We start from the raw sequence: 72,089 nt of genomic DNA, 5'->3' as shown, positions 1-72,089 counted from the left end.
AAGAGGTGCTCCCTTCCAGCTTTAGACATTTATGGTTTTAGAACTATGTTTCTCAACCTTTTTAAAAATTCTATTGCTAAGCCATTTTAGACATTTTTTTCCCTATTTCCCCATGAAATTTTAACAACATAGATACACTGTGTATCTGTTTATGCACTATATGTTTATCTGTGCTATATACATAAAAAGCATAAGATTGTTTTGACTTCCCCCTGAAGAGCCAATTTTCACCCCATTGGAGAGGATATAGTCTCCTTTGAGAAAGCGTGTTGTAGAGTAAAGGCCCCAGTCGTTTCCTTTGGCTTCTGGATCTCAGTGGAATGAAAAACTAGTCTGTTGTGAAAAGACAACACTCATTGGGAAAAAAAAAAAAAAAGACTAAAACCACTAACTTCTTTTTGGAATGAGGTCATTGTAATCCTTTCTCTGGTACCACTTTCAGAACTCAGCATCTTGCCTGGCCAGCGTCACCTCCCTTATTGTTGGGCCAGCTTGAGCTCACGTTCATGCACCATGTACTGGGCCTGTGGTGCATGCGCGGAGACCAGGGGCATGTGATGGTTGATTTTACATGTTGACTTGACTGAGCCCAGGGATGCCCAGATGTTTGGCTACACGTTATTCTGGGTGTGTCTGTGATGGTGTTTCTGGATGAGATTAGCATTTGGATTGGTAGACTGAGTGGGTTGCCTTCCTCAGTGTGGGTGAGCCTCTTCCAGTCTCTTGGAAATCTGAATAGAACAAAAAGGGGGAGTAAGGGAGAGTTTGCACTCTCTGCTCGGATGTTGGACTTCTCTTGCACTCAGGCTAGAACGGCACTACCAGCTCTCCAGGCCTCCACTTACAGATGGAAGACTGTGGGACTTCTCAGCTGCCATAATCCCATGAGCCGGTTTCTTATGATAAATCTCTTTATATTGGATCTGATTTTCTGGAGAATCCCGACTAATCCAGAGAGCTTGGGGGAAGATAAGGATGCAGAGAGCTAGGTTGTGCTGGCTTTGTAGATCCCTATTTTAGCAGACTTATATTTTGTCTTTCGTACAGTCTCGCCCATCCCTTGTACTCTTTTTCCACGCACACTCCCCCCCCTTCCCCCCCACAGCCTCTCTGTGCTTTGCTGCTAGTGGCTACCATTTGTGGCTTTCTTCAGAAGATTGCCCTTGGCCTACTGGAACCACCTCAGTACTGGGAACAGCTTGCATCCCATGGGTGGCCTCTGGTCAGTGACTGAGTGGTGAGGAGCACAGGCCCCTAATCTCTTTGTCTTGATACACAGCAAACTGAGGTGCGTTTATGCCCACAGCTCCGTGCACGGTTGGGCTGGGGATGGGACATAACCTGAAGTATCACTCTTCCTTATCTCCTCGTCCTTCTTCAGCCTTGTCTCCAGTCTCTTGGAAGCACTTCCTTAATGAGTCACATACTCTAGAATCCTGGGCTCAAGATCTGATTCTAGAAGGAGCTGACCAACAGAGGTCATAGTGAGGATTGGGACTTTCTCGTAAGAAAAGTGGGAAAATGCTCTGGTTTTAATGCAGGAGTGAAGTGATCATATTTTAAAAGTCTGTCTCCTAGTCCTAGTCATGGCCTAATTGCATCAGTGTTCCTGGCTGAACTGGGCCTCTGTCTACGCTTCTCTGGAGTGACTGGACAGACCGCTTGAATTTTCCATTCCCTAGAAATCAGTTGAGTTTTTGCATACTTGGATTGGTGTGTGTATTTCTGAACCTGACTGGTCTACTCCTAGGCCTGCATTTAGTGCTCTTTATCCATTTAACAAGTACTTATTTACTGTACATATAGTTCCATATATATATGGCCTGCTCCCTATGCATCTAATCTTTTGACTTCTTGAACCTCAAACTACTTATCTTCAAGCAACCCTCCTAATATCCTAATATCTGGGTCACACATAGTTTTTTGTATCTCTTGTGTGACCATGGTTTTAAGAAAGTTCTAAGCACACTGATAACATGTAAAACAGAGTTTTGACAATTATGAACCTCCGGGGTACATCAGGTAGACCTCACATCGCTTCCACACCTTGTGACTGCATGTCCTACAGGACCGTGCCAATGTCAGTCAAGTAATATCAGTAGGTACTTATCAGAAGGAACTTTTCTCTGGATATCACTGAAGGGCAGTTTGAGAACAGGCTATGCAAATATACTATCAGGATGCTCAATTTATGTTTTATTTATTTATTTATTTTTTATTAATTTTTTTTTCAACGTTTATTTATTTTTGGGACAGAGAGAGACAGAGCATGAACGAGGGAGGGTCAAAGAGAGGGAGACACAGAATCGGAAGCAGGCTCCAGGCTCTGAGCCATCAGCCCAGAGCCTGACGCGGGGCTCGAACTCACGGACCGCGAGATCGTGACCTAGCTGAAGTCGGACGCTTAACCGACTGCGCCACCCAGGCGCCCCTGTTTGTTTGTTTTAACTATCAAATAAGCACACCTCTCTAAAAGTCATTACATGAACTTGACCGTGGGCTTTTGTTGCCCTTGTTGGTCTCTGAAGGCTTTATATGAAATAAGAGGGTTTATATCTGTACCAAGGCTTAAAGCTCTTTGGCTAGAGTGCCTGCATGAATTATGAGTATATTTTTTAAGTTTTCATTTTCCGTAAGGTAAATTCACTTACCACTTGTCTCTATCCCCACCTCAGTATTCCGAAATGATTCCACAGTGACCCACAATACGTATTTCCTCATCAAATAGTACACCTTTCCTGTTCAACCCTGTTTTGTCCTGTCGTGGTCCCCTCTTGCGTCATGATTTAGGAATGTGCAGATTCTATCTAATTATTGCTTTCGAGCTGTAGTGCTGCTAGTGTCTTGTTTTTCAGGTAAGAGCACAGCATTAGAACGACAAGCCACTCTGATACGAGTTGACAAATATCTATCAAGACCACGGGGAGAGTGAAATCTTTTTGACAACTCTATTATTTTTCTTTATCTCCGAGTCTTTGGGGGGTAATCTTTCCTTCAGGGAGATCAAACTCTCCCTCCTTCCTTTGCTCCATTTGAGAGAATGGGAACCTGGATGGTTTGTAAAGCTCTTTGCAGATATAACTTTTGACGAGTCTGTGAGATGCACCTTGTACGAGAGAAAGAAAGATCCTTAGCTGCAGCTTTTTCAGTGACGAAAAATTGCATATACCTATATGCAAGAAGGCCCCCAAATACATGGCAATCGCATTTTCTCCACGAGAAGATTCTCACCTTTCCAGAATTGTTAGCCAAATTAGAAAGTTTACAGCTGTGGGGTATAGATTATATCATCTCACATCCACCTCTTTTAAGAATAATAACTTTGGGGCGCCTGGGTGGCGCAGTCGGTTAAGCGTCCGACTTCAGCCAGGTCATGATCTCGCGGTCCGGGAGTTCGAGCCCCGCGTCGGGCTCTGGGCTGATGGCTCAGAGCCTGGAGCCTGTTTCCGATTCTGTGTCTCCCTCTCTCTCTGCCCCTCCCCCGTTCATGCTCTGTCTCTCTCTGTCCCAAAAATAAATAAACGTTGAAAAAAAAAAATTTTAAGAATAATAACTTTATTGTTTTGTCACATACATACTTTAAATTACACGCAGGATTATAATTTGGAAACGAGGCTTCTTGTTCACTCAACATCTCTGGAAAGACTTTCACTCAAACGTTCACGTGCATTGCTTACGTGACTTCCTGTGGTATGACCAGAGCCGGTTCTCAGTGATTTCGGTTTTTCCCAGCATGCCAGCTTTGCCTCCTTCCAAAGTATTAGCAGCTTTATAAATACTATTTTTTTTAAGTTTATTTATTTATTTTGAGAGAGAGAGCCAGGGAGGGGTAGAGAATGAAGGGGAGAGAAGATCCCAAGCAGGCTCCACACTGTTAACGCAGAGCCCGACATGGGGCTCAATCTCAGGAACTGTAGGATCATGACCTGAGCCAAAATCAAGAGTTGGATACTTAATTGACTGAGCCACCCAGGCGCCCCGGAGAGACAGCAGCTTTTTGAGTTCGCAGTGATACTGTAACTAAAAATTGTATTCCAAGCCCCCAGTCCTACTTTACGCAAATTTAGGTTACCTCTTCCTTTATCATGAAAACACAACACAATACAGAGATATGCGTAAAGCGTGCAAATGGTTCAGTGGATAATTATACATTGAACGCTTTTGTCGTAGCCACCCAGACAGAAACATGGGATCAGTACTTCCAGGCACTCAGAAGATCAAAACTCATTTCTCCTCACTGAAGGTAGCACTATCTTGACTTCTGTGATAAGAAAAGCCTGAGCAGTTTTGGTGTTTGAAAAATATTTGTCTCTGAGCTCTTAGTCTGTTTTGTGTTAAGTGGCTTTACGGGTTTAATTTGTAACGGTAACCCACGCTTGCAACTAGGAAGGAAGGCCATACTCGCAGGAGTAATTACTAAATGTGTGTTAAATTTACCTGCTTCCTTGTTTACTGATGCTATCATGGGACCTCAGGAAATACCTAAAGCTAGCGTTGAGTGAAGCCTTTTCAAGATAATGTGTTTTCTCACTGAAGTACCTTGTTCTTCGAAGTAAAGTAACTGGCAAATGTGTCCCATGATTTGAGAAACTGTAAGGAGAGACACATACATAAGTTGACTCACACGTTTCTGAGGTCTACTTCTGAGCCAGTATCTTCCATTTCATGAAGGCCTGTGGGGCATGTCTTTTTTTTCTTAATTCATGTTTTCTTTAATAATAAAAGATTTCACGTGTGAAAAATAAAAAGGGTTTTTTAAATCTTTTTTTAAAGTTTATTTATTTATTTGGAGAGAGAGAGAGAGAGAGAGAGAGAGAGAGCGAGCGAGCAGGGGAGGGGCAGGGAGAGAGAGAATCCATGAAGGCTCTATGCTGTCAGTGTGGAGCCCAGTGCAGGACTTGAACTCAAACTGCAAGACCATGACCAAAATCAAGAGTCGGATGTTTAACCAACTGAGCCACCCAGGTGCCTCCAAAATAAAAAGAATTTGGCACATGCCCATATCCTTACCAATACCCAGATGTCACACATGATGTCATTATGTAATCAATTATGAAAACAAGTAGGGAAAACAGCTTCAAAATGGTGATTATATTTGGATGTTGTGTGTGTTATTACATCACAGAGGCTATTCTGCAGTTCAACCCAAATGCTATTTTTGAGATTTATCCATATTGTTACATATGGATTTAGTTCCTTCATTTTATTATTTTTAATTAAAATTTTTTTTAACGTTTATTTATTTTTTGAGAGAGAGAGACAGAGCATAAGCAGGGGACAGGCAGAGAGAGAGGGAGACACAGAATCCGAAGCAGGCTCCAGGCTCTGAGCTGTCAGCACAGAACCCAACGTGGGGCTCAAACCCACAAACTGCGAGATCATGGCCTGAGCCGAAATCAGACGCTTTCCAGATTCCCCTGTTTCCTTCATTTTAAACGCTGTCAACTAATCCATTGTAGAAATATAATATACTAATATACTGCCCTATTGGTGGACATTTAGGTTAATTTTGTTACAATATTGTATTTATGAAAAATTTCAAACACAGATCAAAGAATTGTGCAGTGAAGAACCATGTACCCAGATTCTGTAACTAATGTTTTATTACATTTGCTTTTTTGTTCCTTCCACCCATCCATCCATCCTTCCTTCCTCTCTCCCTCCCTTCCTCTCTCCCTCCCTTCCATTCTTCCTCCCTTCCCTTCATCCTTCCTTCATTCCTCCCTTCGTTCCATCCATCCATCCATCCATCCATCCACCCATCCATCCATCCATATTATTTTTGTGATGCTTAAAAAAGGAAGCAAAGGATAGTGTTCTACTGTCTAAAATAATGTTTGGGTACCTGATCCCAGGGTTTACGAGTTCAAGCCCTGCATGGGGCTCTGTGCCGACAGCTCAGAGCTTGGAGCCTCCTTTGGATTCTGTGTCTCCCTCTCTCTGCCCCTTCCCCTGCTTGTGCTCTGTATCTCTCTCCCTCAAAAATCAATAAACATTGAAAAATTTTTTTTACATAATGGTAGGAAGAGAACAAAATAGTTGTTCCCAGCGGTTAGGGATGGGTGGAGGGAGCACAGGAAGGTGACTATGAAGGATGTCATGAGGGAAGTCTTTGTGGTGATGGAATAGTTCTGGACTCTCTGGTGGTGGTTTTGTATATGTACACATGTGATAAAATGACATCAAGCTTTGCATGGGCATACTGCACCAATGCCAACTTCCTGGTTTTGATATTGCCTTAAAGGTATGTAAGATGTCACATTGGGAGGGATTGGGTGGTGTGTACATAACACTTCCTTGTACTGTCTTTGTAACTTCATGTGTGCCTGTAATTATTTGAAAATAAAAATGTTGGAACAAATGTAAGAGCAGGAATAAAGAGCTAATTTGAAGCCCTAGGCATTATTGTTAAGTCAGGAATGTTGCGATCAAGAGGTGAACAAGTATAGTAAGTTGCTGCGGCCAAGGTCAAAGAGGTTGTTGCCTGTTTTCTCCTCTAGGATTTTGATGGTTTCCTGTCTCACATTTAGGTCTTTCATCCATCTTGAATTTATTTTTGTGTATGGTGTAAGAAAGTGGTCCAGGTTCATTCTTCTGCATGTCGCTGTCGAGTTTTCCCAGCACCACTTGCTGAAGAGACAGTCTTTTATCCTGTGGATAGTCTTCCCTGCTTTGTCGAAGATTAGTTGGCCGTACATTTGTGGGTCCAATTCTGGGTTCTCTATTCTGTTCCATTGATCTCTGTGTCTTTTTTTTTTTTTGTGCCATGCCATATTGTCTTCATGATTACAGCTTTGTATAACTTGAAGTCCAGAATTCTATGCCTCCAACTTTAGAAGTATAAGAAAAGGGGTCAGCAAGCCAACCATGGCAAAACAGCAAAATGGAAAGAATCTGGGTTCCTGAGGTCCTCACTGAGTCACAAAATCAAGCAACTCTCCTAGACTTCTAATGGAAGATAATACATTTTTCTCTGTTTAAGGCCACTTCACTCATAATAGAGTAATTCTTACTGGTAGAAGAGTTAGAGAAACCAACTTTGCTACCTTCCTGGGATAACATTTTTTAAAGTACAGATGTTGCATTAGGCAGCATTATCTTTGTGTATAGTTGTTTCTCTAGAGATGTGTGTAGGAATCAAATTGTTGCATCATAGAGTGTGAGTATCTTCAACTTTACTACATATTTTATCAATACTAAGAGGCCACCTAATGTAAGTTGCAACAAAATTGCTATCATTTAGAATCTTAAGATGCCGACAGTTATAAAAATGAATCTGGATTTCAGAAATGTTACAATGCAGGAGGTAGGGTCGGTGCGGGGTGGGGGGGGGCGTGGTGGAGGTTGAGAAGCATCTTAGAATTAATGCAGTGCAGATACCTCTAAATTCCTTTGCAAAGTGCTTGTAAAAACTTTCACTCCCACTGGCAATATAAAAACCTTGATCCCTCCAAACACCTTGATCATTTGATGATATGTTTTTTTTTAATTGCAGTTCCCTAAGCACCTTTTCAAAATGTTTATAGTAGATTTATGTTCCCTTTAGTGTAAATTGCTGTTACCTTTAAAAAATTTTTTTTAATGTTTATTTATTTTTGAGAGAGACAGAGACAGAGACAGAGACTGCGTGAGTGGAGGAGGGGCAGAGAGAGAGGGAGACATAGAATCTGAAGCAGGTTCCGGGCTCTGAGCTGTCAGCACAGAGCCCAATGCAGGGCTCATACTCGTGAACTACAAGATCATGACCTGAGCCGAAGTTGGACACTTAACTGACTGAGCCACCCAGGTGCCCTTCTTTTGCCTTTTTTTTAAACTCAATTTTGTGTTACTGACTTTAGGAGCTCTTTATATATTCTAGTTTTTGTCATATTCGGATTGTTTTTGTAGCGCTTTTTTTGTTGTTGTTTTCTTTTACATTATTCTAATTCTCTCTCTCTGCACTAAATCCACATTCTTTTATCTGGGTTGATAACTGGTCACATCTTACAGATATTTCATCTCTGTCCTTATTGAAAACTGTCTTGCCTATTCTTGACTCCAGTGTTTCTTTGTGAATTTTTAGGGTCTGCTTGTTAAGTTATATGAGAGAAAATCTTTGAAATTGCATTGATTGTATAGATTAATCGAGAACATTTTCATCTCTATTACAGTGTATTTTCCCACCCATGAACCTGGCATATTTCTCAAAATGCTCTTATTTCATATCCTTCAATAAAGGGTTGTGTTTTTCCCCAGAAAGGACTTGGAGATCTTGCATTAGATTTATTTCACGGAATTGTATATTTTGTTTGCGATTATGAGTAAGACATTAAAAATTACATTTCCTAACTTATTATTGGTGGTGTTCAAATACACTAATTCTATTTGTGTCTATACCCATATATTTTTTAAAATCTGATAGTTTGCATACACATATTTTCTTACATAGATAATCCTATCAAGTGCAAATGTTTCTTCAAATGTTAAGGATTTTTCCTACTATTCCTAGTTTGCTAACACTTCTTTTTTATTTTTATTAAAAATTTTTTAAATATTTATTTATTTTTGAGAGAGAGAGTGCGAGCAAGGGAGGGGCAGAGAGAGAGAGAGGGAGACACCGAATCTGAAGCAGGCTCCAGGCTCTGAGCTGTCAGCACAGAGCCCCACACGGTGCTCCAACTCAGGAACCACAAGATGGTGACCTGAGCCAAAATTGATGCTTAATTGACTGAGCCCCCCAGCCGCCCTACATTCCTTTTTTAAATAAATGAATGAATGTGAAGTTTTGCCAAATGTTTCTTCTGTCTCTGTGGGGATAGTCATCATTTTTCTCTTTTAGTAGTAATTTATATTAATACATTTTGTAATGTTACACCATCCTTACATTCCTGAAACTAGCTCTGCTTGGTTATGGCTGTCTGTCCATTTCTTATTCTGCTCATGGGTGTTCTTTACCAATGTTTTGTTTAAGATGTTTACATCTAAATCCATGCATGAGATTGATTTATAATTTTCCTTACCTGGCTTTAATATCAAGGGTTGTGGGGTTTTTAAAATTTTATTTATTTATTATCTAATTTACATCCAAGTTAGTTAGCATATAGTGCAATAATGATTTCAGGAGTAGAGTCCAGTGATTTATCCCCTACATGTAACACCCAGTGCTCATCCCAGCAAGTGTGCTCCTTAATGTCCCTTACCCATTCAGCCCACAACCTTACCCCCACCCACAACCCCTACAGCAACCCTCAGTTTATTCTCTGTATTTAAGAGTCTCTTCTTATGGTTTGTCCCCCTCCTTGTTTTTATATTATTTTTGCTTCCCTTCCCTTATGTTCATCTATTTTGGGTCTTAAATTACACATATGAGTGAAGTCATATGATATTTGTCTTTCTTTAATTTCACTTAGCATAATACCCTCTAGTTCCATCCATGTATTTGTAATGGCAAGATTTCATTCTTTTTGATCACCAAGTAATACTCCATTTTGTGTGTGTGTGTGTGTGTGTGTGTGTGTGTGTGTGTGTGTGTGTGTGTATCACTCTTCTTTATTCATTCATCCGTTGATGGACATTTGGGCTGTTTCCATACTTTAGCTATTGTTGATAGTGCTGCTATAAACATTGGGGTGCATGTGCCCCTTCGAAACAGCACACCTATATCCCTAATATCAAGGGTATGTTAGCCTTATAAAATTAACTGCCATCTCTGCTCTTTTTCTGTTCTTTTAATGCTCTGCAAGAAAAGGATTATATGTGGGTCAGATAATTGTTTTGTTTCCTTCTCATTCTTTTTTGTTTTGTTTCATCAAGTTCTGTGCATTTTAGGTACTGTTTCTACTTTCTTTGAATTTACTCTTTATTTTCTGGTATCCCAAGCTAGGTCTTTAGCTCATATTCTGTTTTCGCTTCTTTTGTAATATATGCGTTTAAGGGTATTCATTTCCCTTAAAGTACTGCATAAACAGAATCCTGTAAGCGCTCATATTCATTCATTCACTCATTGAACATGCCCCTGCTGTGACTCAGACAATCTTCAGTTCTCTGTGTGCACTGGGAGTAGTGTAGTGAATGTAGCTCTTTGACCTCTCAAAGGTTGCATTCACAGAAGAAAAAAAGAAAATATACACCTAAATAAGTCACGTCAGGTAGTCTTTGAATGATTTAGAAGCACGATTTTATTTTATTTTATTTTATTTTATTTTTTATTTTTTTATTTTATTTATTTATTTATTTTTTTTTTTTTCTGAAATTTATTGACAAATTGGTTTCCATACAACACCCAGTGCTCATCCCAAAAGGTGCCCTCCTCAATACCCATCACCCACCCTCTCCTCCCTCCCACCCCCCATCAACCCTCAGTTTGTTCTCAGTTTTTAACAGTCTCTTATGCTTTGGCTCTCTCCCATTCTAACCTCTTTTTTTTTTTTCTTCCCCTCCCCCATGGGTTCCTGTTAAGTTTCTCAGGATCCACATAAGAGTGAGACCATATGGTATCTGTCTTTCTCTGTATGGCTTATTTCACTTAGCATCACACTCTCCAGTTCCATCCACGTTGCTACAAAAGGCCATATTTCATTTTTTCTCATTGCCATGTAATATTCCATTGTGTATATAAACCACAATTTCTTTATCCATTCATCAGTTGATGGACATTTAGGCTCTTTCCATAATTTGGCTATTGTTGAGAGTGCTGCTATGAACATTGGGGTACAAGTGGCCCTATGCATCAGTGCTCCTGTATCCCTTGGATAAATTCCTAGCAGTGCTATTGCTGGGTCATAGGGTAGGTCTATTTTTAATTTTCTGAGGAACCTCCACACTGCTTTCCAGAGCGGCTGCACCAATTTGCATTCCCACCAACAGTGCAAGAGGGTTCCCGTTTCTCCACATCCTCTCCAGCATCTATAGTCTCCTGATTTGTTCATTTTGGCCACTCTGACTGGCGTGAGGTGATACCTGAGTGTGGTTTTGATTTGTATTTCCCTGATAAGGAGCGACGCTGAACATCTTTTCATGTGCCTGTTGGCCATCCGGATGTCTTCTTGAGAGAAGTGTCTATTCATGTTTTCTGCCCATTTCTTCACTGGGTTATTTGTTTTTCGGGTGTGGAGTTTGGTGAGCTCTTTATAGATTTTGGATACTAGCCCTTTGTCCGATATGTCATTTGCGAATATCTTTTCCCATTCCGTTGGTTGCCTTTTAGTTTTGTTGGTTGTTTCCTTTGCTGTAGAAGCACGATTTTAAATTTGCAAATATATGGTGCGTTTTTCATGTGCCTATCCAGTTGTTTGGAAGTCTTACTTTTATTTTCTTACGTGTTTTTGGAACATGGTCTAAATTCTATTGATACCTGGTTTCTGACCAATATGGGGTCAATTTTTGTAAATATTTCATGTGGGGCTGGAAGGAACTATATTCTGTAAATCTCAGGTGTAGGATTGTTAATGTTTTGCCCTATTCGACTCATTTCTGCTTCTTGTGTAACCGATCTGGGCTTAACGTATGCCCTGACTCTGTAGGATACTTTCAAAGCCTTTACTGCTGTATTACGTTCCCAAGACAGAGTCAGTGGCATATTGCACTAAGCCAGGAGTCCTGAATGCAGGATACAGCATTCACACTATAGCACCATATCTAGTCCTTCATTCGTGGACATTATTAATCAATCATGGAGCTTAACTCCCCAGTCCTGGCAATCATTAATTAATCAGATTTGGCTCATATAATTAAACTTTTTAAAGTTTTGTATTTATCTTGAGAGGGAGAGAGATAAAGCGTGAGTGGAGGAGAGGCAGAGAAAGAGGGAGACAGAGGATCCAAGCATGCCCCCCCACTGGCAGTGCAGAGCCGATGCTGGGCTCGAACCCACAAACCGTGAGATCATGACCCGAAACGAAGTCACCCAGGCACCCCTATAATTACACTTTTTTTTTTTTTTAATAAAAGTGACTGCTTTAGGGGAAGAACACTTGATATTTTGCCCTGGAAAATTTGGCTTTTTCTTGAGACGGCTTTGTCAGTGCATCTGGTAGACAGATCAGAACACTGTGGATTATCTTGTGTTGGAATTAGCATTGAAAAAAGCAAATGGATGCCCTACCACATCTCCCCATCTAGCCCATGGGAGATGTTACCTATCCATGCTGCCATATTTCTCATCCAGTCTTAACCCAGCCTTGGAATCTTCCTCACCACAGTGTGCCGGACAAGACTGGCGATTGACTAGAGTTGACATGTAATGTGAAACCTTAGATCAGATTTGAATAATTGCTCCCCTTTCATCCGTGCAACTTTCATTGTTAAAATCAATAGTGGCCCTTTTCCTCCAAAGGAAAAATGGGGACATATTCTTCATATTCATATGAAAAATGTACTCCTTTTCTCCTTAAGTAATATTCTGGAAAGGGATATTAAGTAACTGTGCTGGAAAGAGAATCTTAGTCATGTACTAGAAACAACCAAAGATAGCAAAATCTAATTTCCAAGGATGAAGTTCAAAAAAAGAACAAAATGCAATTCAGCACGGAGAAATATGCATGCTGTCACTTCCCAGTGGTGAGGGTGATAATCTGAAACGGATATTAAAAGGGCATAAGACATCTGGACATCAGAATTGCTGAAACCGAGGGGGGAGCATGCCGACTCACTGGGGCTGAGTATAAATCCTTCTCCAGAGAAGATGAGGGACAAAGATAGGTGTGAAGAAGCATCACATCGGAGTGGGAGAACAGGGATCCCTCGATGAGGCCAGCTGAGCACCAGCTGGGTCGACCTTTCCGTCTTAGGCAGTTTCTATATCAGCACATCCTGGATTGGCTTCCAGAACTTCACTAGGTAGTAAAGGATAGGAAGAAGGATGAAGGGAACATGGGACAAATTTGAGAAGAGAAAACGGAAGCATGCAACATCCGTTATGTCCTTGACTGAGTCCTTAAGGAAGACCAAAAGACACGAGGCAGTTGTAGTTCATCAAGTGAGAGTGAAGATTAGATATTTCTGGGGATAATCATGCAGTGAAAGGGGTCTTCCTTGAAAAACAGGAACTGAATTAGAGGAGAAATATTCATGTCCCTGCCCATCTAGGGTAGCAAGGGAAGCAGGAAGCAATAAATACAACATCTTTTCTTGGGGCCTTCAAAGTACATCCAGAACAGCCGTTACTCAATAGCCCAGTCTCAGAATTAGATTGAGGCGTGGGCCCCCTTCTTCTGTCTCTAGTTTCTCCATATTTCATGATGTATTTTTGGAAAAAAAATACTTTTAATGATGCCAACTTGCCTCCTTTCAGCACATTAAAAAAGGGAACGATTGGCTGAGGCTGTCATGATGATGGGAATAATTTTGTCGCTGTGCAATTTGGCTCTTGCTCCAAAGTGAAGTGCACATTTTCCTCCAGTATATTTTAAGCTGGAGACTTCTAAGTAAATGGGAGGTGGCTGATTTTATTTCTGTATGCAGCCAGCCTTCACTGGCACGAGCTCTGATTTGGCCCAATCAATTTTGTATTCATGCTGAGAAGCAAGTTGATCAAGTTCAAGGAACATCTGTATGCATTTATCTGGATTGGGTGCAAACATGGGAGCTGCTCCCCTGAAAGGTTCCCAGCCCTCTAGTGACGGCTGCAAGACTCCTGGACAATGACCTTTACGACTCTGGCAATTTCACTCCATCTTTAAATAACCACGGTGGCTCTTTAACGCACCATCTTCTTTGTAATTTATAAGGTTGTTTTTAGGAGTCTAGCTCTGGCAAGTTTGAGAGTTTATTAAGTAAATCTTCATTAGCTGGTTAAACGATCTCCAAAAAGTTATCCAACTGAGTGTGCCAGTGTCGGGTCATCAACCCATATATTAACACGACATTTCCATAGGCACATCTGTCTTGGTCTTCCCTTTCTTTTTATTTCCCCTCTCCTACTGCCATAAATTTTGTGTGCCAGCAGCTCTATGGCTCGAAGAGGGTTGTAAACATCTTCTTGTTCAATTACATCAGGATTTTTCCCTTTATGTCAGCAATTAAATTTATGAGCAAAAAAAAAAAAAAAAGAGTTTACTCTCTAAAACCTAAAGAGGCACAGTCAAGTTCAAAGTAAATAAAAACAGAATGCAATCAGCATATAGTTGTAGAGTATAAACAAGGCAGTGGAATCCAAAAGACCTGGCTTCAAATCGCAGTGCCACCAACTGGCTGATCAATTTGGAGGGGAGGGGACTTATCCTTACTCCCTAAATTATAGTTTCCTCCTTTGCAGCGTGGCATGCATGATTGCAATTTCATAGAACTTTTGGGAGAATTAAATGAGATGAAGTACATGAAGTGGGCTGTGCAGAAATGGTCAGTCCCTTTGTCCTTTCCTTCTCCATTTGCATAGCGGGCAAGCTGATTGGGTACATGACCCATGATGTATATAATTTTGTTTATCCAAGGCCTGGGATACAGTAGGTGCTTAGCAAATATTTAACGGAAGGATGAGTGAGTAAGCCAGTTAGCGAAAGGTATTGGGTTTGATTCTTACTCTTGGTTTGGGCAGTGTAGGTTCAGGCAATCTCAATGGATTGAGGCCTTGCTACCCCACGGGTGGTCCTTGTCACAGGTGCACAGGCATCACGCATGGCCCTCCATAGTGCAACTGAGTCAGAATCTGCCTTAAAGTTTTTTTTTAAAACTGCCACTTTACATTTGTTTTTAATTTTTCATTTCATTTTATTTTATTATTTTATTTTATTTTATTTTTTGCTTTTTAAAGAACTCAGATATAACTGACATATTATATTACTTTCAGGTATACAACATAATGACTGAATATATACATTGCCAAATGATCACCACAATAAGTCTAGTTAACATCTGTTGCCACCCATAGTTATAATTCCTTTTATTTTGTGATGCCTTTTAACAAGATCTCAGGTGACTTGTGTGTACATTAAAGTTTGAGGAGTGCTGGGTTAGAGCCCTTAATTATGAAGCCAAGATTATGAGTTGGTTTCCCAAATCTGCTCTGCTGACGACAGACCATCTTGACCTTGCATTTGGTCTTGAAGGGATCCTGGTGTGGGAACACAGATGAATCTGTGCCAACAAATCCTTCCTACAACAGAGTGGGAGAAACAGCCGTGGTCATGACAGGTCACCAGGATCAGATTTCCCCTTCATCTGTTGTATTGTAATATCCTCTTAAGTGCTATACTTACATCCAAATCCAATCCAAAGCATGCCAGTGACAGCTAACATCCACTCCTTACGTGGGTCTCGCAGCCACCCATTTGGCGGCTGAGGCTTGGCAGGTCCAGTCACTAATTGGCGAAGGTCACGGAGGTAGAAACGGATATGAGACTCGAGCTCAGAGCTGTCTGATTCCAGGGGCCTTTCTCTCAACAGATCTGCTTCCCTCCCTCCCAGCCAGCCCTCCACACTGATGCCAGGCACCTTCTTAAGGTGCAGCCAGGGAGAGGTCTGCCAAACAGCCTGATGCTGGTTTTTTTCTTTGTGTGTCTGCAACGCAAGAAGGCAGACACCCATACCCAGCAATGGCTCAGTTGGAACACAGGACCCTCCTCTGTGTACCCTCTCCTTGCTCTGCCTTCCTTGCTTCATCTGCTTCTGCCCTCCCTTGCAGCTCTATGCCTCAGCACTTTTCTGATCAGCCCAGCTTCTGTGTACTTGCTCAAGCGGTCCCTCCACCTCGGGGGTCCCTTCCCCCACTCACCCACCTGGCTGACACATGCAGCCAGGCATTTAAAGGTCTCTCTCCCCAGTATTGCTCTCCCTGATGTCCCTAGGTAGACCTGAATTCTTTCTCTTTGGATCATTCTCAAAATAGCATTTGCGCAATTAAAGAAAAACAAAGTGATTTGCTTCTAAGTTCCTCTTTCCTGCTGATCTGTGAACTTGAGGAGCAAGACCCCACAAAAGGCCGTGCAGTTCAGAGCACGGTGCTGTTGCCAGACCTGGCGGGATGCGAATGCCCCAAGCTGCATGACTTTGGGCAGGATACTTAAACTTCTCTGTGCCTCTGTTTCCCCTTCTGCAAAGTGGAGATCCTCAGAGTCTCTACCTCTTGGGCTTTTGTGAGTACTAACCTAGTTAATACAGGCTTAGAATGGTGCCTGGCACGTAGTAGGTTTCGTCTTCCCACCCCAGCCACCTACGCTGTGCGCGTTCAGAAAGTGATGTTCCAATGGATGAATGAATGTCTCGGGGGCTGCCTTCATTGTCTCTCTCTCTGGCCAGGAAACTCCTACATACGTTTTAAAGCTTTAAGAATGGAAAAACATTTGCCCAAAAAAGTCTCTGTCTCCTTAGTATTTCTAATCTCTTCCCACACGTCTTTTCCTGATACAGGAACCTACCTTTGCATCCCTTCATCTTCACTCCCCAGTTGTTTGATTAATGATGGTATCAGTACATTCCTACCCTCATCCCTCACGTTTTCCTAAGTCTGTATGAAAACATGCAATTTGCGGAGCTTCTACCCTGTTCGGATAACGAGCAGCCTGGGCTGCGCCCCCAGAGCAGGTCGAGGCGTGACCACAGGTGTCAGCTCCATGGCTTCCTGAAATGATAGGCGGGCTCTGCTGGCTGCATGCAGGTGTATCTGCTGCACCGAACAGCTGGCCTTTATTTCTGTCCACGCTTCCTCTCTCTTCATTTTGAAGGGAAGACAGCCTGTCAAAGCAAACCCGAAGGCGTACTGGCTGCAAGGATTTGAAAGGGCAGGGTTTTTATTTTTCTTTGCTTTCCTGGGGTTCTCTGAAGAAGCACAGAGCTATCTTAGTGTTTGGAAAGAGGCGATGTAGCATGGTGGTAACCACAGAGGCTGACTAACCTTGGTTTGAAACCCAAACCTGCTACTTACTGGCTGGGCAGTGTTGGGTAAGTGCTAGAACCTCTGTGAGCTTCACTTTGTTTTTGCCTTTTTTTCTAAACTATAAAACGGTTCTAATTTTTAAGCAAATAGACTTCAGAAGTTAATTCATCATACAAAATACCTAGCACTGTGTCTTACCCATAGTCAGAGCTCAGTCTGATTATTTTCAAGCGTATATATGTGTCTACACGCACACACACACATGCACATATAATCACATGTTCTCTTGACACTTAATTCCATTTCTCTTTAATTTAAATATCTTTTGCATAATAAGTGCATAATATATGTTTGAACAAATGGATGGATAGAATGAATAGACTCGTGAGAGAAACCGTTTTATGTTGTACGTACAACCCATGTGTCAGTCAGGATGAGCTAAGTTACACTGTAGTAACAAACAGCCCCACCTCTCCATAGCTTGAGCAGAAATCTATCCTGGGTCAGCCAGGAGTTTTCCTCCTGTCTCTGGGACCCATATAGATGAAACAGCCACTCTGGAGTATTGCCAGCACCATGGTCGGGGGGAAAATGTGCATGGAAGATCACATCCTGGGTCTTAACGTTTCCACTTAGAAGTGACACGTTATATTTCTGCTCACGTTTTGTTTGAGAAAACGAATCACATGCCCATACGTAACCTCAAGAGGGTGAGGAGGTGCCCTTCTCTAGGTGCCCCTGGTGAGAGCCGGCAGCGTCTGGTGGAAAGCACTACCCGACGAACCTGTCACACTCTTGTACCCAGCAGACATCAGCCCATTTTTCGGGTTGTCATCACTAGATGGTATGCAGATGACTAGCTGTATATTAAGACCCCATTTATAAGTACAAGCCATGTAACATTGCAAAGAGAGTGATTAAACCATAATGCCACTAAGTGCTCTTTCTAGGGCTAGCAAAATATGTAAAGGCATTATACAGAGAGTATCACGGCTACATTTCCCTATGCAACAGAGAGCCTATTTACAGCTCAGATCTGACAGAAGAATAACTACTTCTTCTCACCCAAACACAGTAACCAGCCCTCACTGAGTTCCACAAAAGAATATTAATTCTGCAGGAAAGAATCTAATGCTAAAGAGGACAGAAGTATAGCAATAGGGCGCTTGGGTGAGGGAGCTGATGGGCGGGGGGTGGTGGGGAGAGAAAGGGAGAGAGGGAGGGAGAGGGAGGGAGGGAGGGAGAGGGAATGAGCTATAATACTGCAGCACAATGGGAGGAAATAGCATCTGCCACAGAAATAAACTACTACGAGTAAATTCAGAACAAAGCTTAGGGCTGTAGAATAAAAGCAAGACGTGATTATTCCAACATAGAATAAAATGATGTGGGGCTCCGATCACTCAAACCAGACCAGGATAATTCTCCTAGGCTCTCTAATAAAGGGTTCTCGTCACTTCCTTAGCAAAGGAGAACTGGAGGCTGAGATCAAGTTGGAGTGTCTGCTTAATCCATATCTCCTTTGGAATGTCCACTTGTCATAGTCCTTACCTGATAGACAGCACTATTTGCACTGTATCATCTACCCTTGTGGTTACAGCTAATCGGACCAGGGTGAGTCCATTTAATCCAAGATGAAGCGATTCAGAGTCTTGTCTCAGCCAATCGGATTTGTTTCTCAAGATTCTAAAGTAAGACAAAGAGAAGATACCTAGGCCACTTAGGCTTTGACTTCTGTAGTGTTTATTCATTCATTCAACTAATTTTTATCAAATGCCCACTTGGGGACACAGGGCCCCCAAATCCAGACTTCACAGAGTCCATTCCCGTTCCACATGACTGTCCTTAATTCGATGTCCCTGGTTATTTATTGAGATTGATAGAAGCATATGTCAACCAATTTGATGGTTCTCCTCCCACAGTCATGCTGTATTATTCCTAATTATTCTGCCATTTTAATAAAGTTAAAATTTTAACATTAAAAAATTTTTCCAGGTAGGTACCATTCCATACAGACATCTGACTTGAGAAGCTGTCTTCTGATCTATTTCAGTGGGAGAATGCAGAGGAGGGAAGAACTCAAGACACCCCACTAGATCCTCTAACTTCCTTACAGAACTCTGCCTTCATTGTTTACCCCTGAATGTTCTGTGTTCCCTGCGCGTGAGGGAGCTTCCGGTTTCCCATCCCCCACTCCCTGTCTATCACAGAGCACGTGCACGCGCAACTGCTGGCAGGTGCTGTGGACGTGTGAGAAATGCACAGAGACAAAAGCTAAAATTGGTTGTGCAGAATATGCATTAGAGCGAACCCCTGCAGTGGCTGTCAGAAGCTTACACCCCAGATTTTCTGGGGGAGTTCCAACTTAAAATAGCCTGTCTTGCTATCCCCACAGACACTTATTTTTGGCAGATTGTGCATCCCAATTTTTGGTTTAGGAAACACTGTCACTTTACATATACTACACACCCAGACGTACTCTGGAAAGGGTCCTAATCCAGCTGGATTAAGTCACTTTCTCAGTGAGAGAGGCACTGCTCTCGTCTTAATGATTTCCAGATTCCTAGAAATAGTCCCTGTATAATGACTGCCCTATACAATGGTTTTCTAAAGGTCCCGAAATTGCCCCCAGATTAAAACCTTGTTTCCCAACAGTGCCATCAGTAACAGGCCTGTAGTTAATAGTGTTCACAGTAGCTGGAATCACTAAGTAATGCTGCCTAATGTGTCTTTTCTATCTCTTCAGGGCACATAATAGATGCTCATTAAAAGACTGATGAGTCAGGGCACCAGGGTGGTGCAGTAGGTTGAGCGTCCAACATCAGCTCAGGTCATGGTCCTCATGGTTCATTAGTTCAAGCCCCACATCAGGCTTTGTACTGAGAGCGTGGAGCCTGCTTGGGATTCTCTGTCTCCTTCTCTCTGCCCCTGCCCTTCCCCCCTCTCTTTCAAAAATAAACAAACATTTAGGGGCACCTGGGTGGCTCAGTCGGTTGAGCTTTCTACTTCGGCTCAGGTCATGATCTCGTGGTCCGTGAGTTCAAGCCCTGTGTCAGTCTCTGTGCTGACAGCTCGGAGCCTGGAGCCTGCTTCAGATTCTGTGTCTTCCTCTCTCTCTGCCTCTCCCCCACTCATGTTCTTTCTTTCTCAAAAATAAATAAACATTAAAAAAAAATTAAAAAAGAAGATTGATGAGTCAGGTGTCCATGCATTAAATGGAATCTTTGAATTGATGAGGCAAACCCCACATACAGACTCTGCTCTTTCTTTCACCTTCCTCTATTGTGGTCATCCTTGGTTCTGTGAATGTGGCTGACCTCAATTCCTGCTTCCTTTTATCTTGCAGTCTTGACCACGTTCATTTTTAGATCTCTGTAAGCTTCCTGGTCAACGAGTCCCATTTTGGTAGTCATGGCTCTTTGGGGTCCTAAGAACAACACCGAGAAGTCAAAAATTGTTGCACCTGGACAGGCAGGTTTTTTTCCCTATGCACAGAGAATGCATCACGCAGACATTTGGGGACCTTTGTTGCTGTGTGTATGAGAAGCATTTCTGACCAAGGCATTTATAGATCATAAGGAGCCCCAGGATAGCACATACAGTCTTTTTCCGGGAGCATCCTTCCTCAAAATTTCAGCCCTCCCTGTACCCATATATCATCATAGGAAAGAGAATGGGGAGAATGCTATTGAGGTTGCTAAGGAGAGTCAAGAATGCTCACCTTCTAAGCTCCGTTTGCTGTGACATGGAGACATACGTTCTGGTTGGTGCATCAGCCCTCAGAGACCCAAATGGTAGAGGATATCATAGCACATGCACCCAGACAATATTAAAATTATTTCAGTTTTTAAAATTTTTATTCATTTTATTTATTTTTTTAATTTTAATTTTTTAACTTACATGCAACTCACTTAGCATATAGTGCAACAGTGATTTCAGGAGTAGATTCCCTAATGGCCCCTACCCATTTAGCCCATCCCCCCTCCCACAACCCCTCCAGTAACCCTGTTTGTTCTCTATATTGAAGAGTCTCTTATGTTTTTGTCCCCCTCCCTGTTTTTATATTATTTTTGCTTCCCTTCCCTTGTGTTCATCTGTTCTGTGTCTTAAGGTCCTCATATGAGTGAAGTCATATGATATTTGTCTTTCTTTAATTTCGCTTAACATAATATCTCTAGTTCCCTCCACGTTGTTGCAAATGGCAAGATTTCATTCTTTCTGGTTGCTGAGTAATACTTTGTTGTGTGTGTGTGTGTATATATATATATATATATATATATATATATATATACCACATCTTTTTTATCCATTCATCCATCGATGGACAGTTGGGTTCTATCCATACTTTGGCTATTGTTGATAGTGCTGCTGTAAACATTGGGGTGCATGTGTCCCTTTGAAACAGTGTACCTGTATCCCTTGGATAAATACCTAGTAGTGCAATTACTGAGTCGTAGGGTAGTGCTTTTTTTAATTATTCATTTTTGAGAGAGAGAGGGAGACAGAACGCAAGCAGGGGAGGAACAGAGAGAGAGGGAGACATAGAATCCAAAGCAGGCTCCAGGCTCCAAGCTGTCAGCACAGAGCCCGACACGGGGCTTGAACTCATGAACAGTGAGATCGTGACCTGAGCCGAGGTCTAATGCCCAACCGACTGAGCCACCAGGTGCCCCAATATTAAAATTATTTCAGTTTTACATTTAAAATCATTCCAAACAATGAGAGTCCCCAGGCAACTTTATTACGGTATCGCCCAAACTTTGGTTGCTTTTGTGCCATTATCATTCATTTTTGATTTATCTGCATTACATAGTAACTAGGATTTAGTCATTTTTAAAAATATTGGCTCAGTTATTTTTTTTAAACACATTTATTTTAAAAGGAGATGTTGAATTGCATTCATGTTTTATTTCAGTAGAAGTTAGGTTACTTTATTGGGTGCCTGAGTGGCTTAGTCAGTTAAGCGCCTGGCTCTTGACCTCAGCTCAGCTCGTGATCTCACAGTTCGTGGGTTCAAGCCCCATGTCTGGCTCTGTGCCGGCAGTGCAGAGCCTGCTTGGGATTTTCTGCCCCCCCCCACACTCCCCCACTCACATGCTCTGTCTCTCTGTCTCTCTCCCAAAATAAATAAATTAACTTAAATTTTTTTAATTTGCTTACTTTTTTAAAAAAGGAAACTTCATTTCGAGATTCCAAATGTCAAATCAGTATCCCCTGTCATTAATAGATGGAGAGGAAGGAGTAACTTAAATACAATGATATTTTTACTTTTATGCTAATTGAATGGAATAATTCTTTAAAAAAATAAAATTTTCTCTTCTCCTTCTGGATGCCCCAGGGTCCTTCCCACCCTGGCCCTCCGTCTACATAAACTCTGAGGCATTAAGTGGGAGAGCTAGGGTTTAAACCCGGGCCATCTGCTGGCAGAACCCATGCTTCTCACACCTGAAGCCCAGATCTGGATTCCAAAATATCAGTCCCCACCGAGAAGACCCCTTTTCTTGGAGAAATGGCCCCTTCCTGATCTGGGACAGGGGGATACAAGGTGAGCCATGGCCATCTACTTGTTGCAGGAAGCAAAGATGTGTCAAAAATGATGGAGATGTGTCAAGAGGGCTCCTGACCCAGTTTTAAGGGACTTGTAATGTCCAAATCTGGGACACTTTTAGCATGAGAAATAACAGAAGTTGTCATTATACTTTGTTGATTGTTATACATTGAATGGCTAAGATTTCCTGAGTCCATTGTTGGACTCTTGAGACAGAGAGAGGGAGGGAAAGGAGAAAGGGAGTGGAGAGAGAGAAACAAAAAGAACACCAGCTAATACAGAAGGGGTAACAGAATGACTTAGAAAAAAATACCATTTTTAAACTTGCCGTTTGGTAGTCATTTCCGGCAAGAATTAACAATGGATGCTCCCTCCTCCGGGAGAGAGTTTACTGGGAACAGAAATTTTGTCCAGTGCCAATAAGTCACCTGTGGCTGCCTTTCTAAAGTAAAGGGGGTAAAATGTGTCTTCGCAATGGGTGATTTGGTACCCCCACCTTAATGTTCTGTATCTCCTGACATGGTGCACTCTGAAGTATAGAGCCTCATCTACAGAGGATCCTTGCCGAAAAGGTAAAACTTGAATCTAATTAGAATTAACTAGAATCTAATTTAACCTGAATCTAATTCAAATTAACTAGAATCTAATTTAACCCGAATCTAATTTAGACCCAAATTCCACTTTACAGAAAGAATAGGGGACAGGGGCACAAATCAAATGGCAACATGGGAAAATAATCAGACAAATTCAGAATGTGGGCCATTCTACAAGACAACTCGTCCAGATCCTACAACAAAAACCACAACAACGGTGTCCTAAATTATGCATGTGTTGGGCGGGGGGGACGTGCAGGAAGAGGTATTAGTGTCACTCAAAAGACATAACAGACCACAAACAAATATAGTGTGTGGATCTTGATCAGATAATGGTTTAAATAAGCTTTAAAATGCATTCTTGGGACAAATGAGGAAATTTGAGTTTGGAGATTAGGTGTTCTGGAGTCATATAATAATGATATGACTTTGTACAGGAATGCCTTGCTCTTAAGAGGCTGGACTTTTAGTAAAGAGTCATGATGTGTGCAGTTTATTTATTTATTTATTTATTTGTCTGTTTGTTTATTTGCCACGGGTTCAAGATTTTAAAATCTTGACAGATTTGTGTAGATTTAAAAAAAAATTAAATTTTTATTTAAATCCAAGTTAGTTAACACATAGTGTAATAATGATTTCAGGTAATAATCAATTAGTGATTCATCACTTATATATAGTACCCAGTGCACATCCCAACAAGTGCCCTCCTTAATGCCCATCACCCATTTAGCCCACCCCCCACCTCCCTTCCTCCATCAACCCTCAGTGTGTTCTCTGTATTTAAGAGTCTCTTATGATTTGCCCCCCTCTGTTTTTATCTTATTTTACTTCCCGTCCCCTACATTCATCTGTTGTGTTTCTCAAATTCCACATATGAGTGAAGTCATATGATATTTGTCTCTGACTGACTTATTTCTCTTAGCATATCTTCTTGTACCCAGTTGTTGCGGATGGCAGGATTTCATTGTTTTTGATTGCCGAGTAATATTCCATTGCACACCATGATGTGTGCAATTTAAATGGTTCAGGAAAAACTGCACACACGTGCATGTGAATAGACGACAGACTGATAGGTAGGTCGACCGAGAGCTGATAGACCAATCATCACAAAATATTAGCTATTGAATCCAGGTGAACTTTACTGCGTTACTCTTACAACTTTTCTGAATATTTGAAAATTTTCATTAACATCAAGTTTGGAAAAATACAGCAGAATTTGTGCTCTAACGGCCCTTCCCTGCTGCCTGAGGTCAGACAGCAAGGCAGCAGCCCACTGTGCATCTGTCCCCTACAGTCACCTCGTGTCTCACCTCGTGGTCTTCAGGCTGCACATCAGAAACCCGCTGACCACAGCGTTCCCACAGACGAGGAAATGTGCGCAGGCTGTGGAGTGTGATATGATCCCTTCCAGGAGTGATAACTACAGCTCTCAGCTCTCTCTGTTTCTGTGGGGAGCCCACAACGCTCCCCTGTCTTATGGAAAAGCTCTAGCTTGCTGTGTGGCCCTTAGCACCCCTTTTTGGTGGCTGCAGAATCACCCTTGTCGCCGCCCCGCTCTGTATCTATCTCCCGTCTACACTGCAGGTTAGAGAGGGGTTCAGAATCGCCTGGATCCTGTAGCTTCCCTTTCTGAATTGCCCTCCTTCCCTCTGAAGCACAAAGACCTGCCGTGACATTCATTTGCAGAGAATCTGCTGTAAATCTGCCCGATCCCACACCCGACGCATTGTTACTTGGCGGGTGAGAGGCACATGCCGCGGGGCTCCCGGAATTGGAAGTTAAGACCTTGTGTCTGCAGCCTGGATGGCTATCATGAATCTTTCCATAAGAACACTTTCTCTGAGATTAGGTCGCACGAGCCACCAAGCATATGCCCTCCCCTCACCTACGCGGTCAGAACCCGGTTGAGCGTCCTCGACAAGCCTCTGAGGTCTGGAATTTGGAAGTGTGCTCCTGGCTCTGTGGAAGCTGATGGTCACAGGCCAGTGGAGACGGAGTTCAGTCTGTCACGGGGAGCAAACAGCGGTTGACACAGCCATTTCTTCCAAAGAGAGGTGCTTTCCTGTTTGCCCTGGCTCCCTCCTGGGCTCTGAGCTTCCTTCTGGGCTGCTCTGGGCCCGCCCAACCTTGCCTTTCGTTCAGCAGCCAGGAAGTCCTGCATGAGATCTGACCTCAGCCTACTGTGCTGTAGCTTGAATCCAGTTCTCTTTTTTCTTTTTTCCTTTTTTTTTTTTTGACTCATGTTAATTTTTGGAAGAATTAAATATCATTCCTTTAAACCCTCTTTTAGGGTGACTAACTCATCCTGATTTGCCTAGAGCTTTCCTGGATTGACCACTGAAAGTCCCATATACAAGCAAACTCTTCAGTCCCGGGAAACCAGGATGTTCGGTCATTCTTCCCTCCCTCCCTTCCCCTCTCTCCCTTCCTCCTCCCTCTCTCCTTCCCTTCCCCTTCCCAAGAGGAATCCTTTCCACCTGTTCTGTTTCCTCCATACCAGCACCACCTAGGAGGTGACCGTCAGGGCCAATCACATCGGCACGTATGCATTTTCCTGTGACAGGCAGACTGCCCTACCTCAGCCAGTCCTCTCTAACCCTGGGGGATGGTGCTCTGCCTTCTCCACTTGCAGAGGAGAAAACCGAGACTCGCTCAGGTCGCGGAACTTAGGTGAGGTCACGCAGCTGGAGAGTGGGGGAGTTGGGCTTCTGATGCAGATGAGAGGCCTTGACCCCAAATCCCTGTCGCCCACCCAACTTCAGACACAAGGCCACTGTTGCCTGTGGTTTCCAAATGGGAGCAGAGTCAGCAGGACCCAAGGGCCGGACGTCAGGGACCTGCGCTCTAGCCCATCCATGTCTGTGTGGACAGAGACTAAAGTCCTGAGTGAAACCCTCAGTCTTCTACACTCTGTCCAGAGCCCTTGGGTCCTGGCCCTGCTTACCTTTCCCTCTTCACCTCCCCACTTCTCCACGTGACGCCTACACCACCCTGAATCACGCTCCTTCCTGCCATGTGCGAGGGCTCCACCCTCTCCTTCACTCACGTCTGTACAGCTGGTGTTCACCCCTCCTGCCCAGCACCTTCCCAGCGTGCTGCATAGACTACCTGTCTTCACTGGCTCCGGAGTACTAGGTTGAACCCTCCCACTTACACCTAGACCCTCAGATAAGTCTCCTACTCTCTCTGTACCTCAGTTTCCTCCTCTGTCAAATGGGGATGATGGCGAGGGTAAGAGTGGCCTAGGTCTGTAAAGGCGTTTATACTCCAGGGGGCAGTAAACACAAATGAGGTAATATTAGTAGCAAACATGGACCCAGTGCTCACTCTGTGCCAGGCCCTCACTCTTCTCTGCACACTGTATTTATGAACTCATTTAGTCCTTGCCAGAACTCTTGGGGGTGTTACCTTTCCCACTTTCCCAAAGAGGAAATGGAGGCACAGTGAATAAATGACTAGCCCAAGGTCTCCTAGCTACTGATCAAGTAGCTAGGGGTGGTGTCCTTGATCTTAGACTCGAATCATGGCAATCTGGCAGGCAGGGGAGGAATTGTCTAGCTGGGCAGATCTCAGGTCCTGGTGACTCAAGAGAATTGCCTGTGGATAGTTTTACGAAACGCATTGCCCGAGCCCTACTCCAGAGCAGTTCAGGGAGGATCTTTGTGGGTAAGCCCAGGCCTCCATATCTGTGAAAGTCTCGGAGAGAGTCCACGCAGTCAAGATTGAGAACTGTCGGTCTTGATGGGGAAGGCATCGCCGGGAGCAGGAGCACGCGTCCACTTCCTGTGGGCACTTGTGTCTCCGCGGTCTCCACCCCCACTGCAGCCCTGCCCTGAGTCATAAATGAAGGGCCAGGGCGAGGAATTAAAGCCCCAGTTGGGGGAGGGGGGCTGGAAAGGTTGAAAGCAGCTTTTGCCTCCTGAGTTAACGGCAGCCCCGGAGGGGGCTGAATCAATGCGGCTGCCCGTCAGGCACCCGATGACAAATGACATTCTGAACTGGTATCTCCCCAGATACTTCTAAGCTGACCCTTGGAGATAGCTAATAAAAGACCAACCTGTCTTCCAAGATTAACGACTTGGGAGAAAGACACAGGGAGGGGGAGTGGGCGAGCGGGGGCTCTGGAAACCTTTGCTGCCCCCAGAGCCCTCCTTGTTGACAGTGAGGAGCCAGAACAAGAGCGGCTGGGGGGCAGAAAACAGGACTGGCTCCATTGTTTATTTACAACCTGCCCTTCTGCTGGGAAGCCCACCTTGGCCTCTTTCCCTGCCCTGGGCCCCTGCCCCGTGCCGACCAGACTCCCCCCCTGTGCACCAGCACTCTCCATGCTCTGCCAGAGTCTTGGGTTGCTCTCTGGAACTGCTTTTCCCCCTGTGTCCACTCTCCCCTGAGCTGCCGTCTCCAAGCCTCCTCTGTGCCTCTCTGCCCATGCCCTTCCTAGCTCTGCTGTCTGCCTTCCTCTGTCCGCACTGTCCTCATTTCCCCATTGTGCTTTTCCCAGCTCTTCTTCGGTGTGTGTGTGTGTGTGTGTGTGTGTGTGTGTGTGTGTTACTTGTGTTTTTCTCTGACTCTCAATCTAGCTCTGTCTCTATCTCTTCCTTTCATCTCTGTGTCTTCTGTCTCTGTGTCTTCGCTGTTCTCGGCTCTCAGGTATCTGTCTTTATGATTTCTGTCTATTTCCGTCTTTTCCTTGTCTCTCTGTACCCCTCCTGTCTCTGCGCATGTTTGTGTTGGTTTCATGTCCCCTCCCCTCCCGGTCCCTCTCTGTCTCTCCGGCTCCTTATCCTTGCCCTTCCTGGGGCACTTGGTCCCTAGAAGAGGGGCTCCTTTTCATCGGGTATGATCAGTAGTGGGCAGAGCTGGTAATGGAAAGAGGCAGCACCCGCCACCCCCACTCTCCCGCCAGTGCCCAGGACCCTCTTGCTGCCCAGTGTACATGAGTGTGTGTGTGTGGCGGGGGGGGGTAGTTCTGAATGTGAACGTGTCCTGCCGTTGGCCCCCTGCAGGCTCCTCATCACTTTCCATAGGACAGCACAGATCAGACCCCTCAGTTCTCACCTTCACTTTGCCCTCCCAGTGTCAGCGAGAAATCCCAAGCCCATCGTGGATTGCACTTAATACCTAACAGCTCTAGCTACGACGTACTAAATGCATATGGCCTGCCGTGTAATCTATATGTGTAACTCATTTCCACAATAATCCTGCCACGTAGACACCATCATCCCCATTTTTCAGGTGAGGAGACTGGGGGTCAGAGAGGTTAAGACACCTGTCCAAGGTCCCACAGCTAGTGAAAGGTAGAGGCGAAATTCAGACCCATTCTGGGTCGGCCCTTTTCTTTCCACTGAATCTTTCAGCACTGTGCTTTCTCATGAGATAGCCCCTAGCCACATACACCTATTTAAATGAAGTAAGATTTAAAATGGAGTTTCTCCATGGCACTTGCCATGTTTCAAGTGCTCCGTGGCCCAAGGTAGCTAGTGGCTGCCATATTGGACAACACAGATACAGCACATTTTCATCCATGCAGGAAGTTGTGCTGGACCGTGCCGTCTTAGATAAACACAGAGGAGTTTTCTGTATTGTTTATTATGGGAGAACAAAAGAAAACCGGATACTGAAATAACCCTGGGCCACTCCCAGGTCCCAGTGCCAGCTACGGGAGGGGCTGCATGGAAGAATGTGGACTGAAACAGTAATCCTGTCTCCAAACACCTACGGGCAACATCACCTGTGCCATGCAAACCTGCCTTTACAGCCCTGTTTATGTCGGGATCACCACTGAGGAACACTCTGCTTTCATGAGGGGGCGGAGGGCTGGATGTGTATATTCTCCTAGAAGGCAGAAAAAGCACAGTCTTATGCCAGAAATTGAATTTTCTTATTTCAGCTGGTGTCCAGGGCTTTGAACCCTTCCAAAACATGAGCAGCTTATCTTGTTCTACTCGATCAAAAACATTTCATAATGCTGGCTCCTTCCTCAAGGTCACCTTGAAATCTCTTCCCTGCTCAAAGCATCCTGAATCTTCCTTTCTCTAATAGAAACATTCTTGAAATCTGAGTAAAATGGACTTGCCCAGCCCTGTTCCCTCTCCAAGAAAATTATATCTGGCCTCTCTGTAACAAGTCACTAAGAAGAGGGAAATATTTATAGTTTCTTGACAGGTCACCCATCAGGACAGTTGGAATACCCAGCATCTTCTGGCCCTACCTATACTGGAGATCTTGGCCTCATGCAGATTGCTTTCCAGGGGGCTCTGAACCCTCATGCTTTCTCGGATTGCTCAAGAATGCATTCCCTCCTAAAAAAAAAAAAGAACACATTCCTTCCTAGAGTTTTCATGTAGCCCTGTGCCACTCTGCTGGGCACCATCATTCCTGCCCATAGAGTTCTTCTCCTCTCCTTGCTCTGCCTCCAGGTTGCTTTTAGATGCCAAAGCTAGCCTATGGTCCAGGATGAAACCAAAGCTAGCATACGGTCTGGGAGAGAACTTTCTCTCCTGTCAGCCCTATTCTGATAACCAGTTAGAAGTGACCCAAGGCAGTGTTGTTTGGCCCCAACATGTTGCAGTGTTTCCTGGAGTCCTTCCTACCGATTTGATTTCTAATAGTGAAGCCTCATGTACAGTGGTTAAGAGCATGTGCTATGGAGCCAGGTGGCCTCAGTTTGAAACCCAGTGCTGCCACTTCCTAGTTGGGTGACCTTTCATAAGTGACTTAACCTCTCTGTGCCTCAGTTTCCTCATCTGTAAAATGGGGATGATAATACTGAACTCCTAAGTGTGAAGACTAGATCTGAGTTGTTGTTACCTCGGTCTGCTCTTGGGGCTTGGAAATGCCTCCTGGGATGGTTTCAGCCATGACCACCAATCACCCTGTGCTTAGATCTCCCCTTCCCCTGACCTCAGAGAAGTTTGGCCCCCAGTTGTTCGCTGCAGCTGACCTTTTTCACCCTGTCTTCCAGGAGGCTTTTCCACACCATTCCTACCCTTGAGGAATCTTCTATCCACTCCCACCCCCCACCATCAGTTGGCTGGATATGCCCACAGATATGCCCCCACATGTTTGAGGTTCAAGGGGGTGGTGGGAAGCTCAGCTCAAGCAGACATGCTGTCTGCTCTCTCAGCCACAGACCCCTCCTGCATTTTAGACATGAGGAAAATGAGGCCTAGGGCAGCGAGGCCACCTGCTTATGCTGACCTTTCTGGTATTCAGAAAGCGTACAACCCACAGCTGCTTTGTTTGGCCCAGGAGTCCTCTCCCTGCAGACCTCAGGTGGTCTCAACATGGTGACTGAAAGCATCGTGAGTCTTGGGAGCGAAGCGTGGACACAGCTGCCTCGGGAGACTTGCCTCTGGCTGTCGTCCATCCCTTTTGGTCGAGTCCTTCCAGTCTCAGCCTTTTTGATGCATCCAGTTCACCCCAACCATCCACAATTCACACCCACTTCACCTTCCTTCCCAGATTCTCCAGCCATCATGAGACTCCTTACTGAGATCTTGACTCCCGTCTCCTCCCCAGCCCTCCCCACCTCTTGCTTGACTGTGTCCGGGTGCTCTCTCCTGTCATTCAAACTCGGCATCTTGCTGATCCAAACGCTGGGATCAGCATTTGCCTACAGCTCAGAAAGGACACTCCTGTTCCTGGCCTGGCCCCAACAGGATAGAAAGACCAGAGTCACCTGCTCCCTCTTCTTTGCATGGGGGAGGACAGCACAGGGAAGGACACAGGGACCCCCTGATTCCCAAGTTTACTCTGACAGTACAACCTCAAGAAGTTTTTCTTTCTTTCCTTCTTTTCTTTCTTTCTTTCTTTCTTTCTTTCTTTCTTTCCCCTTCCTTCCTTCCTTCGTTCCTTCCTTCCATTCTTTTGTTGTTTCATTCATTCTTTCTTTCTCTTTCTTTTCTTTTTATAACAACCTCTAAATCCCTTTCCAGGCTGGAGGGACTCATGACTTTTTATTTAGTATCTACTCTCCCTCTTTCTCGGTTCATTGGCTCCAGACTTATTATCTTGCATTTGTCTGCATTACACTGCCTTTTTCTCTGACTGTCTGAGTCACCTGCTGTAACCCAGGCCAGTCCCATCCCAATCTATTTCTGAGTGTGTGTGCATGCACGTGCATGTGCCCGCCCGTGCACTTGATTCCATTGTTCCCAGCAGAGCAGATCCTCTGACGGAGGTGAAGAATATGGCCCTGAGTATGGGCCACGTTGGACACGTAGTCGGGGGAGGCCTAGTGTCACAGCAACTATACTTCTGCCTCAGTTTCCCGATGTGTAAATGGGGATAGTTGCTACTTCACAGTTATCGTAAGGACCAAATCAGTTGAATTGTCCAACAGTGTTGGCGTGTAATCACAACTATATGAAAACGTGCTCTCATTGTTGTGTCATGACCACTGTTCAAGAAGTTATGGTAGATGAAGCCCCAGGATTCACAGAAGGATAAAATAATGGCCACCGCCAAGTACCCTCTAGATTCCAAGGACTATGTGCTAAGTAGTTCATTTTTCAACAAAGATAAAGCTCCTTATTTCTCTGCCCTGATTACAAGAATAATGCGAATTGTAAGGAGAGATCTATAGAGCTGATTACTTGATAAAACTGAAAAGGACGAGTGCCTAGCAGAGTGTCTCTGATTTACAGTGAGACTTTCATGAATATCCATAAAGTAATGGCAGAACTGAAGGAATAATTAAGGGCAAGGCTATATACACCATCCGGAACAACCACTGTCAGTATTTTAATGTGTGCGTTTCCAGAAGCTTTTCTTTACATAGAGTTATAAACTTCTTTATTCTTGTAGAAAAGTGTAATTATATTGTTCATAATGATTTGTGAATCACTTTTATTCCCACTCACCAATTTATTGTAGCTACATTTCCGTGCCGGTAACTCTAGCAGGAAGAACGTATTGTGGCTCCTCCACCATCAGCCACGTCAGAGTAGATGGCTGGGAAAGGGAGTTCCTCAACCATACAGTGTTACCAACTGTCTAGTTAGGAGGAGAATGTGGGATTTAAGTTTTGAAAACCTATAATAGGCACATACTGGTAATTGTCATGTGTTATTTGAATTATGTGAGTGATAGCAGAAGCACATGCACACAAAGGGGGTATAAAGACCTTTGAATAGCTGCGTGCTGTTCCATTGTGGAGGTGCTATATTGTGTTTAATTCCTGTTTGATGGATACTTAGGTTATTTCAAAAGTATGACCCATTTGACTAACAGCCATTGATGCATGGAAGAATTTTCTTTTTCTAACTAACTCCGCTTTGTCAAATCTCCCCCTTTTCTGTCACCTAACAGGCTTCCTCAGGATCTCTGACCTAGACCAGGCAGACACGTTCTGGTAGGAAAAGTCTCGCCTCCGTCATTAAGACTCTGTCTTGGTCAGCAGCACAGTTTCAATCCCATGCACTGTTGAAAGTCCCCTCCCCCCACCCCTTCCACCTTGAGAAACTGGAACTAGAGAGAGCAGGGTGGTTCCTGTCCACTCTGCCTGCTGGTCAGTCTGCACTATCACTGCATCCCATTTCATTCCCTTCCTTTCCTTGCCCAGAGTCCTGGACAGCAAGTAGGGAGGGAGAGGGTCACCCCTTTTATAAATATCTCCCATGACCTCCCTTGTGGCTCCCTCCGTTGGCTGCAGTGGGGAGGGGAGAGGAAGAAGACACTCACTTCCCCAGCACTGCACCCCTCCGAAAGGTGACCTCCTGTCCCTCCCTGTCCTTTTATACTTTCACTGGGGGCGTGGCTAGAAAGGATCTTTGCCCTTGCAATGAAGCCACCCCTCTAACCTAGGGTCTGCTGAAGTTCGCTCCTCTCGGCTTCCAAGCTCCGTGTCGGTGGTGGCACATTGGTAGCTGGGCATCAGCCCCGGTGGCAATGTTTACACCATGGAAGCTGGCGTCATCAGACAGACCACCCTCACCCCGACCCCGGAGCCCGGTGTTAGACACTTACAAGCACGCCACTGCCTCTTACCTGTCCAGCAGGTGGTTGTCACCGTATTGACAGCGTGGGATGCTTACTGCCTTTTTGTTCTCAGCCTTTAGAGGCCAATTATAGGAACTTGGGAAACATCACACCTTCATAACAGGCATTTCGTATTATAAATGATGCTTCAATGAGCCTTTTTTTTTTTTTCTGTTTAACCTGCCCATTTGAGTGATTATTTCCTTTGGCTAAGTTCCTGGAAATGGAAGTGCTGAATCCAAAGGTATGCCTAGTTTAAAGTTTCAGATCCATATGGTTGAGTCGTCCTTCAGAAAATACGTGCCAATTTACACTCCTGTCACCAGCAGGCCTGCCATAACTAAATAGGATTTAAAAATATATGTTTTACTTTGGGGGCAAAGGTGCATTTGGTTTTCATCTGTATTTCTCTGACTACCAATCTGCCTGAGTAGTTTTATGGGACATTCATTTATTGATTAATAGCATTTCCCACATATCCTCTTCTTTCATGAATTTCCAAAAAGGCAGGCAGGAAGGCCACCAGCAGGTGAGGACAGGGGGCTAGAGGGATCCTCTGTCGAGTGGCCCCCTACTTGTCCCGCACCTGCCCTGAGAAGAGCACCGAAGTCTAGCAACCTTTTTAGAGGCCGTGCTTTAATTAAAACCTTTCTACATTATCTATAAAAGCAATTTGGGTAGAATATTGATTTTGGTGTGTGGTTACAGTTCTTATAGGATGTCTTATTCTACCACCTGTGGCTTTCTGGCCACGACAAGCTTCTTTGTAAGGATTCCATCCTCACTCACACTCATATGCCTGGACACACACACACACACACATGCACACACGCACAAATGCACACATGCTGTCACACACACACACACACACACACACACACTCACACACTTGCTCTCATGCATCTAGCCTTTTCTCCCCTTCCCACTCAGTGCTGCTACCATGTTCAACTTCCTCTGGCTCTTGGAACGTGTGCACTTGCTCTCTTCTTGAGAACTCTGTACACAGTATTTCTTCTGCCAGACTCCTCCTTCCGCTCCTCATCTGGCCAACTCTCATGCACTCTTCATGTCTTGGTCTGATGATCTCTTCCTTCAGACACCTGCCATAGTTCTCTGGGCCACCTTAGGGTCTCTTACACCCATAATGCCCCTGGTGTACATGTATCCTCCACTTTGAGACACTCGCTGTCCTTTTGTTACACTTAATTCTGGCAGCAGAGGTTTATGTGGGCTGTGACCCCATGGCCTAGGAAACGCACATGGTAGGTGTGCAAAAAATATTTATTCTCTGAATGAGTAGTCTGGGCAACGCGATGCTCTGACTGACGAAATACATATAGTTACTAAACAACAGAAGCAGGACTTGAATATCCAGACTCTGACTCCAGAGCCCACATTCTTTGTCCTCTGTCCCTGGGCTCTTCCCTCACCAACACTTGGTTTTTCAGTGCATCTTTTGATTGTTTGTATACACGTGTGTGCACATACACATTATGTGTATGAGCACACACACACACACACACACACACACACCAAGCAAAGGAAAGGGTACTTATGTGACTTTCCAATTGGGAGTTTATTCATCCAGCAGTCCATTATCTCCCCCACAATCCTAGTTCCCTGAAGAAGTGGATTCTCTACCCTGTTTACTGTGTTAATAACCTCTTCACATAACACAGTACCTTGCCCGTAGCAGGCACTCAAAAGTATGTGTTAAATGAACAGATGAAACTGTTCAGTAAACAGTCACTGAACATCTACACTGCACGGGGCTAGGTGCTAATGGGATTGCAAAGATGAATAAAAACAGCCCTTGACCTCAAGTATCTTGCTGTCTGGTTGGGGAAGCTGGCAGATAAATCTTTGCCCTTTTGGATATGCAGACAGTCTGGCTCTCTCGTGACCCTGCCTTATTCCTGTCCGCAGACCAAACAAAGGCACACACACAATTGCGTATCTGTGATTGAAACTCTGAGTGCCCTCCACACATGCACACGTACACCTGTACACCCAAGCCCCCTGTCGGAGCTAGAAATAAACAGGCTGAAGCATTTGCAGCCCAGCCCGGTTTGTTTCCTCTGAGTTCAAAGGAGTTTATTAATTTCAGCCCCTTCATGTGGAACTTGCAAAGCCTCCCAGAGGAGATATCCATAGCAACTGTGGTAACCATCTGAAAAGGAAGATGTTAACCTTTTGGAGCCTGCTGCCTACTTTGCACGTCCCCCTTAGCATATTTACAGTGTGTCTCAGAATCTCTGAAATAACAAGCTCAACTGGGGAGTAGTGAAGTCCGGGGCTGGGGGATGCCTCCCTCATGGAGCCCTGGACCTGTGCCCCACGCAGGCTACTGCCTGATGAGTTAAGCCTGGCACCAGCTGGTATCGGAAGCTGGAGGTAGAGAAGAGGACTGGGATGATGTGGGAATTGGCTTCAGCTTTGCCTCCAAGCTGCAGGCTGAACTTTCTGAAATTGCTAAAAGGTCTCACTTTGGGTCCCACTGCCTCTAACTTGACCTTTTCAACGAGAGTGAAAAATGCTTGGTGCCTCATCTTTGGATCCAGAATGGATTGTTTCTTCGAGCAGGTCAGCCATTTCTACTCACTTCCTGGCCTTTGGCACACCACCCCAATTTTCTGATCTCATCTTGGGGTGAGGAATTCATTCAAGAATGCCCTCCTTTCCAGCTTGGGGGAGAGGGGAAGATTGAGCCTACAGCGCAGGTTGGGGAGAAGGTGCCTCGTTTCCTGCTCTTGGGGGATGCTGGGTAGAGAGGAGAGGTTTGGGGGCCACGCAGACCTGGGTTCAAACCCCAAGTCCTTTTACATTCTTGCTGTGTATCTCTAAATGAGTTCCTTCTCTCTAAGCCTTAGTCTCTTCACTGGCAGAATGGACATAATGATCTGTCCCTTATAGTCCTATTAAGAAGATTGAAAGAAATCATGCGTGCAAGCAGTTTAGCAGTTGTATACAGTAGGTGCTCAATAAATAGTAGTTGACTTTCTTCCCTGTCTGCCCTGTCTACTACCCTCCACTCTGTGCCGACTCCAGATACAGATATAAGTGAATCCAGCCCTTGAGGGGCTGTCAGTCTAGCAGACCAGACAGATGAGCAAACAATTATGTGACAGTGGAAGGAGTGGCTAATTAGACATGAGGAAGGCAGGGCATCTTCCCAAAAGAGGTGACAGTAACCAAGAACAGAATGACCAAGCAGGCTCAGGAGGGGAATCCATTTCCTGTAGAGCACTAGTTCTCAACTGGGAGCAGCTTTGCCCCCAGGGGACATTGGCAATGTTTGGAGACATTTTTGGTGGTTACATCTGGTGACAGGTGCTACTAACACCTCATTAGCCAGAAATGCTGCTAACATCCTACAAAGCACAGGGCAGCCCCCGAAACAGATAATTATTCATTCCCAAATGTCAGTAGTGTCAAGTTTGAAAAAACATGGGGTAGAATATCATCATATTCATCGTCATAAAAATTATAATCAGTATAATTCTAGGATATCTACTCTGTGCCCAACATGGCCCTAGGGGCATTATTGCACTTACTTCTTATAACCAGAGTATGGGATAATTCTCAGTGACTCCATTTGAGGCTCAGGGAGATTAAGAAACTTGCCTGAGACCTCCCAGAATCAGAAGTCAGGTTTGAAATTCACATCTGCCTGACTCCAAACCCCACTTTTTTTTTTTTAAATCTCTACGTGCTATTTCAGATGTCCATTGTGGAAAGATCTGAGGCTTGCCTTGACCACACACTGGACACGTGGTATGTGAGTAGATTAGACTGGCTTCAAGGTCCAGGGAAGAGGGACCAGCACAGCCTTTGAAGGTAGCACCTGGGTGCTTTCTTCAGGCAAGAAGACTGACTGGGTCTGTCTAATCCCATGACATTTCTGTGAGTGGAGAACAAGTAGAATGGGGGCAGCTAGTCCTCCGGCCCCATCACTCACAGCTTGAGACAAATTCTGCTAGTGCTGCTGTTGCCACCACTATGCTTCCTACTGCTACGTCAGCCAACAGTGAAGGAGCGCTCTGTCAGCCGTGCCTTTTATCACTTTATGCCGGTCCGTGTTCCAGCAACCCAGTGGAAGAGGTGTGATTGCTTTTGTTTCGCATATACAAAACAGAGGTCTAGGGAACCGTCCGGCATGAGTGGAAAGGCTGGTAATTGAACCCCTGTCATTCTATCAGTGGTTCCTACCGGGGGGAAGACTCCCTCCCAGAGGGGATATTACCTGAATATCCAAATATTATATGGAGACAGTTTTCACTGTCACAACTGGAGTGAGTGAGTGTGTGTGTGTGTGTGTGCATGCGCATGCTACTAGCATCTAGCGGGTAGAGACCAAGGATTGTAAGCATCCAACACCGACAAGACAGCTGCCCACAACACAGAATTTTCCGACCCCAAGTGACAGCTGCACCATGGTTCAGAAACTTGAACTGTACATCTTAAGCCCCTACTCTGCTTCACGTGCATTATCTCTTCAGCATGCAGTGGGTTTGATAGTTTTCAATTTGTGTTGAATAAATGTTTATTGAAAGTTTCCTCAGGACAGAAAACTCTTTGCATCACTCCTGGAAGTGTAGAAGAGCAGCATGAAAGTTAAAAATTCTTTTTTTGACTCGTTTTTGACAATGGGGTGACTTTTGTGGCAAAACTATGAGAGAGGCCAAGAACATGAACACTGCAAATCCACCTGTTTATGGCTGTGTGAGGGCATTTTGTTTTTTTTAAGATGGTAATTGGGAAGGCTAGCAGTGAGCCCTAGTGAAATATTCATGACCCCCATCTAATTTCTAATTCAATTAAAAGGTGCTAATGTAGTTAACTGTGACAACAATTATTTTTGTTAATGAATATATTTAAATGCTTATCAGCAAAGGTGATAAGGAGTGCCCACAAGACCCAGCTACAAACTTGAATTTCAAATTGGTTTCAAAGTTTAAAGGTTGTTTTCAGAAAGCTGTGAACCAAATTCTGAATTTACAAAATGGATAATTTCTGAATTAGCTATTCACTTCTACAGGCAGTCTTCCATTTTCTTGAAGATTCAAGACAGGATTCTCTTAAAGTGCAAGTTCTTCCACTGCATTTGAAATAGGATTTGATTTATAAAAATTCAAATTAGAGTGACTTTGCAAGAACCCAAGGCCAAGAAATGGGGCAAAATCCAGTGTTTGTTGCCAAGCAGAAGACAGAGTTTCTCTGCCTGGGATGTCACAGGATGGACCTATAAATGGCAGGTTCTGTTCCGGGGGCCCTTTCAAGAGGAGTTGAATAGCATCTCATCCTAAAAAGTGAGCTTGTCCTGTGGGATGGAGGGCCGGACAACGGGCGAATGTACCAGAGCCGGTAGACCAGATGTCTAGACTGGCATTTAAACCATGTACTTGATACTGCCTAGTTTTAAATACAGTCATCAAAATGTGAAATTGCCTATTTTAAATTTTACAGTGTTTGCGTGACTTTTAAAAGATAGGTTTCTAGCTTCTGGATGAAAAATGTCTCCTTTCATGTTCTTGATTCTTACTTTCACTGTTCTGCTAGCACCAATAGCTACAATGCTGGGTGTGATGCCATCTTTGCGACCAACAAATCTGCTTTGGACACTTAATTCCACCACTCACTAGCTGTGTGACATGGGGCAAAACTTTAAACCCATCTGAGCCGGTTTTTCATCCATGAAGGGAAGGTTATAATACCTTGCATACCTTGGCAGGCTTGTCGGAGGGTTTAGAGAGGTAACCCCATAGGTAACCCCTGAAGTTAAGTGCCTGACAACCTAAGTGCCTAGCAGTGTCTTGACATGTAAATAAATGCTCAATAAATGATGGTGATGGTGGTGTTAGCACTAGGAGTGGTTGTTGTGGTTGTTGTTAGTCCCAGCATACTTTAATCTCAAAACATCCCTCAGGATAGGGAGCATTATTTTCATTTTATTGATAAGGAGACTGGGACTCAGAGAAGCTTTAGTTACTTGTCCAATGTCACATCATTGGTAAATGGTGGGATTGAGATTTGAATCAGATTGGTTTGGTCCAAGAACATGTTCTGTTCACATAAAGTGTCCCTTCCATTTACATTACATATTTATCTTTCCTCCACTAGACTGAAGTTTCTGTGAATCTTACAAGTCCTAGTATTTCCAATTCTCTTGTGGATCTTTCATTGGCATCATTTGAGAATGACCAGTTTTCACCATTGCTTTGATCAGAGCTCACTCATTTCCTATATTTTTACACTGGTTTCTTCTCTTCAAGACAATGCAGAAAATAGAACAAAAGGTTGTGAGGATACATCAGGCAGTAATGTCTTTGATGCTGTTTGGAGAAAGATCCAGGGTACTGGGCTCTGCATGTAGACCTCATTCTAACTATAGAGACCTCTTGAGTAATGTCTGGCATAATTGTTTATAAATCTAGCCCTTCTCCTGAATCTAGTCAAGCTCTAGAAATGCGAAATTCTTTAAAAAGTAGGAGTGGGAGGAAAGAGCTAAGACATGAGCTTTTGACTGGTGATGTTGACTCTGTAAAATGAATCAGCAGAGGACATCTGGCTCGTGCTCTTGGAAGTCCCAGGAGTAGCCCAGTCTGGAGCTTTCCCTGGAGATCCCAGGAAAGGGAAAGTACATAATATTCAACTGTTTCTGGTAAGGACTTGAGACAGGAGTGCTGTTGGTGTGGTTTACAATGCCAAAAGAAGGCTCAAAGACTTGACTTGAAGAAGAAGTCCACCCAAATGACCCATTGAGAGAGAGAAGGAAGTTTTAAAGCCATTCAGATCTCAACAGCCTGTGAACCTTGAAAACATTATGCAAAGTAAGAGAAGCCACTCACAAGAGAGTGCATATTATACGATTTCATTCATATGAAAACTCAGAATAGAAAAATTTGTTTAGACAGGCAGTAGATTAGTGGTTGCTTAGGGCTGTGCAAGGAGGGGGAAACAGGAGTGTGATAGCTGGAGAGTTACAGGGCTTCTTGTGGAGATGATGAAAATGGTCTGAAATGGACTGTGGTGATGGTGGCATGTGTCTGTGAAAATACTAAAAACTACTGAATTGTTTACTTTGAATGTGTGCATTGTATGGCGTGTGAATTATATCTAAATAAAGCTGTTTTGAAAACTCTCAATAGCCAACATGGGTAGTCTATTGCCCATGACCATGATCCCTGCTCTCAGTGCCTGTTCATTGCTTTTTCAAAGCTTTTTGTGATCTTGCCTTCCTTATCCTACCAATCTTACCAAATTAATACTCTCCATATGGTCCCAGAGTACCCATAATTATAAATATCTTGAAAGCTAAAGGGTCTTTTTTTTTTTTTTAGAGCATGCTGATTCTTCTGATCACTTTAATTTGTGTTTGTATATTTCAGGTATACATTTGAAAGTTTAGGGAAATTTATATACTATCACCACCCTAAAACCATCTGTTTTCATACTTTTAAAACTACTCTGGGAATCATTGGAAATTGGGAGAGGAAATCACTTCAGCATTATGTTGAACTTCCCACTCTGTGTCCTCAAGGGAGGCACAGAATAACACGTAGACCTTGGGAGCTCGTTTCCTGACAATATTTAGAAGTTACCACCTGTGAGATCTAGCGAAAATTACTTAACCTCTCTGAGTCTGCTTTCTCAGCTACAGAAAGAAGATAATTATAATACCTCTTGAGTTTGTTGTGTAAATGAAATAAGATGATGTGTATAAATCACTTAACGTAGTAGGCCCTCTGTGGATCAAAGCTATTTATTATAATTGCTGTGGTTATATTACAATTGATTAGAGGGTGTACGCTTCTGAAGTTTAATCTTTATGACTTCCTTAGGACCTCTACCCTAGGGAATACCCTGGGAACACACACCTTCTGGCAGACACCCCCTTTCTTGAAATGACTACCTTTTTAACTCCCCTAGGAATGCGGATAGCACAAAGGGCTCTCTGGTAGCCGTGATGGCGGTGTACCAGAGAGCTGGAACTTCCTATCGGCTGCATCTGTTTAGATGTTGCAGACCCAGAGAGTGCCTGGTAGCCAGAGGTGGTGGTTTCTTACAGAGTGAAAGGCAGACTTACTATCTAGATTTCTGATTCCTCTGGGATGATTGAGCACACATTTCTGAATGGCAGCAGCCCGCTGGAACTGAAAAGCAGCCGCCGCCTTTTACACAGGATGTGCCTCCTCCAGTTCTCTCATCTTTCACCCTTTTCCTTGACTTATTTATGTTACCTGTCTGGTGTCTGGATGCACTTGAGTTTGTGATCCCCAAACTAAGCCTCTGTGATCCCCGTGAATGAATTGCTCATAGTAGTAGATAGCCTTTCTTGGCGTCCCTTGAAAAATCACAGTGTATGAGACCACGTATAGGGATTAAGGTGTTTTGTCTAGAAGTATACAAGAACAGGAGCCCAGCTAGGACAGGAAACTGGTTCCAGTCTCCATTCTAGGGTGTATGAAGCTAGGAGATGAAGCCTGTAGGACAGAGAGAGTGTACTATCTCTGCCCAACTTGAGCGCGACATCATCCTTTAATATGTCATCGTTAAATCAAACCCTCTAAGGGGAGATGCCAGGGAATCTGCACTGCTCTCTCCCTTCTTCACTGTGTCAAAAGAGGGTTGACTCTGCAGCTCTGATGGTTGCTGGCAGGTCTCACAGCACAGCTCTGAGGTCCTGTCCTCCTCTCTAGTCCAGAAGCAGATCAGCTCACATTTTAAATTCTCTAATAGAAGCACAAATGAGGTTTATGAACCATTAAACTTAGGTCAGTTTTCCAAAGTCTCAAAAAGCATTTTAAAACAATTAATTACTTTGCTTCACTGGAAACAGATTGCAGACCAGTGCAAGTAGGCAGATGCTGGAGGTGAAGCATTTCACTAAGATGGACAGCGAGCTCCCACCCCAGAATTTTTTGTAGGGGGAGGAGAAGATTGTTTCTCACATCTACCCCCACCCCAGCCTGGCAATGTCATGATCATTTCAAAGCAAAGTCTGTTTGCATTTTCCAAACCCCTTTCTTCTTATAGTTTTGAAGTATAACCTTGAATTTTCACTGTGCTTAGGGAATGGGCAGTTCTGAGCAAATAAATGAATTTGTAGGTTAAGAGGAAGATGCTCTTAAATTCCTTCAGTTCTGTTTAAAATTTCTTTTAGAAGCATGAGTCCTCCATTGCTTTGTATTTGGAGAAGCTTAGAAAAAAGCTGATTAACAAGGTACCTACTACGCTGAGCCCGGGGTACAGGTGGAGACGCTGACTCCCTCTTGTAATTTCTCAGGGCTCTTGGAGCAGAAGTCAATGGCCCGAGACCAGTATACGGGGCGAATGACTTCCTTCTTTGTCCCAGCTCTGCTACCATCAGTGCTGTAGAGGCTTGGACAAGGCTTGTAGAGACTTATATGAGTCTCCCTCTGTTCTTCTGTAAAATGAATGGATTGGAATGGATCTCAAATTTCCTTTCTAGCCCTGACATTCTGTGATTGCTTATGAAACTTATTCTGTAGACACAAAAGGCATAAGAAATCAGGCTACTACTTTCAGTTCAAGATGGCTGATTGAGCACATCTTGACAGAAGAAATATAAGAGCAAGAATAAGTCAGTGGCAGTGTGAGAAAATGGGGAATGTTGCAATCAGCAGGGCAAAAATGTTGAGAAAAGTGTGGAAGAGATAAAATATATGGCATCAGATTAATGGTGATTCCTTAACAGCCTTTAGGCAACTATAACCGCAAGTAGATAAAAAGGACATGATTGTAAACCGAGTTCTCACAATAGAACTCTGGAGAAAAATCAAAGTCAGAGACAGCAGTCTGGGAGAAGCAATGGGCTCTGGGTAACAGAGACAACAGAACAGTTATACACATTCCTCTTTCAAGAGGGGCTGGCTGCAGCACTCACTGACGGGTTCTCAGTGAAGGCAGTTTTCTATAGAAAGCTGGGACTGGAGCTTAGGTGGCTGGAGAGAGAAATGGGTCACTGCCCAAGTAACCGTTGCTAGATGCAGCTGAGATGGAGAACTTTCAACCAGAAGTCAGGCTTCCTTCCCTCACATCATGAAGGGAAGCCCACATGGATGTACCTCCTCTCCACTCAAAGCAGCCATTTCCACTGTCTGGGGGACAGCGACTGTCACATGGTCAGAGGGAAAACGAGTCCGTGCTGACCAGCACTGCACTGTAGAACAGCCTGCAGTGATAGAAATGCTCTATCAATCCGTGCGGCCAATAGTATAGCCTCTAGCCACATGGGACTCTTGAGCACTTGAAATATAGCTAGTGCAACTGAGGAACTGAATTTTAATTTCAATTTAATTTTATTTATCACATCTGAGAGGATGTATGCTCCATACAGAAACCTGAGTTTATTCATAAAGTGCTTTAATGATATAAAATAAATTGTGCATATTAAACTGATTGGTAACATTACCAACTGAGTACGAGGTCTGAATGGGAGAATTAAAAATTAAATAAAAGAGGGTGCCTGGGTGGCTCAGTTATTTAAGCATCCAGCTTTGGCTCAGGTAATGATCTCACAGTTTGTGGGTTCGAGCCCACGTCTGGCTCTGTGTCAGTAGCTTGGAAGCTGGAGCCTGCTTTGGATTCTCTGTCTCTGTCTGTGTCTCTCTCTGCCTCTCCCCTGCTTTCACACTCTGTCTCTCAAAAGTAAATAAACATTTTTAAAAAACATTAAAAATTTAAATAAAGGATCGACTTAGTGATCAGAAATATCTAACCAAAGCATTCTGCCAACCCCCAGAGCAATGCCATAAAAATGACAACACAAAAGCCGACACACGGACGATGGATAAACGATAAATAACGTTTATCAAAGAGTTATTCTAGAAAGAGAGAGCAGACATAATGGAATTAAGGAACAAGCTGAAAAAACAAAACAAAACAAAACAAAACGGAAAAACATACAAATAATTGCTGATAGTGCAGTTGTTAAATAGAAGTTAATAAAATAGAAGAGGCATGCCAGAAAACCAAGTATCTAAAATCCATGCATATCTACAGCAAAATATTAATCTTATACCCAAATTCGACTTCATAAGATGTGGGAGGTGGAGAGTGGAGGGCAGAAGAGATGAAGATATTCCATAAGGGTTGTGTTTTCAGAGAGGTGGCTCTAGACTACTGCTGACTTTCTGGCATTGCTAAGAAAATAGGATTTGAAATATATTTGTGTTTGTAAAAGTACATCTAAATTAAAATATAAGTATAAAAAAAAGGAAGGTAGTCTTCTATTTAACTGGCGAAATAAAAGCCAGAAAGAATATTTGCTCAATTAGCTAGAAGCTGGAAAGGGTAGCCCTCAAGAAAAGATGAAAAATAAGCAACATAAATGAAGATGACAGAAATAAAGCCAAACATATGGTGATTATAGTAAATATAAATAATTTAATTTCTCCTGTTGAAAGACAAACACTGTTAGCATTTTTTAAAGGAAACATGTTACTTAGGAAACCTTAAATAAAATCATTTCAAAAAAGTTTAGAAATAAAGGATTAGAGAAAGCTATAAATATTGAATTAGGTTAGCAACTATCTTTTCTAAGGAAAGATTCTCTTTGTTTAAAGATTATACATCCCACTGTTTTTCATTCTTGCCCTATCAGAATACTCTTATTTTTGTAAAATGTCACCCTTAGATGAGTTGCTGAATTATTTCGAAAATTTGACTCGTCTCTACTCATTTCTCCTTCTAGAAAGACTTTTTGACACAACTTCTTGTCCAGAAAGTCTAAATTCAGGATTTTCTACCTGTCTCCTCCTACAAAACTCTGTGTTTACAACAGTAACTCAGTAAAATACTCCAGAATGTTAAAGCTGAAATTTCTCCTTCATCTGAGGACCTCCTGATGATTTTTATCCAGAGTTTCTCTTAGATGAGGAAACCCAGTGGCAGAGGGATCAAGAGGCTTGCACAAGGTCACGCCGTAGTTTGTGGCAGAACCAGGGCTAGAACCTAAGTGCAAAGCTCCTTTTTGTTTTAGGTGAGAGAAAACCAAGACAGTCTCCTTTTGATGCCTATCAATGAAAAGTTGAGGATCAGAACTAGGTTCAGGTGGCACCTGACCCAGGTATTAAAATTATGCCATCAGAATGAGGTCTCTGTCTATAAAATGCTTGCTTCTCTATTAGCTTCATTCTCATGTTCCATGTGGTGGCAAATTGCTACCAACTTCACCACCTTTAACTCCAAATTCAAGTCTAACCTTAAAGAACCTGCTAATCTTAACCATCAAAAGTATCTCTTTGTCTCACTGGCTCAAGTTGAATCGTGTGACCATCCCTGAACCAGTCAGTGGCATCACAGTAATGCTTGCTCCGTTAGGTCTGGCCTGAGCCACATGCACATCCCTAGGGCAGAAAGTGGATCCAACCCCACCCAAAACACATGGGCTGAGAATCAGGAATGTTCCCTGGAGGAAAATCTGGGTGCTCGAAATAGGAAAAGGCTGAATGTGCGTTGAAGGGCCAAGTCAAGTCTCCTTCCTCCTGGTGCAATAAGTTCGCAGTGCACCATCACTGAAACATGTCCAGTCCTCCACTCAAGGAGGCAACTGGCGCTCAACCTCCTCATCCTGTTTCAGGGGCAGGAACAAGCAGGCAGGTGAACTTGGCCTCTTTTTTTTTTTTTTAATATTTTTCATTTTGTTTTGTTTTGGAATGCTTCCTAAAGGGCACTAGTGAAGGATGACAGTAGCAAAGCCATTGTTCATTGTTCTGTCATCATCTATTGCAATTTCCAAATCGGCAAAACCAGCGGCTGTCTGGAGTGACAAATCCCTTGACAGATGGGAGCCTTCCTGGTTGCCAAGCACTAGCCCTGCTCCAATCAATGATTGTGAAAAATCCGTGGAGAATATGGAACCTGAGATAATAATACTCTCAACTCCATATACTTGCAAAATTGGCTTGAGTATCAAGTTCAGACAGCCTCCGGTCCTACAGATGTTGCTTATGGAATGCTTTCAGTCTTGGTAATGCACTTTAGGAAGATATGTAGGAAGGGTGGTACCAAGTATCCCGGCCTGTCTTGGAGCTGGGGTTGTACGGAAAGACCTCTGTAGTTTGTGACCACTTAAAAACAGGGGTCTTGTGGAAAAAACAAAACAAAACAAAAACACTTTCACTCATCACATTCCCTAGAGAATATCCTCCCCCCTGACTACAATCCTGCGTTTTGTGTGAATTTGAAAAGCATAGCGTCTTGCCTACAGGACTGGACATGACCCAGGAACTGGACAATCAGTATTTCTATTCCTTCTGGTTAGGGTGCCTGGACCCAAGTTGGACCAATGAGAAACCAATGAGAAACCAATGAGAAAGGCTTGGAAAAATTACCTTGGAATTTTTATATGGAAAGCTGGAAGGAACAGTTCTCTTTTTTCCCTGGAGTTAAGGTTGTAAATATCTGACCCTATAGCTGTTGGTGATTATAATGAGTGGGGTTTAGAAAAGACATGTGCAGGGAGGGGCGGGGGGAGGGCGGTATTGGAAGAAAGAATGTCCTCCGCTCCTACTAGTGAGGCATTTGCATACACATTTTCAGTTTTTATCCATAAGCCTCATTAATGGAAGCTTCTCTCTGATTCTGACAATAGGCTTATGCTAAGTCCTTGTGGAGTGGAATAGCCAAACCAGATTTTTTCCTTCTTTTGGTAAAGAAGCTGCCAGCTGCTCTTTGTTCTGGTGGGGATAGATGGTCAATTCAGAGCAGATGTTTATGCTCTCTCTTTAATATGCAGATATATTCCAAACAAACTTAGATTTGAAAACTGTTATGATGAGGCCTTTGGTTTGACTTAGAGGAGCTACCTATATACTCCTCTTTGCGAAGACATGAAGGCCGCTTTGCGTATGGCGATCAGGGGTTTTCTGGGAGAGAAGACACTAATGTTCCCACAATACTTGCCCCTGATTATTTTACTTAGGAAGCTCTTGTGGAGAGGACTGGAGCAGACCTGGACAAGATTCAGTGAAAGAGAACAGCAGTGGGGCCAAGAATTAAAGTAACCATAAGCAGAGAGAGATGTTAGACCAATGATCTCTTTCTGGCACTGACTCAGGAGACAATAGTAGAAAGTGGTTCTGGGGATCCAAGATAAATAAATCTTAGAGAGGCTTCTGCTCTAGCATTTCTAGTGTCAGCTCACATCAGGAACCAATTGTGTGTTAGTTGGTGTGAAGGGCCCAAGCGTCAAAGTTTCCTATGTACAAGGAGGTTTTAGAGATGTGGATAGGGCCACCTCCCTAAATTCCGTTCTCCATCCACACTACAGATAATAAGTTCAGTACAAATACTGAACTAAGCCACTCTTGGGTGCCCAATGATGTTGTTTCTCTCTATGTCTAATTTCTGGTGCTGATAGGCCAAGAGGCTACCCAGGTAGAACAAGTGCCACCCCATGGAAGCAAATGCCTCTTCAGGTGGGACCTTGCACCATGATTATCATGGTGTGAGATGTGTATGTGTGAATGCATGTGTTGGTGGGTTTTCCTCATTGCAGAACATGCTAACTGTTCAAGTTGCATTCTGTTACCTAAACTTATAGGGCTTGGCCAACGTTTGTAATCCATAGAGTATGTCCCCCATGGCTTGTTGGCTTTCTGTTTGAATACATACAAGTAGTATAATTTGGCACCTGGGATGCTCATAGCTACTGAGTTGGTGGTTGTTTTTAGGAGTTTTCAGGAAAAAAATATTGTAAAAAATCTCAAGGATTCATTGTCGATACCTCCAGTTTTAAGTTAAGACTTTTACTTGACCTCTTTTTACTACATCAATATGTCCTCTCTTCCATTCCAAGAATCCTGGCTTTCCAGGGTACAGGGGGTGACGGAATTAGAATTTATCATTATTTCTCACTCATTTTATCCAACCTTACTCACACAATGGTCTTGGAATAACAATACTAATTTATTATTACAGCTGTTATAGTTATTGAAAGTAACTCCACCTCCATTATTTCTATTGAAACCATCAGCACAACTTTGCTATATGCTCTTCTCATGCCCCTCCTTTTTGCCAAGTTTATTGAGATAAAACCTACATTTGGAAAGGTTACCTGTTCTAGGCACCCAGATGTATAATCTTGATGTATAAAAGAAAAAAAAACTTTATAGACCCTCCATTCTTAGTAATTGTACAAATATACATTGGCAGACATGTACCCATTTCATAGTATGTTTCTCCTTGTGTGTCCGCATTTGTCTTTGTCTGTCTGTGTGAGTAGCTATTTGTTTAATGCTCATTAGCCATCATTATGTCACTGGCCCTTTAATTATTTTGGTTGTCTAAAACTCATTCTGTAGTAGATTACTCAGAGGGGCTTGTGGGAACAATATTTCTTGAGTTCTTGTGTTTTGATAAGTTTATCTATGCACTTTGTACTTAAAAAATCAATTGTGCCGCGTAATCAAATTCCTCAGTGCTCTTTCCCTGAGTATTTTAGATATGTTACTCAATTTTCTTCTGACATAAAGCCTGGCTTTCATTGGCTAATAATAATCTAATTTTCTTTCCCTTTTAAGTCGCATGTTTTTTTTTGGTGCTAGATGCCAAAAGGGTTATTTAATGTCTCAGATCATACTGGAATGTGTGTTGGTATTAATAATCTTGGATCAGTATTCTCATGCTTGCATTGTGCTCTTTTGAAATCTAGTTTCCAATTACATTTTTATTTCAGGAATGTTTTCTTGAAATAGAGTTTTTGGTATTTCTTCTGTTTTCTCACCTTGGTTTTCATCTTCAGAAATGCCCATTATCTGTGTGTTCAATCTTCTTTACCTGTTTTCTTTTTTTACCCCTTTGCCTAGTTTCAGTATTTGTTACTGTCTCAATTATTTTTCTCTCTAAATCTCTTACATTGAACTTCAGGTTTTTTTGTTTTTTTTTTAACATTTATTTATTTTTGAGACAGAGAGAGACAGAGCATGAACAGGGGAGGGTCAGAGAGAGGGAGACACAGAATCTGAAACAGGCTCCAGGCTCTGAGCTGTCAGCACAGAGCCCGATGCGGGGCTTGAACTCACGGACTGCGAGATCATGACCTGAGCCGAAGTCGGCCGCTTAACCGACTGAGCCACCCAGGCGCCCCTGAACTTTAGTTTTTTAATTGTGAAATCAATACAGCATGAAATTTAACATTTGAATAACTTTTAGGTATACAGTTCCATGACATTAAATACATTCACATAATCGTGCAACCTTCACCACTGTCCCATTTCCAGAACTTTCTTTATCCTGCAGGACTGAAACTCTATATTCATTTTAAAAAGAATTCCTGGGGCACCTGGTGGCTCAGGTGGTTAAACATCCAACTTCAGCTGAGGTCATGATCTCATGGTTTGTGAGTTCAAGCCCTGCATCGGGCTCTGTGCTGACAGTGCAGAGCCTGCTTGGGATTCCCTGTCTCTCTCTCTCAAAATAAATAAATAAATACACTTAAAAAAATAAAATAAAGAGGAATTCCCATTCCCTACGACCCCCCCCCCCCCACTTCCTGGGCAACCGCCATTCTACTCACCGTATCTGCGAATTGAGCTACTCTAAGTACCCCATGTGATTGTTATTAGGCAGTATTTGCCCTATTTTCACTGGCTTATTTCACTGAAGGGAATTTCTTTCCCTTCTAAGGATGACTAATACTTCATTGTGTGACTCTACCACACTTTGGGTATCCCTTTACCTGCTGTTGGACTTTTGAGTGGATCCCACCTCTTGGCTACTGTGAAGAAATGCTGCTGTGAACATGAGTGTACAAGCACCTGTTTGTGTTCTCCGTTTCTTACTGACTTTTCAATTTTCCCTCCTTCTCACCTTCTGCTTCTTTTGTTCTTTCTGCTTGCCTTTCCTGGGCTCTCTTCTCCTCGGGTCTCTGAGATTCTGCCTCTGTCACTTCCTCGGTCTCCCCTATAGACAAGACTATAAGGCATGTCTTATACCTGTTAGTGGTCTGTCCCCACCCTCCTGTGTTTGGGGATTCAGGGGGTATCTTGTTCCCTGGATTTGTTGCAAAATGTTGTCCATGTGTTTCTAGTCTTCCTAATCGACTTACTCTGTTTTCGTGTCAGGATTGAAAGAGGCTGAAAAACTGAGCTGCCATTGCTACTATCTTCCAAGAATCTCCCATAATTGCTTCTCTTTCTCTTACTTTCTGCTCCTTATGTCTTATTTCCTGTGTGCTCAGACATTTATTACTGTGTGCTGTTCATTTTTCCTGGAAATTTATTTGTGGCAATCCCTTGGGGACTGTGAAAAGGGTGCGTTCTTCCGAAAAGCATTTTCAGTTGTGTTAGCTGGACACCTGGGGGCATAGCCTGCAAATGTGTTAAACCAATTGATGGCTTGGAGTTTTCTGGTCCCCATGGGTTGTCCAATTTTGGCTGTAATTCCTGTGATTATTAGGGCCTTTTACAGAAGGTATTTTTCTCCCTACTGTGCTGAGTACTGAAGAATTTTTCTTGCAGACTCCAGGAGCTGGGGGCTATATAGGTGAAGTCATTTTACCTCTGGTTCATCCTTACATGGCTGTTGTAGCTCTTTGGGTCCTGGGTTTTGGAGGTCTTGCACTTAACTTCCCACTTTGGGAAGGTCCGAGTCCATTGCGCCCCACGAGGTTATGAAAAGTGAAGCCTGAGTTCGTCAAGTTTGAGAAATGTTTTCAGCACAAAAATGGTTCTGTACCATGCTTCCCCTTCTGGATTTCTTCCTTCCCTGAGATTTTGCCCTGATAATTCTTCACCAACAGCATTTTTAGTTGTTTTCTGTGGAAAGGCCTGACTTCCACTTGATCAGAAATGGAAGGCCCAAAATAATTTTTTACATGTCAGCTTTTGTAGAAATATTATCCCTTTGTGTGGTCATAAGAACTGTTCTTTCAGCTAGACAGTAGGAACCATGTTAGGTGAGGCTGGGGCATCCAGGCCAAGTACCGGAACCCACAAACATCTAAGAAGGCTTAAGGAAACCAGATCCAACCCAACAACCCAGATCCAATCTACACGCAGGACAAGTCATGTTGGAACAGCCTTTTTTTACCTTTCTTCCTACACTGTAGGCACTGGCCAGAGAAGACTCACTTCAGTTTTGAGATGGCATGAGTGCATTTTTCTTAGTTGATACATGACAGGTACATGGGATCTGGAACCAGACTGCCTGGGTTTGAATCCTGGATCCGCTACTTATAGTATTACGATCTTGAGCATGTGAAGTCATCTCTCAAATCTACTTCCCTCACTTTCAGAGGGGATGAAAATAGTCCGTGCTTTATTGCGATGTTCTGAGGATCGCATGTGATAAAGTATTTAACACAGTGCCTGGCACATTTACACGCCCATGGTGAGGACTAATTGTAACCTCAATATCCCCAAAGGGAAAAGTCTTGTGGCATTTTTTCTCTCCGCTCGTTTTCTTCTTTTAGAGGCATACCCCATCCAGCATCTCATTCCTTCATCCAGAGGAAGATCTCTTTTGTTTACCACATTTAGTCTTTGCCATAATAAAAATGCTGAACCAAAGTTTTAGGTGTTGAGATGGGAAAGCAATTTGAAAACACAAGGACAGAGTTTTCTGAGTGAATGGGAAGGCGTCTGATGGAGCGAAAGAAGCCACATCACAGAGATGAGGTCTTGGGGGTGCTCAAGGGAGAAGACAAAGGTGTGGCTGATGTGAGGGGTGGAGGATCAGGACATTGGGAACAGTCCTGTGCATTTAAGGGACCGAGTCATTAATTATTTAACAGTGGTGTATTTGGGTGCTGAAGTCTCATATTTACTCTGCTACTGATCTCCAGAATTCTGCAAACATTAAGTTTGAGTGGACCCCAGGGAACTGACCCCTGAGCTTATGTCTGAGTTTTCTGATTTCCTGAAGTCTGCTTTTGTCTGATCTCTCTTCTTTTTTTTTACTTCACACCTTAATTCTTACCGTCAAAAGACCCAGTGCCCTTTCGGTAGCTTTGTTGTGATGGTCCCAAACACCCGAGCTTTCTGAACGTCCTCTCCACATCTCCATCCAAACCCCTCTCTCCTGTGAACTATCTGAATTTTCTCTCCCTTGCTAATTTGACAAACATATCATTCTGAAGTGTGGTGTGCTGACGGATTCATTTAGTCTCCATTCTCAGAACATTCTAACGAGGGTTTTCTGGAAAGCTGCTCTCTTCAATCCCAAAGTGGCTTATTGATCCTGTCGTGTGTGTCGACTCCAGCCCATGCCGGGGAGAAAGGTGAGAAGCAGGCTCACACCATACATTACTGGCGGGAATATAAAATGGTATAGTTACCCTGGGAAATACTTTGGCAGTTTCCTATAAAACTCAACACACAACTGTCTTATGACCTGGCAATTGCACTTCTGGGTATCAATCCCAGAGAAATAAAAACTCAATTTTTTGCATACATAAACCTGTATGCAAATGCTTATGGTGCTTTTATTCATGATGCCCCCGCCTGGCAACAAGCCAGATGTCCTTCAGTGGGAAAATGGTTAAACAGACTGTGGCACATCCATACCATGGAGTACTACTCAGCAGTAAAAAGGAGCATATTGTTGATACTGCGACAGCGTAGGTGAATTTCCAGAGAATTATGCTGAGTAAAAAATAAATAAATAAGTCTCAAAAGATTGTGTATTTTGTGATTCCATTTAGATGGCATTCTTGAAGTGGCACTCTTATAGGAATGGAGAAGAGATTAGTGATGGCCAAGGATAAGGAGGGGTGGGGCGGGAGGGCCGTGGGCAAGACGAGAAAAGGGCAATATGAGGGATGCTTCAGGTGATGGGATTGTTGTATGTTGACTGTGTGAATGCCAGTTTCCTGGTTGTGGTATTGTGTTCTAGTTTTGTAACACATTACCATTGGGGCAAACTGGGTAAAGAGCACGTGAGACCGTCCTATCCTTTTTTATAACTGCATTTGAATCTACATTTATTTAAAAATAAGAGTTTAGCGGCGCCTGGGTGGCGCAGTCGGTTGGGCGTCCGACTTCAGCCAGGTCACGATCTCGCGGTCCGGGAGTTCGAGCCCCGCGTCGGGCTCTGGGCTGATGGCTCAGAGCCTGGAGCCTGTTTCTGATTCTGTGTCTCCCTCTCTCTCTGCCCCTCCCCCGTTCATGCTCTGTCTCTGTCTGTCGCAGAAATGAATAAACGTTGAAAAAAAAAAAATAAGAGTTTAGGGGCCCCTGGGTGGCTCAGTCAGTTGTGTCTGACTCTTGACTTCAGCTCAGGTCATGATCTCAGTCATGAGATCAAGCCCCGAATTGGGCTCTGTGCTGAGTGTGGAGCCTGCTTAAAATTCTCTCTCTCTGCCCTCTCTCCGCCCATTCCCTACTCATGTGCTCTCTCACTCTCTCTCTCTCTCTCTCTCTCTTAAAAAAAATGCTAACATACACCAAATACTCACAACAGCGAGTGGCACAAGGTCAGAGCTCTATAAGCCTTTGCTATTATTAGTAATGATAGTATGTTAATTTGTCAGTTCTGTTTGGTTCCAATCCCACAGATGCTAGAGCTTATCTCTATCTGTGCACATTGAAGATGAGGAAGTCGTTAGGCAGGCCAGCTCCTCTAGAGGCAACCACAGGAAGCCTCTCTAATATCATGGAACCTCCTTGTCTTGAAGTCCAGAAAGCTCATCCCTTCCACTCGGCTCCTTCTTGGCCTCCAGAGGACTTTGCATGCCCTGACAGGCCCACATTGGCCTTCCCAGAAGGCCGCAGATGTCTTAAGACTCCCAGGATCTGCTGTTTGAGTCCAGAAGGTACAGGGCTCCCTTAGCTTTTGGGAAAGAAAGTTCCCCAGTTCTCTTCTCCCCAGTCCTTCCCAGAACTTTTTAAGCAGAATGCAGAGCTTTGTTTGCTTCTGCCTATGCCTGGATGATGTAGATATCTTAGGCCTGCAAGTGGAGAACACGGTCTCATTCCGGTTGCCATGCTGAAGAATGTCTTGTCCTCAGAACTTTTCTCTCGCTCCTGTGGTACCATCATGACCCATGTTCCCAGCATCCTCCCTGGCCCTCCCTCTGGAGGACCCTCATGTCTCAGGAATGTTTGTGTTTGGCCTAGTGGTTCCCTATGAGGGCTGATGCCATCCACTAAAGAGCAGGGCATTTGGACACATGCTGGGCTTTTGGTTGCCCAAATGAAAAGCCACCCTCTCTGCCCACAGAGTGCCTGGCACATAGAAAACAGTATCTCCCTCTTCCCTTTCCTTGGCATTACTGCATGGCTTGTCTCTCTTAGTTGTGCCACATTGCAATATGATTAAAAAGCCACAAAGTCTCAGCACACATGAATGAAATGTAGTGTTGACATTAAGATTTTTAATCAAGGTCTTCTTACACCTATTGAATGATAAACATCAGTGTCGCCAGGCTCTGGGATAATTAGGAACGCATTGCACACCTTGCATGCATAAAGGAAAGCATTTCTTTTCTTCACCAGGCCACATGCTCTTAGAGTTAAGAGAACACCAGCTGGGAAGATAGTGTAACTCAGTACAACCTTCATCCTGGCTGGAGGAAGACATTTCCCTTCCTGGTCCCCAAGGGTCTGATCTCACATTCTTTAAACTCATACCAGGATCAAGACGAACAGGGAGCCTGCTGTCATCTCTCTGACATCCTATGCTTCTCCCTTCCTTAAGAACCAAACCAGAATTCAGACTCTTACTCAGTTTAGTCTGGTCCATCTCCAAAATTAGCAGGATTTTCTTCTGGTAGGTGGAAGTTGCCATGTGCATAGGTCTGTAGGTGCTTTTTACCTTCAGCCCCAGGAATTTGCTCTGGAGAGTTTACACAGATGTGAACTCCCCACCCTGAGACCCGGAAAGGTACAGTAAAACCTTGGCTTGTGAGCACAGTTTGTTCTGGAAACATGCTTATAATCCAAAGCACTTGAATATCAAAGCGAATTTTGAAAACCATTGGCTCAGTCGTGATCGTGTGACATTTGGCATCACGTACTGCTCGCATTGCAAGACTCCGCTCGTTTATCAAGTTAAAATTTATTAGAAATGCTTGTTCGTCTTGTGGAACACTTGCAGAACAAGTTCCTTGCAATCCCAGGTTTTACTGTTGTTTGTCTCTGGAGTTGGAGAGGTCTGCGTTCCTTTTTGAGCTCTGTCGCTTACCTCCTCCCTGAAGGTGAGCCCATTACTTGCCTCTCTGAGCTTCAAGGACGTAAACTCTACAATGTGGACACACTTACCTGGCTAGGTTTGTTTGAAGCTTGAGATCATGCTTATTTAGTTCCTGGTACGTCTCTGACACTTTGTGGCCATGAGCTCTAATTATTCATCATAATTAAGAGAGAGAGAGAGAGAGAGAGAGAGAGATGACAGAGAGCCGAAGCTCTGTGATCATTGCTGACACGTGTAAACTCGATGTCCACTGGGATTTCTTTGTCCTTTAAAATTCAAATGAAATTGGCTTTACCTCCACCCTACATATGGTTGGAGAGCCAGCGTCCCTTCCCATGTCACTAGGACTCTCCGAGACCTGGTGCAGATCAGCCCTTATGCTTCTCTGGTCAGTGTCTTTGTGTTTCTCCTCTCACGGGATTAGGTCAGTTTCAGGCCTACCTCACTGTCTTGCAAGCCGTGTCCACAAAGGGTGCAACCCCAATGTTTTCACTTCAGTTCCCCTGAGATGACATTATATTCATCAGATGATTGGTAAAGTTTTAAGGCAATGGAGTTTTATGTGGCAATCCTCCCCCCAAACCCATGCTGGAGTTTTAGACATTCCTGCTCCAAAAAAATGCCCTTCAACCACCTGCCGTTGGGCACTTGGCACTGATTACGTTTCTCTCCAGGCTCCATCTTCCCATCCTGGTGCTTAATCCCCTCTCCTTTCCTCCTCACTTCTCTTATTTCAATCTAACCGTCCTCTTCCTGCCACCCACCAAATTCCTGCCAACTATACAGAGAGCACCTTTGTCAAGGGAGCCATCTCCTTCCACATGGATAGTCTTCCTACACAAATGTAGCCCTTCAAGGCATTTTCCTAATCAAACATGGTTAACACCCTAAGGGGTTCTCCAGAGCCAGCTGTTAAAATAACATACCTTATTCCACTGCTTGGGAAAAATCAGAAGTACAAATATCTTAGGTCTCTGGGTCAGGGCTGCCATATAAGGTTTTGCAGGTTGTGCACTGCACAAGGATGTCTGGCCAAGAAGATTAAGTAGGGGTCAAAATGTAGCCACTTTCAGTCTTCAAGTTGTGTGTCCTTGATCAATATTGGGTGCATTCAGAGGAGTACTTTTTCCTAGGTCAACCACTAATGTAGGGAGAGCTTATTCTAATTTTCTACTGGGGCCAGGGGAGTAGTGGCGGTGACAATGGCAATTTCTTCTGATGTGTCTTTCCAGAAGGGGTGCCTCTTTCTCATTCTCATAAGGGTGTATGCGTTAGCAGTGGCCTTGCTTGAAGTCAGGGCTTTTGCAGTCACTGGGTAAGTCAGAGTCCTGAACCGAAGTAACACGGTGTCAGTATCTGAGTGGGAACAGCAGCGGGGCTGTGTCATTTTGAGGGAAAGACATCTGCAGTTCTCCCCAAGCTGTCACTGGGAGGTATCATTTGCATATTAAACAAATATTTAAAATTAGCCATGCAGCAAACAATCAGAAGCTGCATTGCAGACACCATCCCTTCAAAGCAACAGCAGGAACTAAAATGTACCTCCAGGTGTGCACATCTGGATTCAGGATGGCATGACTGGAGCTGGGATCAGTTCCTATGACAGGTGAACTTGTCAGGTAAGGAGAATGGAAAAATAAAAATAATAAACCTGTTAATAAAAATGGCAAAATTTAGTTTTAAAATAAAATAATAAAATAAAATACACACTCCTTTATACTCCCGCAATCCCAGTGGGCTATTTGGGGGTTAAATGAGATAATACATTTAGAATAGTGCATGGCTGCAGTAAGAGCTCAGTAATGTTAGCTACAACTGATATTATTCCTAGGGTGACAGCCAGATATTTACAAACTGATCAGAATGGACGACGCCTATAGTCAGCACAGACATTACCTGACCTGATTTGCCTCACTTAATCAAAATGTATCATTCAAATAATAGACCATTATTTGCGTAGGCTGAGAACTTTGCGTGTTTTCATTTTGTTTAATCTTCATGAGAGCCTTGTGTAGTTGGGAATAGCATTACCCCTGTGTTACAGATGAGGAAACAGGCTTAAAGAGGTTAAGTGAGCTGGCCAAAGACACAGTGCGGCCCCTGGGACTCAAGCGGGAGCTCATGTCCTTGGCTTCTCCATGATAACTGTTTCCTCCACTTCTGCTTCAGGCGCTGTGTAAGGACATGCCCACCTTTTTGATTCAACAGGTAAACCCTGTTGGCGATATAGTCACTGTGCCTGGATAAGTACGTTTTTCAAACCACCTTATGCTTTTCTCTGTTTTCCAATTTCCCACGGTTGCCCCACTATTTTTGTAATTGGTAAAAGAGCCATTAATAAAAGAAACAGTTAGTTAAATTTAAAGGAGAAAATAAACTGATGCGTCCCGCCCAAACAACGGGACTATCGATTTGTGTCATTAATTAAAATGCTTTCCCGGGCACACGCACTGCATATCCATTAGCTCACTCCTTCTTCATGGTGCGTTGGGGTTGGGGGGTAGGGGGAGTGGCCATCTATCCATATCTGATCGAGATTGAATATGTCAGGGGAAGCGGGTGCTGGGATTGTGCTTCAGCTCCCAAGCCTCCAGGGTCTCCTCTCTCATGCTAATTGTGTTCAGGATTTGCCCTTCTGTGTGGGCAGAAGAAACAGGGAGGACCCGCTCTTGTGATGTGAAACTGCTGTTTATTCTTTTTCCAACGAGAACAGCATTTGTTTATTTGTTTAATTTAGTGAGCGGAAGGATGGGATGTGTGTGTGTGGGGGGGGGGGGGTTGAAAATATAGATCCAAAGAAAGAAAGGAAGGAAGGAAGGAAGGAAGGAAGGAAAGAAAGAAAGAAAGAAAGAAAGAAAAAAAAGAAAGAAAGAAAGAAAGAAAAAGAAGGTTCCCATACTCAGAAACACTGGCTTATTACAGTGAGGGTGATCCCAGGGGTTTTCATGCCTACGAAGCACCCCAGAAGGTTCATCTGTGCTTTGGATGCAGCGTGGGCGGGGAAAGGGAGGACAGATGACTGTTTTTCTGAGCCATGCCTGGGCTGAGCATTTTGGAAGTAATTTCCCATTTATTTCTCATGACCACCCTCCAGAGCACCATTTTACAGATGAGTAAACCGAGATTCAGAGAGTTTCAGCCAGTAGCAGAGCCATGGTTGGGGACCAGAACTGCCAAACCCCAAGGCCCACCCTCTTGGCCGGCATGTTGACAGTCATTTCCAGATCCAGGTCTATCAGCTGGTCCCATCATGGTCACTGAGGAGTTTTGTTAAAGCACATATTCCCACACTTCCCCTAAGATCACAAAATCAGAACCTCAATGCAAAGCCCAGAATCTGAATTTTTAACAAGTGCCCCCAAGTGGTTTTGGATGTGACGACAGGCTTATGCTCCAGAATTCTGTCTGAGCAGGGCTGTTTTGGGTTGGTGTGCAGCTGGCACAGTTATCTAAGCTGGTTAAACTCTGAAATACCTCCATTTTGATTGGTAAGTACCGGCTGCCCTGAATCTCTGCCCCCTGCCCTGCCTGCACAATCCCAGCCACTCACCACTTATGACTTCTTACGACCAAGCCACCGGAGGGCTGTTGGCCCGCTTACTTGGGGTGTAAGCTTACTTACTGCAGCTTCTGCTTCAGTATTGAAGCTACTGTATGTCCTGATTTGTGGGTGCTCGTGCATAGCTGTTAGCAGATTTTGAATTTCATCCTGAATATGAGTACATGCCCCTGTTTAGATCATCGACTCTGACCGACACATTTTACATTGCACACAGGGCCTTAGACATAGTTAACTGCTCATTAAATTTAGTGTTTTTTAAATTTTTTAAATGTTTATTTTTGAGAGAGAGACACACACACACACAGAGTGAGAGTGGGGGAGGGACAGAGAGAGAGGGAGACACAGAATCCGAAGCAGGCTCCAGGCTCCGAGCCCCCAGCACAGAGCCTGATGTGGGGCTCCAACCCATGAACTGTGAGATCATGAGCCAAAGTCAGATGCTCAACTGACTGAGCCCCCCAGGCGCCCCAGAGAGAAAGGGAGCAAAGGATCCTAAGTGGGCCCCGGGCAGACAGCAGAGAGCCTGAAGCAGGGCTTGAACTCACGAACTGTGAGATCATGACCTGAGCCAAAGTTGGTGGCCTGACCGACTGAGCCCAGGTGCCCTGAATTTAGTTTTTTAAACAATCGTAACTGTATGATTTTTTTTTCTTGTATGCACTGTAACAGGGGCCGATATGGAAGGGGAGGTGGGGGAGGAGGACCCAGAGTTGGTTTCTGGGGGCTGTGCATCAGGGAGGTCTCTGGGGAGACCAGGGCAGAAAAAGAGCCCCAAACTTCGAGGAACTTGGGAAGATGAGAAAGCAGTGATATCGCTGGAAAAGAAAATGGGGTGTTCAGCAGACAACAGGTCCTCAAAGAGACATTTGTTCAATGTTAGGTGAGGGAACATAACAAGAGAATTGCAATTGGGCTCATTTTTCACATAATCTGAAGAGAAGAAAGGACCCGCGGGTAGAAAGATGTCAGTTTCAATTCCGTTGTAGCTGTGGCATGTGGAAAAGACATTAAATTCTCGGGAAGGAACCCATTAAGCCAAATAAACGTCACCGTAGCCAAACATTATTGGCTCTCTGACTTCCACAGATAACTTTAGAGATGGTTATTTCCTTAGTTGAGAAATCATGGCCAGGTATTTTCAATGGAAATGAGTTTTGCAACCTCTAACGTGTTTGAGAAAAAGAAATATTTTGACACGCCATTCCAATAATAGATAATGCAGAATAATCTCCCGAGTAAATCACCAATGTGGAACAATTTGCTTCATCACAGAAAAGCTCGTTCTCCCCCAACCCCCACCTTTCCTTTCTGGAATGTCTGTACCCTCTCCCATGCTGCTCTCGGTGCTTCAGAAAAGCAATAAGAAATTTAGGATAATGGACTGTAAATGTATCTGTAGCACAGAGCCGCATGTCCTCACTGGTGGCCCGCCCACCAGCTTCCTTGGCACCTGGTCAGACTCACTGCCCAGGGTGTTGCAGTGGAATCTAAGGATGTCTAACTAATTAACCCCTGATTATGGCAAAATGAGGTTTATAATAGAGGAGAGTGTGCCAAAGCTGCATTTGGGAGACTTAGAGAAAAAATAAAACCTTAAAACTGTAACCAAGCCAACTCAGAGCATAAGAAAGAAACCACAGCAGAATGCAAACAGATGACCAGACTATTATTCCCTGCCCCTCAGCTATGGGATTTTTAAGTTGAGGTCAGCTTTGGAAATAAATTCTCTACTCTGGCTACTTAGTGCAAATTTCTAACCATTTTCCTGGCAGGAAAATGAATTCAGTGTTAATTCTTGACCAGAGAGATGATTCCCAAGTAGGTGCTAGTCCCTAAGGAAGAGGAGTACCAAGAGGGTCAGTGATGTGCGCGCTGTCTCTGCTTCCTGTTTTTCCATCCCGCTCCTCGGTGGCAAACTAAAGGATGTAAGCCTTTTTGGCAAGGAAAGCTTTCTATTGCCTCCTGCAGAAGTGAACCCAGCGTTTTCATGTTCTTTCCACAGCAGTGGGTTGTTGGTGGGAAATGAAGTCATAGGGTTTGCTGATGTCCTAGAAATAACGTGAAGAGATTTTTCAACAAGGAGGCATCCCTAAATGTCCAGAGAAACTGTCAGGGAGCTATTAAGTAAAGATAAAATGTATATGTATAGTTCTGTTCCCAGTCCTCTCAAATACTATGGTTTCCTGTCTGAGAATCAGCAAAGATTTGGGGTTTAGAAGGCCTGAGTTCAAATCTCAGCTTTTCTCTCCTGAGTGATGCTGGGAAAATCCCATATTTTTTCTGTACCTCAATACTCTCAACTGTGAAATGGAGATGACCATTTCTGGCCAAGGATGCTCCAGAGAGCTCAAATCAGAGGGAGGGACAATGGTCTTCTCCTCAGCCTTACCTTACACTTTCTCATCTGCCCGTGACATAACTATGAGAATACCCAGAACCCATGAACTGTAAGGACTAGGCAGTTTGTAAGCTTCCAGGACATACAAGGAAGGAGCGATCCAAGAGATTTCTCTCTCCCCCTGGGGTTTGATCCAACAAATACTGACTCCCCACTCGTCCCCGATTATAAAACAAAAGCCTCTGTGTATATCAACTCATGCACATCAATGCTGAGCAGAAAAGAAAGAAAAACTTGCAACATTCGGTGACTGAACGTAGTCGGCCAAGACGTCCTGACATTTTTATCATCATCGTGGCTGTCACCATAAATTCCTTATTATTAATGTTGATTGAGGAGACATGCCTCCACCTGGCTTTTGGCAGAAGACGGGGGCACAAGTTTCAGAACAAAGAAAAATGATGCTCTGCTCTTCAGAAAAAGTTACATGTTTCAAAACTGAGCACAGAATGAACATGTACCTATTTTATATTTTCACCATGAATTTTGTAAGACGAATCACCAGACCAATACAGCACAGTGCTGATTAAACTGGAGGCTTTGAAGTAGTGATTTTTACACCTGGCTACACGTTAGAAACAACTGAAGGTCTTAAAAAAGAAACAAACGAAAACAAGCAAACAATGTCCAGGCATTTTCCTTACCCAGAGATCCCGATTTAATTGGTGCCGGAAGTGAAGTTTTGATAGATGAGCCTGGTGTGAGTCTTCCCACTGAGCTGTGGCCTGTCTTGTCTGCCTACGTTCATCAAGGCCTGGGAAAAGCACCCCACCCCCATTTGCCTCCAGTAGTCTCTCATATGCCTGGTCACCTCCTTGGGCTCTTCCCCATTTTCCTTCTTTAATGCCAAGGGCACTATCTCATACCTTACTTCACTCTTCAGGGCAGATCCCTATATCCTATAAAGCAAACACAATTAATTGATCTTTGGGGTTTGTAGTAGATGTGATTATTGGTCTTAATTATTCCCTCCCCTAGAATGGTATTAGGCACCCACCCCCTTGCCATAGTCACACGGTGAGCAGTGTTCCCCTACCCTCTGTCTTTGGGCCACGTGAGTTGCCTTGGCCAATGGATAGTATGAATGGAGACTTGATATGTACTTGTCTGAGTGGGTTTACTGTCTTATGCTTTCGTCATTGCTGTGGCATAAACCTGCCCTGACATGTCTGTTGGTCCAACGAGGATAAGAGACATGTGGTTAATAACCTGAATTCAGCTTGCAGCTTGGAGCAAAGCATAACTTAGATCAGCTGAACCCCAGCTGGCCCACAAATCTGTGAACAAGAAATAAATGCTTGTTGTCAAGCAATAAATGCTCAGTCATATGTGACTGAGTTTTGGCATGGTTTGTGAAGTAACATTATTGTGGCGATAACTGTCTGGTGCTAAACCCGTGTCTAAGCACATGGCCTTCAACCATTGCACTTTTCCTACTGTGATACCTGAAGTCATCCTTTGATACCCTCTCATTGTGTGTGATCTCCATTCTGAATCAGCATCCTCAACCTGCTCACTCCACTTGCTGGCATGTTCCACATCTTTCTGACTTCTGATCCTTGGCTGTGGATGGCCTTATCTTGCTCCACTGAAATTGTGCCCTTGGCTACCCCTCTGATTTTGCCTCCTTTCCTCTTCAGGCATGAATTGCATTTGGTCTTTTTGCTCGCACTGGTTAGGCATCTGTTGAGGATGCTGGGACTGTGCAGCCGTTCTGAAAGCCTCAGAGGTGGATCCGTACCTGAGCTCACCTGTTCCTGTGACTGAGATCCAGATACATGTCCATTTCCCCTCGGTTTTCTCCCAAGCACAGAGTGAAGAGGCAACACAACTGGCTAGAGCACAGACTCAGGAACAAATGTGCGTCACCTTCCACAAGCATTTCTCTTTCTTTACCTATAAATGGGGGAGGCCGATGCCAATCTCCTAGGATGGCAGTGAGGATTAATCTATGGAAAAGACTTAACACAGAGCTTGGCGCATAGCAAGCACTACATAGTTTTTTGCTATTACTATTCTCCTCCTCCCCTCCTCCTCCCCTTCCTCCTCCCCTTCCTCCTCCCCTCCTGCTTCTCTTCCTCCTCCTCCTCCTCTCCACCTCCTCCTCCCCCTCCTTCTTCTTCACCTCCTTCATATTACTGCATTCTACTTAAAACTCTCCACATCCTACTTTGTGATTAGCATACAACATGTGAATAGTCAACCAAGAGTTGATTTTCTGAAATGCAAGTCGTGGCTTCATGCTGTAGTGTGAGGCTTCTAAATCTGAAGTACGCAGTACTACAGTATCCTATACTGAAGTACAGGATTCTGCTAGCAGGGACTCAGAAGCTGTGGAATAACTATGGTGCAACTTTCTAGAATGTTCTTTTGGCGTGACTGCAAATTATTACAAACACTACCTTTATGTGGTGAAGTTAATTTTTTTAATCTTAATAGCTTCAAGAGAGTTCCTGTTAAGAAAGTAAATACCTGTGTTTACCAAGGGGCCTTGGGGTAGAAAGTGAGGCCCCTGACATAAGGAGCCAAAACATATAATAGAAGTTAAGGATATATTTGGTTTAAAGCGACAGAAAAATCAACACAAATTGGCCTCAGAAACAAAAGGAATTTCTTAGTTCTTGTAACTAAAAAGCAGGAAGATCTGGTTTTAGATAGGGCTTCATCTAGTAGCTCAAATGATTGTATTAAGGACCCAGGTAGTATGTATCCTCTTTGCTTTCTCTTTTGTTTGTCTTCATCTTCGGGTCTGGTAGTTCCTCTTTCCCCGGCTCTGACCTCTCTCCCTGTGATAATAAAATGGCCGAAGTAGTTCTCATCTTGCAGTAAATACATTGTCCAGAGGAAAGGAGCATATCTTTTCTGCCATCTCCTCCTTAAGTCCTGGGATTACCTCTCTCTCATTGGCCGAAATTGGGTCTTGTGTTCAACTCTGAACCAATCACTCTGTCCAGGAAGCTAGGACTCACTGATTAGCTTAAGCCAAACACAGCCAACTGCTGTAGTTTGGGCAGTTAATTCTACCCAAACAATAAAACTGAGAAGGAGGGAGAGGGGCATTCCTCTGAGATGCTATTTATGGGAGAAAGGGACAAGGATGTTTGGGTGGTAACCCACAAATGTTCAATACTCCAGCGAAAGAGATGATTGAATAGGTTTGTAGGAGATTTAGAAAAGCATTACCCATTCTGAAGGGAGGAAGTGTAGATAGATAGATAGATAGATAGATAGATAGATAGATAGATAGATATTTACTGTTCAATTGTGTTTAGGGTTATGATATAAACCCCTTTTTAAAATGTTTTTATTATTTATTTATTTTGAGAGAGAGAGAGAACGAATGGGGGAGGGGCAGAGAGAGAGAGGGAGTGAGAGAATCCCAAGCAGGCTCTGGACTCAGTGTGGAGTTCAATGTGGGGCTTGATCCCACAACCGTGAGATCATGATCTGAGCCGAGACCAAGAGCTGGACTCTCACCTGACTGAGCCACCCAGGCGCCCATATATAAACCCCTTCTTAGTGGTAGGCTGGTGATTAACAACTAGGTCTCTGGGAACCATATATAAGTATATTTTAAATTTTACTGATACAGAAGAATATGTAGCATACAATTTACAATGATAGCAAAGTATACACTATTCTTTCCCATATAGCTGATTGATTCCCACAAAATGCTTCCTTGAATTTTGCAGAATTTCTGTATCTATAGCTGATCTGTGCTTGCAATTCAACCATGATTTGACAAAATCGGGCTCTAAATAAATAGTTGATTACGAGTGTAGTTCTGACATGAATGTTGGCTGATATTTTCATTTATGTTGTTGAATAAGATGGAAGAGAAACAAGGGAGACACGCAAGTCAGAACTTCATTTGTCAGTGATGTGAGGGACTGTTTTGCTGAACTGGGTAGCGATTTTTAAACACTGAAAAAAAATTTCTTCAACTTTTTGTGTTCGTCACAGATATGACACCCTGAAATTTAATTGGCATTATTAACATATTTTCCATTATGTTTAAAGTCCAGATAATTAACAAAACAATAAATCAAGCCTTGATTTGTAGCCTTTGCTGCTTTAGGTGGTATAAATACTCCTCTCACAGCCAATTCATTTTATCAGTGTGAAATCAGTAAACACAGAATTGGGAAGAAATGCACTACCAACCCATTTTTATGGTATTTCTGCCACACAAATATAGTAGGCAAATAACTCCAACAGCACAGATAATAAAACGTAGTGAAATAGTAGTAAGTAACGTTTTTAATATTTATTACCTTTATTAATCATATGGTTTATTTAATTGTGTTTGTATTACTTAATATTTAATAACGGCTGTGTTTAACCACCAGATTGCAAAACCCCTGAAACTTTAATAGCTGGATCTCGCAAGGCTGTGTGAGACAGGGCCAGCACATCACTGCCCCTCCTGCATGCATTTGTCCCTTGTTGTCCCCAAATGATCACCATTAGCGTGTGCCTATGGGAGTGGATTTTAGTGGCAATCAAGTATTGATCACTGTATGTGCATCAGAATGTAGAGATGATATCCACGGGATGATCAAAGGATCCTGAGACAAGTGTGGTGGGAGAAACAATTTAAGGCCCAGAGGTGAACCTAAGGATATGAGCACTCACGCCTACCCCACCAGGTTTTTCCGAAATCCTGGGCAGTTTATGTAAGTCCACTGGCTAGAGCATGGGCTGTTGTAGGAAATGAACAGATATTTTGGGATCAACTAATATCTGGGGTATGTACACACACACACACACACACACACACACACACACACACACACCGTTATTATTAAGTGGAATCCACAATTACATCATTTTTAGGATAAATGAGAAGATCTCAAAGAAATTCCCCTGTGGGAACCACCCAGGCTGTAAGTTCCAACCTCTTGGGAGCATGTTTCATTCTTCTCTGCTATTTGGGACACCTAGTGCATTTCTCTTCCCTGAAAATGTGTATTTTTCATCTGGTCTTGACATTTTAATCGGACTCCCATGCCTGGCTAGTCGTCAGAATCTCCCTGGAGGCAGTTGAAAAATAGGATTCCAAGTTCCCACCCTTAGATGTTCTGATTCAGGAGATCGAGCCTAGGGATTGAGAATCAGAATTCTGAAGGCCCTACCCAGGTGACCCAGCCATGTGTGGTAGAACAGGTCCAGCGTCTGAGTGACATAGAGGTCTGCCACTCACCATGTGCCTTGGCACCTCACGTCTCCTGACATCCTCTCAAGCTCTGACAGGGCAGCGATGGGTGGCAGTGCAGGGTAAGGAGACCTCTCCTGCTCCTCCTCATAGGAAGATCCTTTCCAGCTTCCCCTCAGCCCAGCCCTGTCTGCGTGGCCTTTCCATTTGACAGGAGAAAGAATCGGCTTTGCCTTTTGCAGCGAGACATCCCGATCGCAATACACTTTTAAAATTTCTAACAAGAGTAACTTTTGCTCCCATGTAATTTGCCTGGACCAGAGGGGCTCCGCAAGTCTGACTTCCTTCCAGATGGAAAAAACTTGGTGTGAACTTTCAAATCAGTTTAAAAAATTATTATTAATCTGCCTCATGGAATACACACCATGCTCCTACTAAATGCAGGAAGAGTTAGGGAGCCCCCAAGTATCTAATTTAACACCTGAAAATTCCCGAGGATGATTATACCATGGAAAGGAGACATATTGAGGATTGTAAGAAAAGGTTTAATAAAAAAATGTAAATGGAAAGGCCATAAAATTCAAATGAGGCTCATTCCCCGGGTTATAACAAGCTCTGTGCTCAGACCTTGTTAATAGCTTTTTTTTTTTAAAATAATTTTATTGTAGCTTCTATTTTTTCTGTCGGTGTAATTAGAGCTTAATTAATTCCCCCCTAAAGGGGAAAAAGAGGACAAAATAGTATTTGATCTGAGACATGTATAGCGGGCAAAGCAATTAGGATCAGCAAGTTACTGTCTGTACCTTTTTTTCCTATGAGGTCTTCTGGGAGGCAGATGGCTCTGGACAGACACTCCCAGTCCTGCCCTTAGACCAGAGAATCAGTAATGCCAGGACATGCATTAAGTACCACAGGACTTTATTTAGACAAGAGACCATGCAATTAAAAAACAAACAAAAGGGGCGCCTGGGTGGTGCAGTCGGTTAAGCGTCCGACTTCAGCCAGGTCACGATCTCGCGGTCCGTGAGTTCGAGCCCCACGTCAGGCTCTGGGCTGATGGCTCAGATCCTGGAGCCTGTTTCCGATTCTGTGTCTCCCTCTCTCTCTGCCCCTCCCCCGTTCATGCTCTGTCTCTCTCTGTCCCAAAAATAAATAAACGTTGAAAAAAAAAATTAAAAAAAAAAACAAAAAAAAACCCCCACAGCTATAAAAGCTCGCTGCATCAAATCTCTGATAAAAAGAAGGGTTCTTTTTATTTTTATTTAAGTTATTCGCATAAGTACCATATAGTTCAGAGTACCACAAGCGTAGCTCAGGGAGGATACCAGAAGGCACATGGGCTCAGTTATAGCTTGGACATGAGAACCAATCCCGGCTCCTGCACTGAAGTCATGTGACTCTGTAGCCCTCTCTCCCTTCCTTAGACACTTGTAAATTGGGAAGAGCGATGGTACCTAATGGATAGGCCAGTCGCGAGGAGTAAATGGGGTCATGTAATAAAAAGCACCAGGTGTAGAAAGTTGCTAAGTGATAGTATGACTTTGTGTGTGTGTTCTGGTTTCACAATATAGTTTTAGTGGAATTAGTCTTGAGCAGTTCCTAGCGTTAGAATTAATTACCTTCAGCTTGCCTGGCAGTGACTTATGATACCAGGCCTGTTAATGCTACCTCTGGTGGCCTCATAGGCTCAGGAGAAGCCACGGTGGTACAGGTGTGCTAGCTAATTAGGGGAGAACCATTGTGCCCTGGAGCCTGGTCAGTTCACACTTTGGGGCCCAGGGAACAGCATGTTGGAAGCCAGGCAGTTGTGAGACCTGCTGAGTGGCCGACAGTGTTCTATGGTGGGGATGGGGGTCACAAAAGGATAGCGGGAGACATTTGTCTTCCAAAAGCAGGCAGAGGAGCTCCCAGCTTGACTCCAGCATCATGCCAAGGGCTCCATGGTGATGGTGAGAGACAGGCCGAGGGAGGAGCCTGGGCTCCAGGTTCCCAGCGTGCCCTGAGCCCAAACTCTAGAACCAGGACTTTGGTCTGCTTTGGGCTCCTGGCTTTTGTGTCCTCGTTTCCTCTGCCCACAGTGTTCACCTCACCTGTTTCGCTGAATGAACGCCTCCTCTTTCTTTCCTATTTCGGCTGGAAGACCAATTTCAGTGTCACCTCCTCCTGCCTCCCCAGATATTCAACCCAAGACCGCTGTTACAAGCTCTCATGTCTCTGTAGCACTTTCTCTAGGTAAGTTTATTTGATTAAGGTCTGTAAGCTCCACAAGAGCAGAGACCACCGTGTTGTTTTTGCTTATCTTCATATCCTCCATTTCAAGTTCCATTTAAGATTTTTTTAGTCTGCTTCTGACTTTAGTGTCTGGCATCCACAGACCTTGGCTTATGGCCACATTACTCCACAACCCACTTCTCCCATCACATCTCTTTTCCTGACTGTGGCACTCCTTTCCTCGTCTTATGACAGACATTGGATCCATCAGGATCATCCAGAATCACCTTAACTTCCTCAATTATATTTACAGTAACCCTTTTGCAGTGTAAGGTAACATATTCACAGGTTATGGAGATTAGGACAAGGATGTCTTCTTGGGGGTTATCCCTATACTTACCACACTCCCTAAAATGGTCTACAGATTTAGTTCAGTCTTTAATCGACTATCATGGCCAGACATTTTTCCGAAAAAACTGAAAGGCTGACCTGAAAACCTATATGAGCTAGAATATCCAAAACAATCTTAAAAAGAACAAAGTTGGGCTTGCAGTTCTCAATGTCAAAACTTTCTCCAAGGCTACAATAATCAAGACAGTGTGGTACTGGTATTACAGCTAGACCTATAGATCAATGAAATAGAATTCAGAGTCCAGAAATATACCTTTACTTTTATGGTCCATTGATTTTTGACAAAGGTGCTAAGACAATTCAATGGGGAAAAGAACAGTCTTTTCAACAAACGATGTTAGACAACTATATATTCACAAGAATGAAACTAGATCCCTACCTCACATCAAAAATTAACTCGAAATGTCTCATCAAACTAAATGTAAGAGTTGAAACTATAAAACTCCTAGGGAAAAAAAAACAAGAATATATCTCTGTAAGCTTCTGTTAGACAAAGCCTGTTTGTTGTGACTTTAAAACAAAATGACAATGACAAGAAAAAAGATACAAACTGAACTTCATCAAAATTTAAAACTTTTGTACCTTGTAAGGACAACATGAAAAAAGTTAAAAGGCAGCCTCCATAATAAAAAATAACATTCGCAAATCATATATCAGATGAGGACCTTGGATCCATAGTATATAAAGAACTTTTACAACTCAGTAATAAAAAGAAACTCAATTTAAAAATGGGGAAAAGATTTTCATAGACATTTCTCCAAAGAAGATAAATGGCCCAATAAGCACATTAATATTATCAGTCATTAGAGAAATGCAAGAGAAAACCACAATGAGATACAACTGCACACTTACTAAAATGTTTCTAATAAAAAAGACAGATAATAACAAGGGTTAGCAAGGATGTGGAGAAATTAGAACTTTAGTGTGTTATCAGTGGGACTGTAAAATGGTGCAGGCACTTTGGAAAAAGATTGGTAATTTATCAAAAGCTTAAACATGGCTACTGTATGACAGCAGTGATACTCCGAGGTATGTATCCGAGAGATTTGAAGATATAAAAAAGTGTGTTCATAAATGTTGACAGAAGCTCTACATACATTAACCCCCAAATTGAAACAACCCAAGTATCCATCAGCTCATGAATGGGAGAGTCAAATGTGGTGTATCTGTCCCTGTAATATTATTCAGTTATAGAAAGGAAGGGATCACATGCTCTACCATAGATGGACATTGAAAACATTATGCTGAGTGAGAGAACCCATCACAAAAGATCACATATTTCATGGTTCCATTTATATGAAATGTCCTGAACAAACAGATCCATAGAGACAGAAAGTAGAATGTGGTTGCCAAGGACTGGGAAGAGTAAGGGTGTGTAGAGATTGCCTAGTGGGGATGACTTTCTTTTTGGGTTGATGAAAACATTCTGGAGTCAGTAGCGATGAATAACTCTGAGTTTACTAAAACCCACTGAGTCATACACTTAAAAGGCTGAATTTCATGGTACGTGAATCATATCTCAATAAAACCATTAGGAAAAAAAGAAATTGTAAAATATACTGAATCCAACATAAGGAAGAAACAGAAAGGAAACACACAGATGGACCTAATTAAAAAAGAAAAACAAATTGAAGGTGATCAACATGAATCTAACTGTATTTAATAATCATATTAAATTTAAATGGCATTTAAATAGATTTTCATGAAAGACAAGAAGGTCAGTTTGCATTTTAAAGAAAATCAGGACCTAACTATATGTTGGAAATATAAGAAATGCTCTTTAAATACAGATACAGAAATAGGTTAAACCTAAAAAGATAGGAAAAGATATCCCATGCTAACACTATTTTTATGAAGGGTTGGAGCTGTTATATTAGTATCAGAGAAAATAGATTTCACAGCAAAGAATAAAGGTTACTTTATAACACAAGGGGGCAATTACTCTAGAGGACATTTGTGCACCCAGTGACAGATTCTGGAAAGACATGAAGCAAACATTTAGAGAAATGCAGAGAAAGAATTCCACAATTACAGTTAGAAAGTCCCAGCTCCTCTCTCAGTAACTGATAGAACGAATGAATGGAAAATCAGCAAGGATACAGAAAGACTTCAACACCCTGAACCAACTGCACTGAATTAACATTCACAGAACACTCTCCACCCAACAACAGCAGAATCACGCGTTCCTTCTGCCGTGCCCTGAATGTCCACACAGAACACTGAGCATATAGACCATATCCGAGACCAAAACACAAGTTCCCCTGTACTTAAATTAGAAATGAATAAGAGATCTCTGGGAAACTCTGAACAGCATATTTCTAAGTAAACCATGGGTCAAGGGGAATTGCAGAGTATTTTGAACTGAATGAAAATGAAAACACTGTACATGGGAAGATCTGGAGTATTGTGAAAGCAGTAATTAGGCAGGTATTTGTAGTATTAAATGCCTATATTAGAGAAAAAGGATGGTCTGAAATGAATGATCTCAGTCTGCACCTTGAAATAGAACATAAGGAGAAGTTAGACTCAAAGTAAGCAGAAGAAATACTGTAAGAAACATCAGAGAATAAACAAATGAAGTAGAAAGCAGAGAAAAGCAAGAAAACCAGTAAAACTAAAAGGTGATTCTTTGAGAATATCATCAATCCAATTGATAAACATCTCATCAGACTGACAAGAAAAAGAAGACACAAATACCAGTATCAGGAATGAGAAAGGTGATCTCGTTACAGATTCTACAGGTATTTAAAGGATGATAAAGTGAATATTGGGAACAACTTTGTGTCTGCAAATTCAACATCCTGGTCCCCTGAAAGACACAAACCACCAAAGCTCATTTGCAGTGGAACAGATAGCTCTAACAGTGCTGTATCAATTAAAATGAAATTGTAGCTTCAATATTTCCCACAAAGGAGGTACCCGAGGGGGCTCAGTCAGCTAAGTGTCTGCCTCTTGGTTTCAGCTCAGGTCGTGATCTCACGGTTCATGGGATCAAGTCCCACGTGGGGTCTGTGCTGATGGTGCAGAGCCTGCTTGGGATTCTGTCTCTTCCCCTCTCTCTGTCTCTCTCTCTGAAAATGAACAAATAAACATTAAAAAAAGTTTAAAAAATTTCCGACAGAGAAGACTCTAGGTTCAGGTGGTATCCTAGTGAACTCTCCCACACATTTTAGAAAGAAATGATACCAGTTCTGCACAAACTCTTCCAAAAAAATTTTTTTTGAAGAGAAAGGAGCACTGCCAAATTCATTGTATGGGTCTAAGATTATTCTGCTACCAAAAC

The sequence above is a fragment of the Prionailurus bengalensis genome, chromosome E3 (assembly GCF_016509475.1).
Source record: "Prionailurus bengalensis isolate Pbe53 chromosome E3, Fcat_Pben_1.1_paternal_pri, whole genome shotgun sequence".
Lineage (NCBI taxonomy): Eukaryota > Metazoa > Chordata > Mammalia > Carnivora > Felidae > Prionailurus > Prionailurus bengalensis.
The sequence above is the reverse complement of the archived record's forward strand: the minus strand, read 5'-3'. Positions refer to the sequence as shown.